We start from the raw sequence: 72,089 nt of genomic DNA on the forward strand, positions 1-72,089 counted from the left end.
ATTTTCCATGATACCAATGACCAGCTATAGCTCCGGGTAGATAAGCAAGGGCTTTGTGTCTGGGAATGAGAGTGGGATAGAGTCTGTAAGAGAAGCCAAGGCTGAGAGACAGAGAGAGAGAGAGAGAGAGAGAGAGAGAGAGAGAGAGAGAGAGAGAGAGAAAGCCTGGGATTGAAGCAGAGAAAAAGCCAAGGACCAAGGGAAGGTCTGAGTATTAGTGGAGGTATTAGAGGAGTAGACAAGGCAGCAGGGGACTGTTTCTGGGTTCTTAGTCCTGAAACACATGTCATTAGCCCACCCAAGGCAGTATTTGACTGCCATCCATTTGTGGTCTGGATTGATCGTTAACCTCCAAAGGACCAAATACACTTCCACATCTAGCTTGGCAAGACATTCATCTTGTATGGTTGGTTTCCAGTGCAGGCCCAGTCAGGAGTCCTAGGAGGTTGGCAGAGGGAAGAGGCCAGCAAAATGAGCCCGTCTCCCTTCGAAGAAGTACAAGTAGAATCCAAAAGCTCTGAGTCTTTCGAACTGTCATTTGCATTGATGAAGTGTATGCTTAAGAGCATTTTAGAAGCTTTAGTACTTACTCCCTACTCTGGGATCTGTAAGATATAAGTCTGACATTTGGCCAAAGATCTTCAACAACATATCGAGTCTTAGAAAAATGGATGGTCTAGATAGAAGCAGAGAAAAACGTTAAGTAGAAATTAGGCATGGTGCGGTGGCTCATACCTGTAATCCCAGCATTTTGGGAGGCCAAGGCTGGGGAATCACCTGAGATCAGGAGTTCGAGACCCAGCCTGGCCAACATGGTGAAACTCTGTCCTTACTAAAAATACAAAAATTAGCCAGGCATGATGGCAGTAATTCTAGCTTCTCTGGAAGCTGAGGCTGGAGAATTGCTTGAACCCAGGAGACTGAGGTTGCTGCGAGCTGAGATCGCACCACTGCACCCCATCCTGGGTGACAAGAGCAACAACTCCACCACAAAAAAAAAAAAAAAAAAAAAAAAGAAAGAAAGAAAAGAAAAGCAATTGGGTTAGGCAGACATGTTAGAGGGATTAGAAAGTTAGAAAAGTTGGGGGAAATAATCCCAACTGATTTTAAAACCAAGCCAAGAATACCCACAAAAATACAATCCTTTAGACCCTTCTAAATGTTATCCTAATGTCCCTCTTAGATATATGTAAAGCTTTGGTATAAGTCTATCAAAACACTGCATATTGCATATAGATACAACTTTTATTTGTTGATTGTATCCTAATAAAGCTAGGGAGAAAACATATCCCCAAAATTAAGCAAGCGGACCTTAGATTTGCTAAATTTTCTGGCAGAATCTCTAATATAACCTGCAAAATGCTCCATGACCTAAAATATGCTTCTGTCTCTGGAAGGGACTGATACCTCCGAAGGAGTATTGTCATGTCACTGAGTTTGATTTTAAAGAGCAATTTCAAAATCGGGCTTTCTAACCCACAGTATCCAACTACTGATTTTCCTTCTTTTTCCTCTCCTTCCTGGCATATCTCGGAATGAATCACTGGGCTGCTCTGTCCCAGTCCAATGTAAGCAGGAGATCAAATGGTCAAAAGGTTATGGGAGAGAGGCTGGCCGGCCAGGCCATAATCTCCATAAGGACGCAGAAGTACTGCTTCACATAAAAAAATTAGACCTTCTGGCCCCTAAAATTCCCTGAGACTGAGTCGATTTGTTTTTTCTAATTTAGAGGCCGGGGTGGTAATTCACACCAGTCCCCAGTTCCCCTGTGGAGTGGACTGGGGAGTGGATTGGGGAGTGGATTTAGCAGAAAAATTCTGGGGCAAGTGGAGTGTCCAGGAGGCTGGAGGTTGGAATGAGAGGTAAGAAGCGGATTGGATTTGTAAGGAAAGTGGGGTAATTGAAGTGACTTTCCAGATTCTAAACATAGCCTAAACAAGAAAACTGGGTTTCTCAGAAGGGCCCACCTAAGAAATTCCGTCGGCTCCGGCCAGTCTAGTTTTGAAACTCCTAAGGCGTCAGCAGGGAGCGGCTGCCTGGGTTCGGCTCCTGTCTCCTCATTAGGCAGCAGGGTGGGGTGGAGCGCACGGTGCGGGCGGCCTGCGTGAGCGCCAGCCCTGCTCGCTGCCTCCGCCGGCGCCCGGCATCTGCCTGCGCCGCCTGCCCAGAATAGAACGTCTCATTGTGATGGATTAATCCTTTGGCTCCCGTCCTGCCCGGGTCACCAGCTCAGCCTGCGCCCGCCGAGCGCTGGGGGGGTGGACAAAGGGCACTTTAATCATTCAGCACGTTCCCTCTTCTCTCCTGCAGAAGGGCCCTCTCCGGTTGCGCGGCCCTCGTACAGAAACCGGGATGGACTTGCAGGTGGCGCGCCTCCAGCAAGGAGGCTGTGTGCTTCCTTTTAAGCGGTTTATGGACTCCTGGGGCGCAGAACCAAATTAAGGGAGACCTTTTCCTTTCTCTGATCCCTCTGGAATATTTAGTTTCTACTTCTTGTTTAACCTCTCCGCATTTAATTTCGTCATCTGTAAAAATGGGGATAATGATTTTACTTACCTCATAGGATCAATACTATGATTCAGTTAATACACATAAGGCGCTTTCGACTTCACAAAAGGACAAATATTGTAGCAGTCCCCTTATATAAATAACCAGGGTCGTCAGATTCGCAGAGAAATAGAAGGTGGTTTGCAAGGGCCCCGGGGGAAGAAGAAAATAATAGGGATTATTGTTTGGGAAGATGAAAAGGTTTGGAAATGGAGAGTGGTGATGGTTGTACCACAGGTGAATGTACTTAATCCACCGAACTGTACATTTAAAAATGGGTAAGCTGGTAGAAGGTTATGTGTATTTTTTCACAATAAAACAAATACGCACACACACGAAGTGCCAGGTATATAATAGGTGCTATATAAAGGTTGGCTATTGTTTATTATTATTATTATTAATCTTAGATACATATTATTTCCCACTTCATTTTATAAGTATTCGTGTCTATATATTTTCTCCCAAAAAAAGCCTCTTGTTCATGCGTAAGAGTTCCTGTACCTCACTTAACATAGCAATCTGATCATGGGCAGCTCCAATCCACCCACACAAAATGAATAAATTAATGAATAAATGAGTGAGTGAATGTGTTGGACCAGAAAATAGAATATCCCAAAGTAACTGATGTAGCCCTTAACCTTCTGATTGACAGAGGAGACAGTGCCCTCCATCAGCGGACAGTCCTGAAAATAGCCCAGACAAGACACTTGGAAAGGCTCCAACAGCATGATGCTGATTTCTAGCTCTATGATTTTCTTCTTGGTGGGTTGGTTCTGAAGCTTAGGAATGATCAAGGTCAACCTAGGGACCCACCTCAGGGTCATTTTGTGTTTGGAGGACTGTTTGGAGACTGAGTCCAAACAGAAGGTACCCCCAAGAGTTTGGGCTCACCTCAGGGTGGTCTTGAGGTTTCATTCAATATTCACTGATACTAGGCTCCTAAGGCTGGTCCTTAAGTGACTGAGCTTCGAAGGAAGAAGCAGGGAGCTGTGCGTCCTACCAGTCATGACAACATTCATCCTTTCAGCAGGGAGCCCTTTCTCCTTTCCTTACTGTCCTGTTCCACCCCATCTGTTGTTAGCAAGCAGGAGAGAGCCAGTCTTCAGCCTTCAATAAATGTTGCAAATCCAGCTGTGTTGAGTTAAGAGACATTATAAAAACGACCCATGTTACAAACCCAACTGTGCTGAGTTAAGAGACATTATATAAATGACCTAGGAATCACCTGAAAGAACTGGAGAGCTCTGGAAAGGAGTGAATGCATCTTGTAAGCGGGGAGAGGGAGCCGTCTGGGACTGAGTGCACCCAGACTCTTGTGTCTCTCACAGTAAGTATTGGGCTATTTTTGTGTGGAATATTTTCACAGGCTCATTGAGGGTGTGAGGCTTCATCAGAAAGCAACAGTTCACCTTGTGGGAGACTAAAGTTAATTTTCGGGGACCTTAAACAACCTTTGGCCCTAGCTCAGGAGGCTGGGGAAAGAGAAGGAGTTGAGTGACACTGGGCAGCAGGAATGAAAAGCCACAAGGCAGACGATTAAAATGGTGGCTGAAAAGGGCAGTCAGAAAAGATGAGCCAAAGGCTTGAAGATTATGAGAGAGCATCTAGTGCTGCTGGAGAAGGTCAGGGGAACAGAGCGCATGTTTAGGCTCTGGTTCCAACCCTCCCATTGACCTGGATAGTCTCTGCCCTAGACTGACCTCCCGTTTCACACACTTTGGTCTTATAAAGTGGGTTTGGTTTAAATGCCCAGCCAGTTAGAGATTACAGATGAGTCACTGTGTCTGAAGGGTTTTATACCCTTTGAGCCACCTTGGGAAGGCACATTCTGCTGAGTAGGCCCAAATGCAGCAGGTGACAAGTCACCTTGTCAGCCAAAGGCTCCCCTTTGAAGACACTCCATGGGGCCACTGCAGGGACAAGGGCAGGGCAGTATGTAAGAGCTTGGAATGTAACCCTTATCTGAGCTGCTGTGACTTTAGCTCCTGTGGATAGGATTAGATGCAAAGGTACTGCCCTCACAGGGGTCCTGAACCTGTTTGGGCTCTCAAGGTTATCTTTATACACACAAATACGCCCTCTGCCGCCCCCACCACCCCCCAACACACACACAGCAAGCACCTGGGACTAGCTTATGAAGCCAAGCCTGGGACCTGATGGGGCTTTGTTCCAGAGGAGGATGGAATTGCCTGCTAGAAATAGCAAGCTGCTGCTTTCAGCAGTGGGGCTGGGGTACACAATCCATGTACACTTTGTATGCAGACAGAAACAGGAAACAAAAACAATTCAAATAAAGGTATTTGACAAAGAAGCTAAAGCGAGGAGAGGCAGACTAGCTCAGTACCCAGAGAATCAAGAAACAGTCATTTCTAAATCCAGCTCTGCTGTTGGTGACCTTGAACAAATTATCCTCTCTGTTTCCCCATTTCTCTAAGTTTAAATCAAGAGCTATAATTCTGACGAGCTAACCAGCCAAAGTTTAATTGGGGGAAAGAGAGAGAGAGAGAGAAAGAGAAAGTTAATAAAATTGTCTGCCTATATACAAAGTACAAAATGTTAAGGAATGCATAAAGCCTTCTTTGTGACATTTGGCTATGTACTTTGTAACTTCCTGTCTCTATCCCATACCTTCAGGCCAAGTGCTGTCATTAATGTGAGCTGAGATACACCCACCCTCAACACTGAACACCCCACAATGCTTCCTGTCACAGTGAAAATTGTGTAAGAAAATAGAGTGCACAGCCTCACATACCCTAGCTCAAGCTAATCAGGCAAGCCTTTAGGATGGACACCCTGTGGTGTAAGAGTCCAGAATTATCATTCATAAACATCTGTGATTCAGGCTCCTTATTTTTGCTCAGGTTTCTTAGAGATTTTTCTCTCCTCATACTCCTGCAACTGCAGTATCTGCATAAAAATAAAAATTTCACCATTTTATTGATTGACATTGAATTTATCTAAGGACTAACCATTTTGGAATATGGATCTGAAAATACTCAATTATTCTGCACTTGACAGAGGCAGAAATAATGGTTTCTCCTGAACCTCATAGTCTACTCAAGGGGATTGTGCATTACAACCCAGCTTTAATTTATTCCAAAAACATTTTTATCTATGAATCTCTTCTTAATGGCTTACATATTTGGATGTTTGTCAGGATGGGGTATGAGAGAGAGGATGAAAGATTTGCATAGGATCTATAAATTCTATCAAGGAGTGGAGTAAGGAATGTCATTGATATAAAATTTTCATCTATGTCTGCTAGCCAATTTGTTTATAGAATGAAACCTAGCCTTTTTGTTCAGTGCTCTACAGAGAGATTAATCCATTATGTTTTTGGTTTACTTTGGGTCCATGCTCTAAAACTTCATGGCTAGATGCTTTGAAAAGAAATGGGTTGATTTCTCTCTAACCATTGTAGTTATTCTCACTGACATCAATATTCTGCATATATGTGTTATTTTCTTCAGGATTTTAATATGAATGTCTAACAAGGTGACCAGAAATAATAAGCTGTTGACATTTACCATCCCCTCTCGAACAGAACCCAGTTATTCCCTGACACCAACTTCCCTTGTCAGGAGAGCCCACAGAGCCTAAAAGCAAGGACATTTGAGACTTTACAGATTAGCAGAGCTGAGTTTGTACGCGTATCTTTAAAATAGCTGAGGTGTTAAGCAGGGGTCAATTTTCACGCAGGACATTTGTGGTGAAGAGTCTGGTAAGTTACTCTTGTTGTTTATTTACTTATAAAAATTAACTATCGCAAAACTTGGTCCCGATTTATTTCAGAGGCTATACGGAAGTCAACCTCACCTCAGAGGGAGCAGTTGTACAAACATGCAAGTGTTTTTGCATGTGTGTACACGCACACGGGACACAGACATCATCTAAACACCTTCTTCAAGTTTACTCTGCCTTCTAATAATAACTTAGAGAAATTCAGAAGCGTTGTCAGATTCAAACATCCAAAGACTTCATGTAGAAATAAGGCTGTGTGCTTTCAAAGGGATTTTCTTCAGCCACTTTTGTCCATTTGTGCCTAGCTTAGCATGGGGCTGCCCTAGATGGAACCAAGAAGGGTGTTTCTTTCAGCCTTCCTCATCTCCTTTCTGGACCTCCTTGTCTCTCATTTCTCATTTTTCCTCCCAGGTCATGCTATCCATAGCCCTTTTCTAAATACCCAGAGCTCCCGTATGGAACTGAGGCTGAAAGCAAGCTGAAGAAGCCATGACCAGTAAGATCTTAGGGGTCATGGTGGGTAGTAGTTGAAAGGTTATATATGTTAAATGAGAAGCCTAAAAAGGTGGAACTTAGAGGAACTGTATTTCTAAGTCTGGGCTTGCAGGTGTCTTGGCAGGATCGGGGTGGACGAAGAGGGATATGATTGTTTTGGAAGGAGGGGAATCTTCTTCCCAGTGCCCTCAAAAACACACCATATGTGTCATCTTCTATTCTTCTCCCTTACAAAGCCACTGCTTGGCCATTCAAATGAAAGGCAATTTGGGTGTTTTAAAAAACTAGGTTTCATTTTATATTGCTTGATTCTTTCTCAGAAGTTGTTCCTAGACTTGTAAACATGTTTATCGGTAAACATTAGACATGCTTTTAGCAACAAGCTGTCTGGTAAACCTTTCCAGGATTTCTGGCAGATCTGCTCGGGGCAGCCCATTTCTGCTCTGGTTTCTTTGTTTGTTTGTTTTTGTTTCTTAACTCTTTAATTGTCCTCCAGGAAACCTACCTGGTCCTGCCGATCACATTACTGCCTCTCTGGGCAATGTGGATCAAATAATAAAACACTCCATGTTAGATGGAAAACGCACGCAAGTACACTCAACACAATGATCTGCATGTGAGAACTACCAACATGCCGGGGACTGTGAGGTTTCTGCCTGAGGAACAGCAGGGTCTTGTTCTGAAAGATGAGGGACAGCAGCATGGTTATCAGGGAGGGCTGAAGGGCAGAAAACACCATGTACTTTCCAGTGTCTGTCCAAGCAGTCCTGGCAGCTGGACAGGGCAGAGATGGCTGGAGGCAGTGAGGGCACGTCTGTGCACCAGCTCTGAGCCTCCTGAGCCACAGAAACAGTTCAGTTGTGAGGAAACGTGTCAGTCTGTACACGCGTGACTTCCATCACCCATTTACAAAAAACACAGTTCTCAGAAATGATTGTTATGCATATTTAACTGTTCAAACTAGAGCTGGTTTTTATATTCAGTCAATTCAGGGGGAGAGTAGAAAGGTGCTGAATAACAGGGGTTAAGGTATGAATTAATTCATGTTGCTGATCATGTTTTGATCTGGAAAACATTGGTCAGTGTTGTTGGTCTGAAAAAATGATGGACAGGTCTCAGGCTCTTATTGGAGGTATTGCATTGGATGCAGGCTTTGTCACCTTTCCTGTAGTTTAACTCAAACTCTTTTTTACTCCGGGTTCTTTGAATGAACTCAGCCCATTTCTATGAAGTATTCTGCATGGATTAATCCATCAAGTTAACTCTGTCTGGTTAACCTGTTTGTCCTTCACTTTCCTTCCCGCATAGAGTGGTGTTATTTCTCTAACACCACTTAGATGGTAGAACTTGGACAGCATTGTTTGCTGTTACTGTGTGTTGGTTGAAAACCATTTTTCAAGAGGCCCCATATAATGTATGTAGCTCATGGATCCTAAATTCTGGTTTGAATTCTGTCCTTCTATCTGATTTGAGCAAACCTCTTACACATTTTTCTGTCTCAGTTTTTCTGTGTCTGAGATGAGAGTGTTATTTGTCTTCCTCTCTCAGGAATGCTGTAAGGTAAGGAGAGAAGGAGGTGAAGAAGTGCTGAGGCTTTGACACTAAGATCCTCCAAGAAGGTGACATTGGTTGCCAGAGAAAATCTCTTTGATTAGGAGACATGGGTCCTGGCTTTAATTCCGTCTATATAGTCTTTTCTAAGGCTAGAGGGATCAAGCAGCCTGGACTTGGATGTGACATAAATGTATTCTTGTATTGCACAAGCTATACTGCCAGTAGATTCCTGATTTTTCTTTTCATCATAGGCTCCCTAGTGCCTGGCATAGAGGAGGTGTTAATAAACACTTGTGGAATAATTGGCCAACTAACAGATTGACAATACCCTTTTCTGGACTTCAAGTGCAGCACCCTATGTGCAGTAGACACTTAATGGATGTTTGCTTCATGATGTACTATTATATTTAACCATCTTTGTACAGTATTTGGAGCCTGCTGTCAACTGCTTTAGCATTGCATTGTCCTTAAGATAAATAAGGGGTGGTTCTCAGGGCTACCCACAATAGCACCCTATTAGCAAAGAGGGTGTAGATATCTACGAAGTGCAGTGACAGGGAGTGGCATTCTGTGGCTTCACTTGGAAAGCCCAAGACATTTTGGAAGTTGCCAGACAGTCCTCGTTGACTCTAAAGAATGAATGGATTTATTCTTTCAATGTATCACTGGGCAGATAAGCCTAACACAGCCATATCTAGTTATACCAAGTCAGGATACTCACTGAGGTCCTAATCTTCAGTATTTATTCAAAAGACTCAGAACCACATTGACACTTGCTTCTAAGTCTTTCTCCAGGTTGCACAGTGAGGGAGCATATCTTATTTACTCTATAGCTTCAGGTTTCCACAGCACCTGCAGGGGGCAGAGGCTGCAGGTCCACATACCACGCATGTGCTTTACATGAGATGTTCCATGCCTTTGATCCTCTCTCGGGAGTTTTTATGTATATCTGACCAACACTTATCAAGGAAGTCCTTATACATAAACTGCCTCATGTCTGTATCTGGTTGCAAGTATAACCATGCTGTTTCCCCTTTTCATTTGACAAAAATGCATTGTATGTAAATTAGTATTAAAGGGGTTGCTTCCAAATTCACCAGGCTAAATGATAACTGATCGCAGAGGTAGAGATTGGGGTAAACAGAAAAGACTCCAAGTTTAAGGACATTATCAGGAAATGAAGGGGGGAAAGTAACATCAAAATTGTGGCAAAAGGCAAGGAGAAGTTTGGACTAAATTCACATAAAGTCATGTGCATCTGAATGTGATGATTTATGAAAAGCTTAAGAATTTCAGTTTTAACCACCAGCTTATTGGAATAAATATTTTATAAGCCTCTTAAGGAGGTTACCGAAAGTCTGTGCCTCTTTCCAGCAAGGTGAGCACTGCTTGCCTGCATCTCTGTGTTGGGATGGGTGAAAAGTCTAGCTTGCAAATGCTTCATAGGAACGATTATTATCAAACTGCTGAAATAAAAGTGGATTTTCCAAAAGCCCCTCCTGCCCCCTCTGCTCCATCTGCTACATGTGCTTAGGGCATTGCATGGTTCAGCATTTAGAATACTTCAATCATTTGAGGGGAAAGTGACCTTCCCCCAGCTTGGAAAACCTTGTGCTGTGACCTAATGAGGACATTCCATTGAGACTTGAGAGCTAGGAACACATTCTCCTCTGGGCTCTGATGTTCTCATGATGTTTGTGAACCAATTTGGCTCTTCCACGCCTGTGCATGCCTTCACAGATAATGGCCCATCAACAATGGAATTATGGTCATTTTTTAAAAAAATATGAGCCTATATAATTAAGAGGGTAATTCTGTAAACTACATCTGAAAATCAGTCTCATTACTGTTATGAAATAGTATAATGAAATTACATTTGTCTTTTCTCTCCTTTGAGCTCATAAGTGCGTGCCTTGGAGTGAAACAAGTCCTTTTCCTGGTGTGTGATAGCCTCCCCTCCTTTTTTCTATTTTTTCAAGCACCACTGAGCTCTAGCTTCTGTCAACTTAGTCCTAGATGCTAAGAGGAGCCTCCACATCTGCCTTCTTGCTTCTAGTCTCTGTCCTTTCAAAAGGCAGCCTGTTAACCTCCCCAGTGCACTGCTTTGACCACATTCTCCCCTTTTAGAGAACCTTCGATGATCCCATTGACTACTAACTCACATTCGGTTTCCAGAGCCCGGCACTTAAGAGTCTTTCCAATACATTCCCAACTTCCTTTTCTAGGCTCATGTCAGCTTACAGCCCACTTTTACTCCACACTGTCATCAAACAGAGGTACTTACAATTTTCAAATAGAAAGTATACTGTCCCTGCCATACACCTAATTCCCCATCACATTTTCCACCTGAAGTCACAGCTGAGTTCATGTGCCCTTCTTCCACAAAGCCTTCCCGCTTGTCCCAGCAGGAAGAAGGCACTCCATCATCCAAAATCTATATTTTCTTATTTGAGATTTGTTTGTTTACTTATTTATCTCACACTGTCGCCCATTCTGGAGTACAGTGGTGTGTTCATGGCTCACTGGAGCCTCGATTTCTTGGGCTGAAGTGATTCTCCTGCCTCAGCCTCCCAAATAGCCGTGACTCCAGGCAGTCACCACCATGATCAGCTAATTTTTGTATTTTTTTTGTAGAGATGGGGTTTTGTCATGTTGCTGGTCTCGAACTTCTAGGCTTAAGTGACCTACCCACTTTGGCTTCCCAAAGGGCTGGAATTACAGGTGTGAGTTACTATGCCTAGCTAATATTTGAATTTTAAAACATAACTTTCAAAATAATATATATTTATTCAGGAAAATAAAAATTATTTGAACTCCCATCCCCTAAAGGTAACCTCATCTCAGTAGAACATCTTGTTATACCCAATTCCCTACTTCCGGGCTTTATTATTATTATTATTTTTAACATACATCTACACAAACATTTCACATATTCCAGGTCACCTAATTGTCCATGGTTGGGTATCATTTTGAATAGCAGATATTATATAAGTGCATTGCAGCCTGTACTGGACAGTAATCTCCCCATGGGCCACAATTCTTTTTATCCCCCATAGCACTGAATACAAAGCGATACTGAGTATAGTTTCTTGCAAAACAGAATAAGTGAATACACTTCCCAGAATACCATGGAACAAACTCTCTATAAACTAATCCGATGACAATTAAGTGGCTGCCACAAAAAAAAATGTATTTGGTGAACTACTTTTATGAGTTAATTGTGATGAGCTGTTCAGGCTTTGACTCTATAAGGTCAGGGGGAGTCAATAAGTTAAGCCCAGCAATAATTTGAGTTGACTACTAGGTACTTATTAGATTCACAGACTTTCACTCTTAGTTTCTTAACAGTAGTGAGGATGGTGTAGGTGATCTAGGGTCCTGGGTAGGAGTATATTTTGGAAACTCCTATTCCTGGTTTAGTGCAGTGTCCCAAATGAGGATGCAAGCTCCCATCTCCAAACCCTCCACAGCTCCCAGGGCAAAGTATGGTTTTGTTGAGAAACAAAGGGTTTGGATATCTCAATGCCCACATTTTTAAAGAACCTGCCTGACGGTGTGTGCCCTTTTCTTATACCCCAGAAGCTGATCTCTACATCTAAATAAAGTGCGAATATCTTGTTTTTCAACTGTAGCTAATGTGATTGCTGGGTAGTTCTTCAGAAAACCTCTTCCCAGTAGTGGAATGGCTACTCAAGAGATGAGCTGCCCAGTTCAGTTTTTCAGATGACTGGGGTGATGAAAGCTGTACTGACCTGGGGGAGGCAGCAGCCCGGGTGCAAGGCTGTCAGGTGAGGTGCTGCCCTGGCATTGGGTTGGATGAGTCAGTCATTGCTGTCATTTCCCTTATTAGGAGTCACAGAAAAAGGAAAGTAATGTGGCTCTCAGGGCCTCTCTAAGCATTTCTTAGGAAGAGGAAGAAGACGCTGGAGTAGAACTGGGTGAAGGCTGGCAGTGCAGATTGAAAAGGAAGGCCTGAGACTCATGAACTATAAAGATGCTGGTAGTGTTTTTTTTGTCCTTGCTGTTATTAGGCTTGCTTGTTTGTTTCGAAAATAGTACTTTGTTCCCTCAGTACTTCAAAGTAAAGTGTAGAAAAAAGGGCGATTCTGATTTATTTAAAGTGTGTGTTTATGGAGAGGAAAATGGAGAGTGCATTTATCACAAACAAAAGGTTATTGTTGCCTGTTGGCGTGGGATGTCTTATGTTTCTTTTAATAAATTTTTACTTTACTGCCTTTTTTTTTTTTTTTCAGTGACAAGTTGCACAGGCTGGAGGGTAGCGTTTATGCTCAGGTGTGATCATTGTACACTACCACCTTGAACTTACTCAAAAGCGAACTTATGACAAAAATCACAAAAAGAGTCTTCTTACGTTTGATAAGCATATCAGTCTTAATGGGGAAATTATGCAGAAGTCTAGACATGTAGCGAGAACTGCTTAAAGTTTAAGGTCTAGTTCATTGTAGCTCTTCTTTATTGTAGATCACAGGTTCATATCGTTATTGTAGGCGTAACTGGTTCTCATAGTTAACATGGGTAAATTTGTAGCATCTAAAGCTAATGAGAAGATTAATTGAATAGGGAATTAGGATATTTTCTTTCTTTTCTTGGATTAATCTTTCTCCTTCTCCGCTGGATTCCCAAGGTAAAGATGTCAAAATAACCCACATTATCATTATCTGGGTTGTTTGGGTATTATCTAGGTACAAGAGGCTCATTCAGGATGCTACATAAGCTGATGTCAAGGTGGATGAACTCCATGTCAAGTTGTGGGCACCCTCCTTCTTTTGAGGAGGGACCGAAGAGACAAATATTTGGTGACTATGCGAATAAATAAAGAAATCCAGTTTTGATCTACTGAATGCTCTTGACTTAAAATTTGGACTATCTCTAAGTACAGATAGGCCCTTCATTTATACCTAGTGAGGACCATATTGTGTTGTACATTTGCATCTGTAAAATGGGAATATAAAGATAGATTTATATAAGATACATGATTTTTTGTGGGTCTTGAGAACATTGTCTCATTGTTTTAGCCATATCTTGTAGGGATGTTATTATTTAATAACAACAACAAAAAAATCTCTGGAAGTGTTAAGCAAAGTTCCAAATAACCAAATGGAAAACATTCTTTTTTTTTTAAATTTAGGGAGATAGAATCTGATAATGATGATTTTTTTTTTGACAAATTTAAGTTGATCTAAATGAATTTCAGGTACTGGGACTCAGCTGTTGTTCTGGTTGAAGTGATTCTACAAAGGCTTGGCATGCGCTGTGGGAAATCACAACTGAAGCATTTGCCCAGGTGAGTCAGTGACTGCCTGTCGAGAAATATTATGTCTTTCTTTAGAAAAGGAAGGTGAGAAGATGTCTCCAGGATGAGAGTTTTTCTTCTCAGAGGCATTACAGGCAGGATACTCAGGATACTATGTTTCATAGAAACTAGTTCACAAAATGAAGTGTTGTGTTCTCATTCATCAATCTGCTAATATTTGCTAAGTGACTGTCCTTGGTAAGAAACTCTATTTAGGGTCTGGCGCCGTGCCTCATGCCTGTAATCCTAACAGTTTGGGAGGCCGAGGTGGGAAGATGGTTTTGGCTCAGGGGCAACACAGTGAGACCTTGTCTTTACTAAAAGAAAAAAAATTAGCTGGGCACGGTGGCACATGCCTGTAGTCCCAACTACTCAGGAGGCTGAGGTGGGATGATCGCCTGAGCCCAGGAGATCAAGGCTGCAATGAGCCATGATCCTCCTACTGCAGCCTGGGCACCAGAGTGAGACCCCGTGCTAAAAAAAAAAAAAAAAAAAAAAAAGGTGGGGGGGGTGGGGAGAAACTCTATATGGCGTTATTATCTATGTATCTGTGTGTTGGTTGAAAACCATGTCCATGGGCTCCATATAAAGTAGCTGATAGAGTCTGGAATTTTAGTTTGGCCTCTGCTCTTCTATGTGACTTGAAAAAAAACTCTTCTCCTTTCTCTGTCTCAGTTCTCCCCTACCCGAGATGAGTTACTGTTTGTCTCTTTCTCTCAAGAATGTTGTCAGGTAGGGAGGGAAGGAAGTAGGGAAATGATGAGTCTATGACATTAAGTTCTTCCAAGAAGATGACGTAGGTTGCGGGCAAAAAGTCACTTTGAGTGGGAGACTTGGGCCATGGCTTTAATTCCATCCACACAGCTTCCTCTAAGGCAGGAGGGCCCAAGCAGCCTGGACTTGGATGTGGTGTGAAAGTGGTCTTGCATTACTCAAGCTGTACTGCTGGTGTGTTTGCCACATGCCATTTTCTTCATCACAGGATTCCTAGTGCCTGGCAGAGGTTCAAAAATACTTTTTGAATAGTTGACTGACCAAATGAATGAAAATATCCTTTTTTGGACTTTAAGTGTAGTGCCCTGTGTGTGACAGACACTGAATAATACATGGTTGATGACATGCTGTTCTATTTCAACCTACCTGACATACAGAATTCAGAGCCTGTTGTTAACTGCATTAGTACTGCATTGTCCCTTAAGATGAATGAGGGAGAGTGCTCAGAGCTGCACACACCAGCACCCCATTAGCAATGAGGGTACAGTATCTGTGCAGTGCAGTGACAGGAAGTAGCACTCTGTGGCTTCGCTCGGGAATGGTGAAGGGCATGGTTATTGGTCTTTCTTCTGCTTTCCCCTTGGTTTAAAGCTTGGTCTTTGCAATGAAGAACCCTGTTGAAAAGCTGTAACTCGGAGACAGGCAAACTTACTCAGTCCTGTTGCAGTCTGCTAGGATTCTGCATCATGAATGGCCATGTTCACATGATGACAAAGAAGTCCCCTTAGATAAGAGCTAATGACTCTGAGCAAATGAGTTAATTACTGAGTAAGCAGCACCTTTGGAGGAGAGATGGGAAACTCTGACGCCTAGTGGTCATTAGGAAGGGCCAGCTACTAACCGCATAGGATTCTAAGGAAACTTTCTAAAGAGCATTCCTGAATCTTAGGTCTAGAAGGGGCTTGAAGAGAAACATCTCCATGTTTAAAAAAAATTGTTTTAAGACACAAGATCTGAGATCCTGTCTGTACCCTGTCTGTGGTCTACGTAGTGGGGTTGGTTGAATTTGCGGTGCCAGAAAAATATAAACTCATTAAAGAAAAATTAGAGTTTATAGCATTATATTGGCAGGATGGCATCATGTCAAGTTGCAGACACCATCCTCCAACTCAAAGAAGGACTGAAGAGAGATAACTCTGGGTTCAAGAATTACATACTTTTCTTCCATGGCCGGGTGCGGCAGCTCATGCCTGTAATCCCAGCACTTTGGGAAGCAGAGGGGGGAGGATCACCTGAGGTCAGGAGTTTGAGACCAGCCTGACTAACATGGCAAAACCCTGTGTCTACTGGAAATAAAAAAAATTAGCTGGGCATGGTGGCACATCCCTGTAATCCCAGCTACTCAGGAGGCTGAGGCAGGAGAATTGCTTGAACCCACAAAGTGGAGGCTGCGGTGAGCCAAGATCATGCCACTGCACTCTAGCCTGGGTGACTGAGTGAGACACCATCTAAAAAAAAATTTAAAAAAGAATTGCACACCTTCCTTTTTAAATTGTCTTTACAAAAGGCAGATTTGGATTAAGTGATTTCAGTGGGTCTCTCTAGTTTCAAAACATTAAGATTTTTAACAGATGGATCTATAAGCACCTTGGTGAGTAATTGAATTACCTACAGCAAGACATTGAATCTCTCTATGCCTTGGTCCATGCAAAAGTGAAAAGTAATTTGATTCTCTTAAAACCTTTTGAGGCTGGGTGTGGTGCCTCACACCTGTAATCCCAGCACTTTGGGAGGCTGAGACAGGGGGATTGCCTGAGACAGGGGGATTACCTGAAGCCCAGAGTTCAAGACCAGCCTGCACAACCAGTCTCTACAAAAAATTCGCTGGGCATGGTGGGGTATACCTGTAGTCCCAGCTTCTCAGTAGGCTGAGACAGGAGGATTGCTTGGACCCAGGAGGTTGAGGCTGCAGTGAGCCATGATTATATCACTGCCCTCCAGCCGGAGTGACAGAGTGAGATTCTAACTCAAAGGAAAAGATTTTCTGAAAGTTAATTTAGTTACAGTTAACAAAGCAGTTTGAAAGTGGAAAAACTGTTTGATCAAGAGTCTAGGAATACCTCCTAAGAAAATAAACATCAGGTCCAAGATTTATAGATAAATTATTTATTTTAAAATCATTTGAAGACAATCTAAATGGCCATCAATAGGGAATTGGTGAAGTAAAGTACCTCTATACAATGAAATACTATAAAAGAAAGTAATTTTAAAATGTTAAAGTGTGTCTATATGTTTTAACATATTTTAACATGCTGAGAATATCTTGAATAAAAAGCAGGATACAAAGATAAGATTTTGGGGGCAATATGTGTTTATACGTATATTGATACGTTTAAAAATCTCAACACTAAATGGTGGGATAGTTTGTGTGATCTCTGACTCTTTATGCCTTTATATATTGTCTTATTTTTGACAATGAACATATTTAACTTTACAGTAAAAGGGATCACCAGCAAAGCTTCTTAAAATTTTCATTCCTATTCTTACATCACCAAGGAGATGAAAAGACAACAGACAAAAACTGTTAACTTTTATTCTAAGGCATATGACCCCCAGTAAGGCACTTTTATTTATGTTATTTATTCTTACTAATAAAGTGCTTGTAAATTTTGAAAGTATTTCACCAAGGCAAGCAGGACAGACCACAAGATTTGTCTTCCTGTGTTAGATGAGCAAGAGGAGCAAGCACAACACCACTTTCAAGACTGTCCACCCTCTGTTCTTGGTGTTGTCTTCAAGGGAGTTATATACCTGTCCTGGGTGGAGTAGTTAATCAGTAATAAAATGTGACTCTCTGGTGAAAGAATAGAAAAATGAAGGGAATAGAAAAACATCATCTCCTGACAACAGCTAGACTCCGTTCCCCCTTTTCTCTCAATCTCCCAGTTAGATGCTGCACACTACTCATAAAATAGTGTCTGTAGTCCTCCTTTCTGCTCCACCCAACAGGACCAAGAGTGCTTATCTTCATACTTTTCCTGGCAGGCAAAGCGTTGGTTGGTCCCAAAGTAGCACTCACCAGGAGATGTCTAACTATCACAAGTGGGGTGCCAAGGTGCTGTCCCTTGCTGTTCTGCTATTGACTGGAGGTGGTAAGGAAAAGTGGGGACAAGGACAGCAATTCCTCTGGGAGGATTCTGTTTGTGAACATGCCACCTGGAAGAGGTTGGATGAACCAAATGGGGAGACGGAGCTGTACCCCTAGTACAGACCATTTCACTGAAATATAAGCAAGAGCCTAAAAATGACCACTTAGGCACATTTGGGGAGGGTCAAGGTCCAGTGAGCACTTTGTCTAGAAAGAACTGTGTGAGAGACACAGTTGGTCTTTAGTTACTGAAAAGCTTTCTTGTGCTAAAATTTTGCTGTCTTCCCAGTGTGATTTCTCAGGGCTCTATGTGATGTGTCCACTGCAGAGATGTAGAGCAGGGAGTAGGGAAAGATAGTCATGCAGAATCCACCTCAGTCTTCTTTTTGGAAGCTCTGCCTCCGCTATTTTGCTTGCTGTTAGGAGGCAGCTGATAAACAGAATCTCTTAGGTTGCAGATTTTTCATTTTTTTTTTTTTGGTTTTTGTTTTGATTTGCTTTTCATTTAAACTAGGAAGACAAGGTCTGTTCACCAAGAAGTATTACTGAAGAAAACCAAATTCAGTGAGCATATGTAAACTTCAGACGAAGATCTGCCTGTTTGTATAGGCGTTGTTGGTGATGATATCGGTGATGATGATGATGGTATGGTAATGATGATCCCCAGGCAACTTGCTAAGTGCTTTTTATAATGATCTCTTTCAACCCTTACAAAAACCTGGGGCATAAGTTAAAACCATTTTATGGTTTTAGGGGCATGACTAGGAGAAGGCTTGAGGTGAGGAAGCCAAAACTCAGAGAGGTTACCAAAAGTTTCCCAAAATAACAGTTGTTTCTTCTCACTCAACTCTACTCCTGACTCTCTGAACTACTCTAGAGAAGATCCTATGACCACACTATTGATCCCTGAGCCTTTCAGCCTAATTGCTTCAAAATCATTGCTTCACTGAGCTTCTCATGAGGCTGAGGCAGGAGGATCATTTGAGCCCAGGATTTCAAGGCTGTGGTGCACTATGATTGCATCTGTGAACATCCACTGCACTCCAGACTGGGTAACATAGCAAGACCCTGTCTCTTAAAAATAATCTCTTCTTCAAAATCAAAGTCGACTTCTGAATTTTTTTCAGGAATCGGTCCAGTAGCAACAACCTAAACATCTAATTGTTATTGGATAAGATGAGAGGCAATTTCACAATGTGGTGATGAGCTTGGCTTCTGAAATAAGAGTTCTAGCTCCATCACTCACTAGCTGTCCAGATTTGTACAAACTGCTTAACCTCTCTGTCTCTCAGTTTTCTCAACTGCAAAATGAGGAATGGAGCTCTTACCACACAGGGTCATCACGAGTAGTGAATGAGGTACTCATTTAAAGTGCTCAGCAGAGTCTAGCACCCAGTTAACATCAATAAATGTTCATCATTTTTATTATAATCATTACTTTCTTCTTAATGTTAGTATTTTGCATGCATTATCTTATTGAGCTCTTGCAATAAGTCTATTCAGACGAGATAACCAAGTCTTACAGAGAATAAGTGGTTAGCCAAGGAGAAGGGGCATGACTAGGAGAAGGCTTGAGATTCTAACTCAGATCTGACTCCAGGCCCACCCTATACTGCCTTCCCAATATTGCTCACCTAACCAAGACAATATCAAAATATGAAGTAAGGACTGCCAAAATTTCTCTTATGTTGTAACAGGAAGATTTAGGTTTCACAGTATTTTCATACATGGAAATACTCAAGCTGGTTCCTGAAGTGAAAACTATATGGCATAGTTTTAAAATGCTTGTGTAAGTCAGTATTTTTCAATGTAAGTGACAGCAGCCACTTTATCGGGTGAACTAACTGACAAGTCCAAAGATAGATCTCCCCTGCCTTCGGGTATGGCTCAATCCAGGCACTCCAGTGATGTCATCAGGAATATTTCTTTCTCCTTTTATGAGCTATCATTCCCTCTCTTGGCTTCTTTTTGACTTAGGCTTTTACCTAGATGGTCAGCGGAATCTGAACTTACATCTTAATAGTCACATCCCCAAAGGAAAAAGGGCATTTTTCCCCCCCAATTGTTCCAGGAGACAGCCTGGATGGCACCTCACTGCTCCGAAGTTACATTCCCCTCCTGAACGGCCAGTGTGATGGAATCCTCTGATTGGCCAGGCTTGGGTTGAGTGACACCCTTGCACTCCTCCCACATAAAGTTGATGAATATACACTAAGAGTTTGGGTCAGGTGGCTCACCAAAGAAAGCGCTAGGTTGCTATTATTAGAAGAAGGAGGAACGGATGCTGTGTAGGCAGAAAGGATCTATGTCCACTATCATGCTATTCACTTGTAGAATATGGAGTCTCGGACAGGAATAAGACTTAGATTCCACTGCTGACTAACTGAGGAACCTACAGAGATTCCTTAACTGCTCACAACTTCAGCTCTTCCATTTGTAAAAACACAGCTAATACTTATGTAAAGCCTCATTTATTTATCATAATAACTCAATGCTATAAATACTTTCAAGGGCCTCTAACATTGATTTTACAGCTCAAATAAATACAGACAAGTGAATCACCTGTCCAAAGGTTGCACAGGTGGAGAGAAGACGAGCCAGGATTTGAGCTCAGGCAAACTAAGACTGACTCCTAGCCTCCACTCATAACCACTAGGCTTTACTGCCATTTATCTGTAAAATTATGACTGGACAAGATGATTGCAAACGTACATAGTAATTTTTTGGCCTTAGTGTTCCTCATAAAAAAAAAGAGAAGAAGAGGAAAAGGAAAAGGAGGAGGGGAAGGAGGAGGAGGAGGAAGATGAATTAATAACAAAATAGAACTCCTTGAAAGTCCCATTATATAAATGCTAATTTGGAGGGACAGCTTAGACCTGGTCTCTTGGTTTTATGCATTCTTATCTTGGACATTCTCTGAGTTTGTAACAGGAAAACTGCTGCTGATTGCTAAACAAATTTTTAATCTGCCTTCTGTAATAGTCAACACACAAAAGTCTTCATCATTGTGAGCTAAGTTGCAGCAATTATACTTCTTAATGAAAACAATCATTGAATAGAACTGTAAAGAAGATGTTTTTCTGCATAACAGTAACTTCCTTTCCCTTGATTTTTTTCAATTTTTTAATGAATTATTGAGTAAATATTAAAGCCAACAAATTTTCTCCTGCTTTAAGCTACTTATTTTCAAAATCTACTTCTGAAACTGTGCTTTGTCATCAGTTGACTTAAGGTAAAGGCAGTCTATAAATTAATAACCTACATCAAAGTGAGAAGCAGCAACTTAATGTTGAATAACGAATAAGGCAAAGCCTTTTCAGGTTGCTAATTCATGGTTAGATAAATAAAAATAGTCATGCCATGTGAAAAGTTAACTTATTTTTGTTGGTTCAATAATATAAAAGGTTAAGCTATAGCCTTTGATATAAAAATGTCAACATTAAATATATATTATAATCATTTTTTAAGAAACTTTTCCAGCAAAAGAATACTTAACTTAAGCTTCTTGGTGTCTTGAGAAAACATTTGAGTCTGTAGATTGTTGTGGTAGAGGGGTGTGTGTTCTGAATTGGCCTCTTCTTGCTTGAGATTTCTTGTTCAGTCTTCTCACCAACATGACCTAGTAAGATTTTTGAAGAGGTTACAACTGCTGTCATAATTCTAGTTATCTGTATGACAGTCATGAGATTGGTTAGTCCCAAAAAGAATTTAGTAAGCCTGTGTAAAAATTTTTTTATAGAGCTCCCTTCCTAAAAGCAAGAGTGGTATATACAATAACTATACATATAACAATAACAACAACTTTTGCTGTCTTGTGTCATTTACCTTGGGTCAGACTTTGTGCTAAGTATTTTACTTATGATTGTTTATTAAGATGTTAAGTCTAGCAAATCTTGAAGTGAGTATGATGCTATATATATATATATACACACACACACACACACACATATATACATACACACACACACACACACACACACACACACACACACCCCAAAGGTCAGAGAAGTTCATTGAAATTCCCAAAGTCACACAGCTCCTATAAACTTAGAATTTCAGGTTCCTTAAAGTTCCATTCTGAGGATAACACTTTCCTCTCAAGTTCAGATAAATTTAAATTCTGGACTCTGACACCGGCAGCTTATAAAGCCTCCCTCTGTTAAGAGCTGAAGAGTGTCTGAACAGAGAGGAATGTTCTCTCTTCAGGTTTCCCAAGGACTGGGTCAACAGACTATTTTGTAGGAATAATCTTGAGAGTGAAGAGAAGTGACCGTAAGTCAAGGCCTACACAGATCCAATGTCATGTTGAAACTGTGCTCAGATTTCTGGAAAGATTTGCTTTTTCAGCCACTGGCATTGACTTTTTTAGCACAAAACACCACATGTATTATGCTGTCATCAGAGCCATCCTTGGTGATAATTGCCACATGCCAGCCATGAAACACCCAGCCCTGGCTCCCATGGCCTACTTCTGAAAGGAACTGCATGGCTTTACAATTATCACTGAGACTGGCAGGGAGAAGGGAGGGTGGGAGCAGCAGGGGAAGAGATCGTTTCAATCTGGATGAACAGATCAGCTGCCTTGGACACCATGCTGTGCTGGCCAAGCCAGGTTCCTGTGACATCACGCCCCATTCTCATACTGTCAGCAAAATTCCCTGAAGACAACAGCTGGCACTTCTGCTCACTCCAAGTGGGAATGTATGCCAGCTCCTCCTTTCTGTGAGGCTGCTCATCTTCTCTCTGTTCCTGGAGTCCCTCCCTCACCCAAAGGGCAGGGTTCTGTGAGTGCAAGGACACCAGAAAAACTCATTTTCATGATAGTTAGAGGACCACGGATGAGGAGGCCCCAAAACGGCATTTCCAGACCTTTTCTACCAAGGTACTCCAATGGGTTCTAGGTAAGCAGAGATATAGGCAGGTCTGTCTCACCTCTGAGAGAGCAAGAATGGGCAGTGGAAGGCCAGAGCCCTAGTAACCTTTTCTGTTTTTCTAGGGTGCTGTTTACATGTTACTGCTTTCCATGTGTGCTGGGATGTAAAAGAATTTGGGAAGTACTGATAAAATAGTTTGGAAGGACTAAAATATTATTACCATTATCATTACATAACAACACATCATTACACAACACATAACAATATGCATAGCAACACATCATTACACAACAACAAGGTAAACACACAGGGACCCTCGAGGACAGCTTTTGTTTCCTGGAAAAGAGGGCAAGCATATCAGATATCTATATTCTACGTCTTTTAATCATTTTGTCACCTATGATAAGACTGTAATTATGTCCAAATAACCAGAAAGTTTAAATGTCCAGGTTTTATCACTCGTCATCAGGGAAATGCAGCTCAAAACCACAATGGGAAATCATCTCACCCCCAGCTTAAAATGGCATATATCAAAAAGACAGGCAATAACAGATAATGGTGAGGATGTGGAAAAGGGGAACCTTTTTCTTTTGTAGTGATCTGGCAGTTCCACTACTATGTATATATCAAAAGAAAGGAAATCAATATATCAAAGAGATACTTGCACTTTCATAATTATTTCAGCACTATTCACAATTGCTAAAATATGGAATCAACCTAAGTGCTCATCAATGGACGAATGGATAAAGAAAATGGGGTACATACACACAATGGAGTAGTATTCAATCATAAAAAAGAATGAGATTCTGTCATTTGCAGCAACATAGATGGAACTGGAAGCCATTATGTTAAGTGAACTAAGCCAAGCACAGAATGAGAAATACTGCATTATTCTCACTCAAATGCAGGAACTAAAAAAGTGGATCTTAAGAAGATAGAGGGTAGATTAAGGCCAGGAAAGGGAAGAGGGAGAGGAGGAGGGAGGGAATGGATGAAGCAGAGGAAAAAGAACGTAAATGTATTTATTATCACTGAATTTTACAGTTAAAATGGGAAAGATGGTAATATACATGTATATTTCACCTCAATGAAAAAATTGTTTTAAATGTCCAGGTTTTCAAGATTCAAGCAGAAGTAGCATAACTCTAGAGTATTATGAAATTCTTAAGGACCTCTGAATCATTGATGATGAAATGTTTCCTGTCATTGTTGGGTATTTGTACTCTAAGTCATTGTGCAATTGTAATCCATTTATAATGTGACACTAGAATATTCTACAGTTTTATCACAGTAAGCTTAGCCCTTCTGAGGTATTTTGACTGCAACTAATGTAAGCTATGAAATCCTCACTAACAAAACAATGATTATGGCTTGGTTATGAAGTTTTAACCTCATCACCCCAGTATCCTCCTTTGTTGCTTAATGGAGAAAACAAGATTAATGGAGAAACTGCCATGCTCTTCTTAATAGTCATTGTTTTTTCTTTAAATAAGTATGGCAAATTTTAAATTGCTGTATTTCCAAAGAATGATGCCTACAGAGATGGATTTTTAAAAATCAAGACCACAATCAAATGTTTCTATTCTTTGTTCTAAAAACAGTCCAATTCTGAGAATTTACTTGTAAGTTCCTAGTTCTGCATAACAATTTGGCACCAAAAGTCTTAGACAACAAGGCATCCTACCAATGTGTCCTTTTTTTAAAAAATTCGAGATAAGGTTTTACTCTGTTGCATAGGGTGGAGTGCAGGAGTATGATCACAGCTCACTGCAGCCTTGAGTTTCTGGGATCAAGTGATTCTCACACCTGAGCCTCCCAAGTAGCTGAGACTACAGGTGCACACCACCATGCCCGGCTAATTCAAAAAAATTTTTTGTAGAGTTAGTGTCTCTGTATGCTGCCCATGCTGGTCTTGAACTGCTGGGCTCAAGCGATCCTTCTGCCTTGGCCTCCCAAAGTGCTGTGATTTCAGGAATGAGACACTGCTCCCATCCTCTGTGCTTATTTGACTGTTGATCCTAAACCAGCAACACTGTCATTCTCTTGGGTTCACCAGTCTCCCGTTATCTACATAATGCAAGTGTCAGGACAGACATGTTATGTATGCAGTGCATACACAATACTCTCCGATGTTGTCTTTTAAAATCAAGATTTTGTCTGCTCAATTTTCAAATAAAATTTCTTCTACAACTCAGTCTTTCAATATTCAAGAATCTGTTTTCTAAATTCTGTTTATCAGTTACTTATATGCGATCATGCTCCAAAAATCACCAACTTGCTTGCAACAAAACACTTGGTTAACAAAATCTTAATTTGCATTATGAGCTGTTTTCTAAAGGTGCTAGAGTTCAAGAGCATTGCTAAACAAAGACTTTCAAGTGCTTCACACATGGTAGATGCTCAATAAATATTAAATTACATATATACAACGTAGTTGATATTTCTTTTGCTCTCAACCAATAAAAATTTGCTAGACTGCAGCGTCATACACAGAACCCTAGGGGAAATGACAAAGTAGAAAATATTGCCTCTGCTTTACTGAATTGGCAACAAATTGGGATTAAAAAACCATACTTGGCCAACAATTACAAAAACAGTTTCTGTTAAATTGCATAAATATAGAGCAAAGGCTGTGTGCAGAACATGAAAGAAGGGCAGATTTCTTGAGACCTGGAGTGGTCCAACACGGGGTTTTGGAGGGAGACAGTTGGGCAACTGGGAAAATCTCAAGCATAGGGAGTAAGAAAGTGAATGTACAAGGATGAGATCTCACACAAAAACCATCCCACATGTTAACCTTTCTCAATAAATTTGGGCTAAATGAATTCAACTCAAGTAAGAAAAAAGATATAATTACTTGTGTTAGATCAAGTTTAGCCTAAAGCTGCCTCCTTACATATTTTAGGTTTGGCCTAAAGGTGTCTCTGTACCTTGTGAACTATAAGAAGTGGAGGTGTAAACAGACTGTAGCCTACACTTATGCCAATTATCGAGTTTTGGCCAATCAAGTGTAGCCAACTGTTTGGACCATGTTTAAATAAGGCAAACCAACCTGTAACCAATCCAGCTGTTTCCGTACCTCACTTCTGTTTCTGTACGTCACTTTCCCTTTTTCTGTCCATAAATCTTCCACTGCATGGCTGTGCTGGAATCTCTCAGCTTACTCTTGCTCAGGAGGCTGCCCAATTCATGAATTGTTCATTGCTCAATTAAACTCATTTACATTTAATTCAGCTGAAGGTGTGTGTGTGTGTGTGTGTGTTTGTGTGTGTAACTGTTTATTAGGAAAGACCTGGAAAGGCTGACTATTGCACCCTGTTGTCTTCCAGTAAGTCATTTCTTAGTCCACTTCTAGGAAAATACTTATTGGAGCTATTTTTAATGACTCAAAGAGGTTGATTTCACACTCACAATATCTTTAGATCACCTACCTATTAATAGGCCTTGCTTGTTATATAATATAAGGGAGAAAATATAATATTCTCTCTACCTTTCACAGTTCTTCATGGACTTCCAGTAACAAAACAGAAGTTCAATAACATGCATACCTCCTGTATTATAGAAGTCAGGGAGATCTTCAAGAGTAAATCTCCAAGAGTTAATCTCAGAGAAGCGGCTTTGACTTCAGACTATTTAATCCTTTGCTGAGATAAAGAAAGAAGGATGTGAGGAAAGGCAGGTTATAGTGAGAAGGCCAGGAAAAGGACAGTAAACAGGGGTAGGATTTGTTACGTAGATGTAAGTGGTACCTTCTCCACTGATAAAAGTCTAGTGATTTAGTTATCCCTGTCTTCCTGGTGGGAGAATGAGACACTCTGAGAAGAGGAGATTTCCTTTACAGATGTAAATTTATCTTAGGAAAGAGTAACTTCTACTCTGTTATCAGAGCTTCTCCTGTGTCTGCAGTTTCTCAAAATAATCAGCTCAAAATAATCCTTATGCCAAAGAGGAATATTTTGGAGTGGCATATTCTTGTTTGCTATAGTTATATTTTGGGGTGATGGATCCTAAACTCCATCACTAAGAAGCAAGCTCACCTGTGAAGATAATCTCTGGTTCTGCTACCCTCTAAGTCCGCTTAGTTCTTGTTACGTCTTTTGTGATGTTGAACAGAAATGCTTGGTTATGTTTTTGGTCAGGTGCCCTTTATGTAATTAAATCTCTCCCTGGATTTCTTTTCTTTGTTCTCAAACTATTTTTGTCTTCAGGCATTCTTGCCTCCTTTCCTGCATGGCTTTTTCTTGCTTATTCTGACTTTGTGTCAGCAAAAGGCCTGGGTTCCCTCCATTCCCTGAAGGCCTAACGGGTAGTGATGACTTGACTGGGTGGAGACTGCCCTGTCCCTGTGGCACTCTCAGACCAATTGCTCAGCCCCTGCGGGCACCCAGGAAATGCAGGGGTTTAGGAGAGAAGTCTGGTTTCTAGTGAAGGCTATCAAGTGCATAGATTATAGCTGCATCTTATTAGCAGCTCTGGGAACATCTAGCAAACCACATCATCACAGATCTGAGACGGGAGGTTTACACAGAAAATGAGAACTGTGAAAGGGGAGAGAAATGCCTCCTGTTCCTGTTTCTGTGCTGTGCATCTAGGCCACCGGGAGGTAACTTTTGTTCTCTAATTGGAAATGTTCATTCTCGTTCACTTGGCTGTATAATGAGAAGAAAGATTCATTTTCACAAGTGGCCACTGATTCCTCACCCTAAGAACTATGTTCTTCACAGTGTTCCCAAGCTCAGGAGTATGACAATGACATTCTCTTGTCTCTAGCACCAAAGTAGGATTCCTGCCTGATTTTCAAGGGCATCCAATAAGCTGGCCCAGACTACCCATCCCACCGCATGTCTCCTACAGTTTTCTGGAGAGTTTCTCTTGTTCTGCTGGAGAGACCTACTCACCCCCACCAGGACAGGCCAATGTTGTCCTACTGTTAATTCTTCACTAACACGATATAGAAAGGTATCCCTTCTTGTCTCCACTCTACAAAATCCAGTGAATTCTTCATATTACCGTTCTTCTGGAATTAGAGAATCTCAAGATCAGAAGGGATTTGTAAGGTTATTCAATCCAGCACCCAGCTCATAGCAGGCACTTTATAAATATTTGTGAATTAATTAATGAGCTACACTTCTCTGAGCAACTCCAGCTGGGATCCTCTTTCTGACTATACCTACTGAAATAGATCCATGCGTCAAAATAGAGGCTAAATAGACTCTCCTGAACAACTCACTGTAGAAAAATTTCATTTCCACTTTTCAAAGAAATAAGAAAAGCAGTTTGAAGGGTGGTATTGATTATTTTAATTCACCAAGTATGAACACGTGTAACAGTCATTTCAAATGGTTAGAATGGGCCATGAAAAGTACCGTGGCTCAGTGAGGCCTACAGCAATCAATTAAGAATTTTAGACCAAGGAGCTCTCAGTTAAGAGTATTCACTCCTGCTAATTCTTTTTTCCTCTTGTGCTTTTTTACTTTTTTTTTTTTTTTAACTTGTATTTTAGGTTGGGGGTACATGTGAAGGTTTGTTACATAGGTTAACACATGCCGTGGGGGTTTGTTGTACATATTATTTTATTACCCAGGTATTAAGCCCGGTACCCACTAGTTACCTTTTCTGTTCCTCTCCCTTCTCCTACTGGTAGATAACTACTAGGCCTAATACTTGGGTGATGTTGTTTCCTTCTTTGTATTCGTAAGTTCTTATCATTTAGCTCCCACTTATAAGTGAGAACATGTGGTGTTTGGTGTTCTCTTCCTGCATTAGTTTGCCAAGGATGATAGCCTCCAGCTCCATCTATGTTCCCACAAAAGACATGCTGTCCTTCTTTTTTTACAGCTGTGTAGTATTCCATGGTGTATATGTACCACATTTCCTTTATCCAGTCTGTCATTGATGGACATTTAGGCTAATTCCACATCTTTGCTATTGTGAATGGTGCTGCAGTGAACATTCGCGTGCATGTGTATTTATGGAAGAATGATTTACATTTGTCTGGGTATATACTCAGTAATGGGATGGCTGGGTCTAATGGCATTTCTGTTTTTAGCTCTTTGGGGAATCATCACATTGCTTTCCATATGGTTGAACTAATTACACTCCCACCAACAGTGTATAAGTAAGTGCTCTCTTTTCTCCACAACCTTGCCAACATCTGTTATTTTTTGACTTTTAAAATAATAGCCATTTTCTACAAAGAACTAAAACAGATTTATAGGAAAAAAACAAGCTCATTCAAAAGTGGGTGAAGGATATGAATAGACACTTTACAAAAGAAGACATATGTGAGGCCAACAACCATATGAAAAAATGCTCATCATCACTGGTCATTAGAGAAATGCAACTTAAAACTACATTGAGATACCACCTCACGCCAGTTAGAATGGCGATCGTTAAAAAATCTGGATACAACAGTTGCTGGAGAGGATGTGGGGAAATAGGAACACTTTTATATTGTTGGTGGGAGTGTCAATTAGTTCAACCATTGTGGATGACAGTGTGGCGATTCCTCAAGAACCTAGAATTAGAAATTCCATTTGACCTGGCAATCCCATTACTGGGTATATATCCAAAGGATTATAAATCATTCTACTATAAGGACACATGCACACAAATGTTTATTGCTGCACTATTTACAATAGCAAAGGCCTGGAACCAACCCAAATGCCTATCGATGACAGACTGGACAGGGAAAATGTAGCACATATACACCATGGAATATTATGCAGCCATCAAAAATGATGAGTTTGTGTCCTTTGTAGGGACATGGATGAACCTGGAAACCATCATTCTCAGCAAACTGACACAAGAGCAGAAAATCAAACACTGCACGTTCTCATTCATAGGCGGGTGTTGCACAATGAGAACACATGGACACAGGGAGGGGAGCACTACACACTGGGGTATGTCGGGGGAAAATAGGGGAGGGACAGGGGGGTGTGGAGTTGGGGAGAGATAGCATGAGGAGAAATGCCAGATATAGGTGATGGGGAGGAAGGCAGCAAATCACACTGCCATGTGTGTACCTATGCAACAATCTTGCATGTTCTCCACGTGTACCCCAAATCCTAAAATGCAATTAAAAAAAATAATAGCCATTCTGACTGGTGTGGGATGGTATCTCATTGTGGTTTTGATTTGCATTTTTCTAATGATCAGTGATATTTGGCTTTTTTATATGCTTGTTGGCTGCATGTATGTCGTCTTTTGAAAAGTGTCTTTTTGGGTCCTTTGCCCACTTTTTAATGGGGTTGTTGGTTTTTCTCTTGTAAATTTGTTTAAATTCCTTACAGATGCTGGATATTAGACTTTGTCAGATGCAGAGTCTGCAAATATTTTCCCCGATTCTGTAGGTTGTCTGTTTACTCTGTTGATAGTTTCTTTAGCCGTGTAGATGCCCTTTAGTTTAATTAGATCGTACTTGTCAATTTTTGCTTTTGTTGCAATTGCCTTTGGTGTCTTTGTCATAAAATCTTTGCCTGTCCAGGATAGTCTTGCCTAAATTGGCAGAAAGAGAGGACAGATAAGAAGTAAGGAGTACCCACCAAAGATGTGACAAAATAGAATTTATCTTGTCTTCTAGGAATGAAAAAGTGGGAACTTACTTACAGGGTAATCATGGACTAAGAGCAACGAGAGGGTATGATCTTATGTCCTGCAGAGCTTAGAGATTCATAGTTTCTGGATAAAGACTTCCTAGGTTCAAATCCTGCCTTTCCCCCTGTGACCATGAACAAGCTGCGGTGTTCCAGTTTTCTTCTGTACAGAATGAGGGAAATAACATTACATTAGAGGATTTTTAGAGAAAAATAAGTGACATGCTTCAATAAAGCATTAAGCACTATACCTGCCACATAGTAACTTCATTAAATGTGAGATAAAAAATTATTTATTTTATAATGGGAAACAGCAGGCTGTAAAAGAAGAAGTTTCTCACTTTCTGAAATATATGTGTCTTCCTTTTGGTAGGGGCAGGGAGTAAGGTTTAGGAAGAGAAGTGGGTATTTTTCCAGAGGGAGATGGTGAGAATGAATTAATGATTTTGTGACTAATAGGCCATGAGGTCATATGGCAGGGTTTAAAGTAGCTTCCCACTGAGATAGCTCAGTGCTGCACGTACAATGTGGAAGGCTCTGGGCATGGGACTAATGAAAAGTAAGAATGGGTCCCTTGAAGGCTGAGGCTGGAGGTGCCGGCAGAACACTTGGGCCTGGAATCCTGTGGGTGGTTGAGAAAGGGGGAACTAGAACAACCCCTGGGAATGGAAATATGGAGGGAAGAAAGTCAAACTTATTTTTGTAGACTAGTGGCCCAAATACCTGAGGTGGAGTGTTTCTAAGTGACCACAGGATTGGACCAGAGTAAAGAGTTGACGGGGCAAGGGAATGTAAATTGAAGGGAAGTATTACTGGAATGCAGGGGCATTGCATGGCTTTAAGGGCCTAAGCAGCTTTCATATTGCTCTTCCATTGAGGTTCAAAGACGGAAGGCTGGAGAGCAGGGCCAGTACAGGCAGAAATTGCCTGTACCATTTTATAGAATGTGTTTCTCTTGGAATACGCTCTGGGCAGCTCCAGGAGTTCTGACCAAGGCATACATGGCTAAGTTCATGTTTGGTTACTCACATTCTGAAGTCACTGACACCTATTAGTCCATCTTGTCCTTGAGGAAAGACTGGTTTGCAAGCTTTGCCTGTGCCTTTCTGTGGGAAGCCAGATGATCAACGGGTGTCGTTGTTGGCTCCACGAGAGAGGTCATTTTGCTTGGTGAGAGATTGTAAGTAAAAATAGAAGTACCAATGTAGTCTCCTGGGCAAATGACTTATTCATGGGTTCTAAATTATTGAGGTCATTGAAGAGAGTGCTATTTTTAACCTTTGAGAAAGGAAAGAACAGGGTGAACTGGGCTTTAGGGAGGACTGTGTCTTCGTAGGGCAAAAGGCAATGGTGTAAATGGGGGCTGAAAAGAAAGGTAGGGTGCATGCACCTTGAGATGGACATGTGCTCTGTGCATGACCCTCGGAAGTATTCTGTGTATAGATGAGTATGCCTCATTTGCAACCAGCCAGCCACAAGGAGGGAGACTTTAGAGAGCTGAATTGGCAACGTATGCAGATGTCTTAGCTAGAGTCATTTTCCAGAGAGCTGGGGAGAACTCTGTGCCACAAAATGCTATTCTGTTGTTCTGGAACTTCTTGTGCAGTCTTGTAAGTGCCTGTTGTTAAGTGCAGGAATTTTTAATGCTGGTAGATATATACAGTCATCATCAAAACTTAAATTAGGCTGAGCGCAGTGGCCCACACCTGTAAGCCCGGCACTTTGGGAGGCCAAGGTGGATAGATTGCTTGAGCCTAAGGGGTTTGAAATATGGTGAGATTTCATCTCCATGAAAATGTGCAAATTGGCCAATCATGTGCCAATGCACTCCAGTCAGGGTGACAGAGCAAGACCCTGTCTCAAAAAACAAAAACAAAAAAGGAAAATTTAAATTATATAAACTTAAGGTATGTGAAAGATATACTCAAAAGTCATCATTTCCTAATGATTTTTACACCTTATTATCTATGCTCTTGATGCTATTTACAGTTGTGTATACGTGTTGGGAAAATACTATGTAATAGTGAGCTATTGCACATCTCTTCCAACAACTTTGTGTTCAGTGACATCACATTGGCTTTTTAAAAAAGGTTATAGTGCAAACATTTGTACTATGGAAATGGTCAAATAATACAAATCATGGCTTGATTTATTGTTTTGCTGATTGTCTAGATTTAAGATATTGATAGAGAAAGTGTTACTAATGCAGATTCAAATGTATAAGTAAATTGTGTCTGCAGCCATTAAGTTGTGAATGGCACAAAAATTATTCTTCCGGTTTTCAAAAATCATGATCTGAACCAGCAATGGCTCACATTATTGGCAAATGAGTGAAGGTTTGATATAAGTCTTCCTTGTCTAACTTTATAACTTAAATTTATAGCATTTAATAACATAAAAATATTGACCAACATTCAGATCAGAACTACACTCATTTGTCTACTACAGCCACAGAATGGTTATGGATACAAGAGTTCAGAAAAAAAATCAACCAAAGCATTCTATGAGGGTCAATTGGCTTTGTGGAATTTTATAATAAAAAGTATTGTATACTTTATTATTATTCATAAATTATGTGTTGCATGTCCTTTATATCAGTAAAGTTTATATCTTATATATAAATACTAATATCTATTAGTTTACATACTATATATGGCATATACAATTATACTTATGACATATAAAATTATATATATATATGTATGTATATATGTGTAATACATGCCTTTTTCCCCCAGTGAGCTGCTATTAAACATTTACCAGCACAACGCTGAGACTACCAGTATATTTACTAAAACATCCTGTAGAATTTAAGTTAATTTTGTTTGGATGCCATTTAGAAAATATGGTAATCTGATTTTATATTTTTTTAATAAGTTAAAAGAGATTCAAAATGGTGCATCAAGTTTATTTATGTCAGGGAAGGGATTTGAATGGACGACTTTGCTTTTGTTTAATACACCGGAGACTTCAAAAAATCAGTGAGGTTCATTTTATTAAATCATTGAGGTTTATTTAAGTCTGTAGCCTGAATCAATTCAAGTTCTTGGTGATAATAAGCTTCACTGATAAAAGGATTTACCACGATCCCATTGTTCTCTTTGATCATGATGACTCCTCCTGGGTATGGCACCTCTGAACATATTGACCCCTGCTAGGAAGTGAGTGTTCAATAAGAAATGTGCTCAGTTCTGAGCTAACCCTAAGGGAAATGAGAAATTTCATTCATGGACTGTTTCTGCTTCCTTTTTGATTTACTTTCCCCTGGAGAACAGATACACATTTTCCTGCTGTTCCATACCTTTATCCTCTTACCCAGTGGTAGGAGGAGAGATCAGTTTTTGGCCCCTGGGAAGGCATGTTAAAATTTTATTCTCTTCCCAGGCCAGACATGATTTGGACATGAGCTCTCCTTGGGTAAGTGGCCCTCTGGGCTTTATTTCTGAGTGATGGTTTCTTTTCTCAGTAAATGTAATATGTGTTGAAATGGGGAATAAAAAGAATAAAATGGGGAATAAAAATCAGTCAGTATGACTTTCTCTATAATCTTATTTCTCTTTATTGCTTATCAAAATAGTGCTTCTCTTCTAGTTCTCAACATGGTTAAACAATTCTTGACATTTCAACTATGTTTATTTTTATTATCATATTGATGATAATTATTAATACAAAGGTAATAACAGTTATTTATTGATCCTCTGCTATGCATCAGGCACTAGGCCAAATAGTTTTATCTTCTCTAATCTCCAGAACAGATATACTAGTTATCACTTTCTTTTTAAAAATAAGAAAATTGAAGCCGGGTGCGGTGGCTCAAGCCTGTAATCCCAGCACTTTGGGAGGCCGAGGCGGGTGGATCACAAGGTCGAGAGATCGAGACCAACCTGGTCAACATGGTGAAACCCCGTCTCTACTAAAAATACAAAAAAAATTAGCTGGGCATGGTGGCGCGTGCCTGTAATCCCAGCTACACAGGAGGCTGAGGCAGGAGAATTGCCTGAACCCAGGAGGTGGAGGTTGCGGTGAGCCGAGATCACGCCATTGCACTCTAGCCTGGGTAACAAGAGTGAAACTCCGTCTCAAAAAAAAAAAAAAAATAAGAAGAAGAAAATTGAAATCTGAAGATATTTAATAATCAAGGCTTTAACCAGAGCTTATATGATTCTAAAACTCCCATTTTTTCCCCACTGTAGTAAGATTTTTCTCTTCCATCAGTAACTCATTAGGACTGAATCCTATTGGAGGAACATGTTGAATGATGAAAAATTCTGAAAGCTGCATTTGAGTCGTATTAGCCAAGAATCCACATTGGGACTTTCTTACTTTAAGCTTGTGCCATTGCTAATGAATTCCTTAATGGCACTGATAATTAATGTGTTTTTGGTATCCTCACCAAGATCAGGTAGAGCCAGGGCAATAAGCGTTCAAGAGAAACTTCCTGAAAACCCAGTGACTATCTGAGCACGCAAGGATACAGAGCCTTCTGTTTCATTGACTGCTGGTATTTGAAATTCAGAAAGTATGCTGCCTTCAAACTTACAATATATCCCATAGGTTTTCTTGTATAGATGGCATCCTGTAGATGTCCAGCAGTACTAGAAATGAAACATGGCCTGTGTGATGTGGATATATTTTGTCTTCCTGGTAGAATCCCAGCCTTCAGGCTAGAAAAGGGATGCATTTGGTGTAAGGCCAGCCAGGTAAGGAGCAAGCAGCCCTTCAACACAACAATCCTTTGCTGTTACATAACATCTTTGTTCTAAATCTCTGCATCAGGCAATCAGAAGAAATGAAAAGGACCAACGCCTAAGGACAGAACTACTGGAACTCCTGACATAAGCAACTAAGTGGCATTAAGCCTAGAGAGAGAGAAGCTGTTGCGGACATCCTTTTACTTCCATAGCTCACTTCTAAATATCGAACAAAAAACTTAGGAAGAAAGGCTTTTTATTGCAACAGTTGAGATTCTCCTCAGAGATGTCTCATCCAAGAGGCATCTCTCCAGTCCCTTTATCAGGCTATTGAAATGAGCAATAAGGGTAGCCTTAAAATTAAAGGAAATATCCATATAGGCAACAAAGGCTAAGGCAGGGTATCGAGATGTTTTCCTCATGTATCTACCAAAAGAATGATGAAAAACTATATGGCCCTGACTCTTGTAACTTATTTTTCTTTTTTCTTTCCTTTGCTGTTTTCTTTTTGAGGCAAGGTCTTACTCTGTCACCCAGGCTGAAGTGCAGTGGTGCAGTCATGGTGCACTGCAGCCTTGATCTCTCAGGCTCAAGCAATCCTCCTGCCTCAGCCTTCTGAGCAGCTAGGCTACAGGCATGTGCCACCATGCCAGGCTAATTTTTTTTTTTTTTTTAGAGAGAGGATCTTCCTATGCTTCCCAGGCTGGTCCCAACTCCTGGGCTCAAATGATCCACCTTTCTTGGCCTCCCAAAATGCTGGGATTACCATCCTGAGCCACCAAGCCTGGCCCCCTATCTCTTTTAAATTTACACATTTGAACACACCTTTATAGTTGCAAAGCATGTGGTTTCCACCATTACTGCATGTTGTGCATATGCTTTCAAGATCTTTTCACCAAAACCTCAAAGCTAAAGATTAAGTACATTCAATGTACTGAAAATACCCACCATACAATCTGATTGACACAGCAAATCCTCACTGTCAAACTAATAAAGAAATCAGTACTATTCTGTGTCAGAGAAAAAGTAGTTTAAAAAATTCAAATAAATTATTGAATATACATTTCCTCTTGACAGTCTTCTCCCTCTGAGTCTCAATTGTGAGAAAGAGAAAGAGCTTGGGAGAAAATAGTGTGCCACCAGGATGGCATGAAGCTGCTGCTTTCTTCCATATTCCTCAGCCAGGCTTTCTTGGCTTTCTTTCAGGGTCTCTCTCAAGAAGGATGTGTTTCTTACTTGAATCTGTTTTTGCTTCCTAGAGCAATGGACCTTGCTAGGGTTAGCAATGGTTAGCTGTGTGCTTTCTTTTCACACTGGAAGAAAGTCTGCTGTAGGAGTGGAGATGCAAAAAAGATCCTGCAATAGCCGAAGGGTTCTCAGACAGAGTGTTTCCCCCCAGTTCTTCCTCCCTTCTTTCCTTTTTCCTTCCTCCCTTCCCTAGCTGATAAGAGAAAGAGGATTAACTCTTTCTCTTCTTCACTACTTGATGCTCCTACAGCCATTCAAAACCCTCCCCAACAAAGAGAGAAGTCCTTCCCTATCTGCCATACTCAGGCTGGCATACAGATTTCCTCCTTGCATTGAAGTGTGATGCAGGTGAATTTACCGTCAAGCTCATGAAGCAGAAGTGTCAGAGACTCTCACTTTCATAGCCTTTTCCAATGTCTAGAGAGGATCCAGAAGATGTGATTATAATGCTCTATATTTTTGAAAAATTTTCAATGCAAGGTATTTTGGTATTCTCTTACTTAAAGAAGACCCTTCTCCCAAATTGTGTAAGTTTTCCGTGCCTTTAGGGTTTCTAGATTTAGCAAATAAATATTCAAGATACCTTGTTAAATTTAAATTTTAGATAAACAATAATTGTTATTATTCCAAATATTATTTGGGACATGCTTAACTTTAAAAAATATTAATAGACCACAAAGAATTCTTCATTACTGCAAATACTGCATAAAAAATATTTGCTGTTAATCTGAAATTTAATGTAACTGGGCATCCTGGAGTTTGTCTATCAGCAACCCTGCACCCATCGAAACCAGGATCCTCCCTGCTAGGACACTGAACAGCAAGGTAAGCCTTGCTGATCCTGAAACAGATAAAGATGTCTTTGAATTTCATATCACAAACTCTTCTCAGACTATAATTTGAGACTTGGAAACATCCCTGCCGGCTGATCTTATGCAACCTTATTTTTGGCACATTTTTGCTACAGAAACATAGATCAAAATAATTTCCCAGCTCTGTGGGAAAATGAGAAACTCTGTTCTCTAGTGAGAGACAAGTGAACTGTGAAATTTTACTGTTGTGCCTTGTGTAGGGATCCAGCGTGGGACATGTGTGTTTGGAGAGGAGGCACAGTAACTGGCTTTAGACAAGCCACATCTAGTGAGGAAGGAGAGAATGGTAGCCCAAGAGAATTTTGGTTGAGATAGGCGATACTACATACGTAGTGCTTCTCAAATGTTATGAGTCCCAACCTACAGCAAGAAATAATTTTCCAGTGACCAAATACACACATCTGTATACATGTGATTAGAAGAAAAGTTTCATGAAATATTTACCATTACCTCACATACAATTATTATATATAATGCTCCCTGATTTTTCTATTCTATTTTATTAAAAACAAGAGTTGATTGCATTCAATTGATTTCACAACCAAGTAGCACGTGATTATTGGTTTAAAAAAACACTGCACTAGAGGAACACCACTTGAAGTAACTCCTCCAGGACTGGTTAAGGTGGTCTCCAGTAGAAAAGGAGCTTGCATCATGATGAAAATCCATGAGCTGCTTCCTTCATCAAGAAAATCTTGCTCTGAAGACAATCTCAGTGAAACAGCTGCTTAGTAACAGTTGATTTATGTTCTGGTGTCAATTCTTCATCCTGTTGGGATGGGTAACAAACAGTTTGCAGGTGGGCACCAGTCCTCAGATGACCCTTAGAGAAGCAGTGTGCACTGCAGTGCATCACAGGAGAGAGGAGAACAACCATGGAGTGAGGGGCCGAGCAGCATAACAGAGGAAATGATGAGTGACACTTGTCATGTCCAAGAAGACTCATTGCTGAGACCTACTAGGGGCCTGCTTTGGAAAAAAGCTGTAGATACTTTTCCAGGGGTCCTATATTACTTGAGATGGGAGTCCCTTTCAGACAACCTGCATAAAAGGAATTTAATTCTTGCATGCAGAGGAAAGGATCGGAGAAGATACAAAGATTTGACTGTGAAAAATTAAATTGGTTACTCTTACCCTGAAAAAAGTAAAGTCTGTCTCTCACTCTCTGTAATGTTTATGTCAAACCCTCTCTTTTTTCCTCAAATCACCAATTCCTTCATCTGGTCTTCTAATTCCAACTTAATGACCTTGACTTACACTTCACAGAGAAAACAGAAGCCATCAGAAGGGAGTTCCTTCATCTCTCTACCAAACCTACCAGTCTATCAGCACTACTCTCAGCCTCCCTTCCCAAAGCATCTACTGTGTGTTGACAAGGGGAACTGTGGGAACCTTCATCACCCCAACAATGGGGCCTATACTTCCTTACATTTTGTATGCAAACTCTAGATTATATTACTCTGTTCAATAGTAAGGGAAAAGACAAGCAAGCAATCCTTAACAAAATAGGTCCATTTTGGCTGCTAAACAGCCTTATTCTAACTGTACTCTAAATCACTGCACGTGAGAAGAAAAGAACATGAAATCACAAGGCCCTATCTCTCTTTAAGTATGCAAATATTTTAGCCGCTCTTCGATAGCTGTCTCTATTTCATATTGGTTGGTAGAAAACTATCAAATACTAATCCTCCCATTTGAGATCAGATCCTGTTCTGCCTGAAGACCTGAAACCCAGGCACTCGGCTTCAGATCTTTCTCTCCTGCATCATCAATCATTCCCTCTCTACCAGAGCCTTTCCCCAGCATTCTCATATGCTGAGGTATGTTCCATCTTTTTAAAAAATGCCTTTATTTATTCCACATCCCCTCCAGTTACTGCACCCTCTATTCTTCACAGATGAGTTTCTCTACAGAATTGTGTAGGGTATATGGTAAATATTGAAAAATGGTCCCTTTCTGCCATCTTCATTGTGCTAGTCTGCCTTCAGCACCAATCACTGTGCCCAAAACAAACTTGTTACAAAAGTCACCAATGACTTCCACACTGCAAGTCTAATAGGGGCTTTTTGATTCTCCTCTTCCTCAATCTTTTAGCTGCTTTAGATACAGTTCCTCACCCCCTTCTCCTTGAAACATTCTTTGATCTTGGCTTCCATGGGTAATACACCTACCTTGTTGGCTGTTCCTCCTATCTTTCCACCATTTCTCCTTTAGCTTCTTGACTGGCTTACCCTCCTCTAACTAATCTTTACCTGTTAGGAGATCTCCTCTCTCCCATCGAGAAAAAGATACTCCCTTAGTATAGCCCACCAAAGCAAATGGCATCTCTATCCATATGGTAGCCTCTTAAGCAAGTTCACTTTACTCTGTCTGCATTGCTGTCACTTAAGTCCAAGCCACTATCATATTTTGCCTCTACTCTGAAAGTTTTCTTGTAGCTCTCCTTGTTTCACTTCTGCACGCCCCCACCTCCACCCCACCTATTAATTCATGTAGCAACTATCATCATATTTCTAAAACACTATTCAGATTTATCACTTCCCTCTTCAAAAATAACAGATCACTTCCCATAGAACTTATAATAGATGGCAGGCTCCTGAACAGGGTGTCATAGGCCCTATGTGATCAGCCCCTGCCCACCTCTCCAGCCTTCTGTCTTTCCATTCTGGTCTCTCACCACTGCTCTCCCACCACACTGCCCTGCCTTTAATTCGTTATAGGTTTAGATCCTTCTTGCCTCGGATTCTTTGTACATCCTGTCCACACTTCTGGGATCGCCCCTCCTCCACTTCACCTGCATAACTCCTGCTCATCTATCCTTCCAATGGCAGTTGGAACGTAAATTCTTTAGGGAAGTCTACACCAAATATTTCACTCCCACTTCATCAATCTAACTCAATTATTGTGGCTGGGTAGAGAAGAACTCTCTCAGCATGCTGAAGTTTCTTCATAATGTATGCTACAATTTATAATTACATAATTTCCTTTGTGGTTTTTGTTTTCTTTCTTTCTTTCTTTCTTTCTTTCTTTCTTTCTTTCTTTCTTTCTTTCTTTCTTTCTTTTTCTTTCTTTCTTTCTTTCTTTCTTTCTTTCTTTCTTTTTTTTTTTTTTTGAGATGGAGTTTCACTCTTGTTACCCAGGCTGGAGTGCAATGGCGCGATCTCGGCTCACCGCAACCTCCGCCTCCTGGGTTCAGGCAATTCTCCTGCCTCAGCCTCCTGAGTAGCTGGGATTACAGGCACGAGCCACCATGCCCAGCTAATTTTTTGTATTTTTAGTAGAGACGGGGTTTCACGATGTTGACCAGGATGGTCTCGATCTCTTGACCTCGTGATCCACCCGCCTCGGCCTCCCAAAGTGCTGGGATTACAGGCGTGAGCCACCATGCCTGGCCGCTTGCTTTCTTAATATTGGTTTTTTCCACTTAACTTCAAGTTCCATGAGGCTAGTGCTTGGACCAGAATTGGCAGCCTTAGTAAATGCTCAGCAGCTTTAAAATGAGTGAATGAGAAATATGTTCACTAATCATTTAAATTGTATTCTAAATATTGAAAAATGGTCACTTTTTCAACCTGAAGTTTGCTGACAAATACACTTCACACAATTATGTGTGTGCAAAATGGGTTAAACACCTATTTATTAATGCCTGCCAGTTGTGTGCCAGAGCGGGCTTGTATAAGCTTGATAGAGTCAATTCTGGGCATCTCTTACAATTTCATATTCAGAGTTATCATATTGGTAGCAAATATGATACCTGTCAGGTGCCCTGGCAAGTTAAAGATTTGTAAAGTTACAAATGAGGGCTTTTTCTTTCCTTTGGAGAGTTAGTTTACCAGCACACCATTTGTGTCTACTATATACCAATGCCATGTTAGGTATAATGGAGCCCCCATAAAAAATAAGTCATATTCTCTGTCCAGGGGAAGTTTCCAGTCTAGTTTAAAAACCACAATATACATCAAGAATCAAGGAGCATTAGGGTATAGTTGTGCAGTGTGAATGCATCCATGGTCAGAAAAGGACAAGATCGGTATAGGCTGGGTTAGTACCAGTGGACATTCAGAGAGTGAAACCAACTCTGAGACTCATGGATGGAGAAGATCTCTTCTGTAGCTGGAAGGGACCACAGAGGGCAATCTTGATGGAGGAGCCACAAGGATCAGGGCTACTCGTGAGTCAGAGTAACTGAAGTTACAATTGAAGTGGGAAGAAGAAGGGGACAGTGTCTTAGTTGGAAAGAGTTGCTCTTGACTTGCTCTTCTTATTCAATGTAAATTTGGTAAATTGAATCATATTTTTTAAATGGAGAAACTGGAAATCTTAGCATTCTTAAGGTGAGTCCTATTTGAAAAAGATGAAGTGTTTAAAGGGTAATCTTCCTCCGTTTTTCAGATTTAAGTATTTCTTGAATAACTTCCTGGAAGCTGTGCACATCTCTGCTATATCCTCCCAGGCACATTGCTACCTGTTGGATGCCCTGACAAGTTAAAGACTTCCCTTTTCTCTGACCCTCTGTCTCTTTATTTCTGAAATAAAATGGTCCAACTTGATCATCTCTAAGGTGTTTCAGAAAAATTGCATGGTTCTCAGTGGTTAGACATGTGAATCATATTTCTAAGAGTGTCTAAGAAGCAGGTCAGTAAATACCATTCTGAAATGTCTCTTCCTTTGATCAAAAGACTCTCATGGACTCTGTGGGGATAAAGGAAAGAAGTAAAATGACCCTTTTGCTACAGAGTCGAATAAGTTTTCTTTTAGCCAAAGATGACATTCAGCATCTGAGGATGGCAGATACTAGGGGTTTTCCTCATGAACACCATTAGGTAAATTGACAGGAAAATAAGGTCACCATTTGACAGGGAAATAAGGTCACCATTTTTAAATCAACAGGAAAAGAGCAGAGCAGGAAGATGGAAAAATGATTTATCCTGTAGCCAGATGGCATAAAATTGACTGGAGAAACTAATCAAATCAGTCTTGATAAAGCTGATGCTGCCATATATCCCCTGTGCCTAGAAGCCTTGTCAGAGCTGGTCTACCATCCATCCTGACTTAGGATACAGGTTGACTCCCTCACCTAATCTGAATAGCAGGCCAGTTGCATGCATTTCAGTTATGGTTTGTTGATTTTTTTCTCATTACAGTTAAATAGAACATGATGATGCTAAGTTTGGAAAAAGGCTGATGTCTACTGAAGGGACCTGCTCCGAGTTGCCTGTAAAATTCCCCAGTAGGGCTGGTTCTGGGCTCTCAAGACCACCTTTCTCTCTCCTTCCCTGCTTCCTCCACATCCCTCAAAGCAGAAAGAGCTGATGCTAGGTTGGCTTCTTAAGTCCACTCATCCCAAATCAGCCTGAAGCTGCAGTGTATCAGGGAGCTAGCCTGACATCTTTTCTCCAGTCAGCATAGCCCACTGTTGCTCTGCACTGCTGTGGGCCGCCATGTTGACATGTGGCTCAAACAGAGGCAAGGCTCAAGTTTTTGAGTCTGGAGTTCCCCAACCCAGTTGGCTGCAACCATGGCAGAAAACAGGGGTCAGGGCTATCCCAGAGGGCAACTAGACATTTGTTTCGGCCTGAATCTTTTAATTTTTTTCAGTTGCAGGATGAAGACAGTAAAAATCTGGTGCTCAAGATGGCTCAGTTCACTGTATATTTAATGAGTTTCTGCACTAAGGGGAGAAAGGTGAGTGAGAGGGGCTAAGGGGAATGAGGACACAGTTTCTGCATTTGAAGAGTTCACAATCAAATGTGTGAGATTTTGCAAAAGCAAATACTTTGAATGAAATTGGACAAGTAACAAAACGAAATATACATAGGTTGCTGTGGGAGCCTAGAGGTGTGATCTTAGACCACAAGGAACTGTTAATTGAGCTGTTGTGAAGGATGAGCCAGATGAAGCAAGTTAGAAAGAGAGTTCTGTGGCAAGAGAAGGTCATGAAGTATAAACGGCAGGACATGATGGGATTGGTGCAGAAAGAGTGTAAAGTAGAAGACAGGGCTTGGTAGATGCAGAGCTGGAAAGGGAGGCAGTAGTCAGGTCAGAAAGGGACCCCAGTGCCTTGGGAGAAAACTGGACTTTACTCTGTAGAGGTTTGGGAGCTGTTGAAGGATTTTGAGTAAGAAAGTTAATGACTTATTTGCATAGATAGATTCCTCGAGTGCAGGAAGAGGGTGGGTTTAAGGAGAGCAAGACTAAAGGCAAGCAGATCCATTACGTTTGTGCAAAGATATGGGAGTTTCCGGGCAGTGGTGGCAGAGGTTAAAGGAGAGATGAATCTAAGACATATTAAGAAGGAAGATCAGAAGAACTAGAAGAACTTGATGATGGAGTGGATATGGCGGGTGAGATGGTGAGGCAGAGGGATTTGCCTAGGACGACTGCCAGGTTTATTGCCTGGGTGATGTAAACAAGGCTACATTTCTCAAATTATGTATCTTATAAAATGCTGCTACTGAATGTGAGGAAGTATTGTGTGAAAAGTGACTGTATCCTCAGATAATTTTGAGAAGTTCCAGCTTTAACAGAACTAAAGTATTAATAGATCTCTCTACTGCAGGACGTCTCCAAGCCTTTAATATGCAAATAGTAGTACCAAGATAATAATAACTGATATTATTAAGCACTAATATGAGCCTCACTTACTATGCATTCAGGGCTCTTAGCAAATTGGAAGGAAGCAAAGTCTTTGAGAAAACTTCTGAAACTTGAAAGTGATATGTGAGCAAGTATATAAACACAAATTAATAATGTTGTAATATGGGTTAATAAAGCAAGACGCTCCAAGTACACATGATTCAAGCCAAAGGCATTGTAGGAAATGGCCAAGTAGAAGGCTAAATATTTTTATTCATGATCTCAGGTTCCCATAGCAATGCTGTGTGGTACATATTTTGCACCATGTTTTACAAGTAGGGAAACTGGGTCTCATAAACTAACTGGGTCTCGTCAAACAACTAACCAAAACTCACCCACATCTAGTGAGGGGTAGAATATCATCCTTAACAATTTCCATGTGCCAAGATACACTGTGAATCTGCATGGGAAGGATATAGCACGCAGTGTCTCCCAAATTTAAATGATCACAGAACCTTGTGCTTATGGAATATCTTGTGGGATAAGCGGTATTTGGAGCACATTTTGTACAGACTAGTACTATTAACTAAGATCAGAAGTACAGATTTATAAAAGGAAAATTGCATTTGTGCAAAGCATGATAGCATAAGTTTAAAACTTTCCATAATAGAAATATATCTAAATGTTATAGAAATTCAAAGAAGGCAGAGCTTATTCTCAGTATTGATGTTCATTCAGGGAAGATGATCAGTTAAGATGTTGTCAGCTGCAAGTAACAGAAGTTCCAAAAGTACAAAAGTTCCAAGTACTAAAAGTAGCAAAACAAAGAAATGTATTAATATGCATAGCAAAAGTCTAGAGGTAGAACAATTCCATTGTTGGTTAATTCTGTGACTCAACATCATCAAATATGCAAGGATTTTTTCCGATCCTCAGCGTGCTAAATTACCCTCCTACACTCCAAGGTGGCCAGTACAGTTCCAGGATGCAGACTGCATCACAGGAGGTGAGGGCTGATGTCAGAGCACTGAGATCTAACACTGGGTTCTCATCAGGGCTCTCAGCAATGAGTAGTTGAAGAAGCCATCCATGTTACTAGGAAGACATCTCCTTAGACTCCAAGAAGAAACTGAAGCTTCCTGCTAAAAAACATTTGAAACATTTCTTGAGTCCACTGCCATCTAAGGAGTGAACCGGGTAAAGCCAACACAGACACAAGGCACTTAGGTTAAGGAAGACGAAGTTTCCATGAGCAAGCTCACAGCTGGTGTTCAGCTGAGGATGCTGGAGGGAGCCACATCTCCAGGATGGCTGCTCTTCAAGCTGTGAGTCAGCACACCACGACCACTGACAACTTAGAACGAGGGCCATCCCAATGCAAGAAGTATTCTGATATACATGGCTGGACCCTGAGAAGACAAAGAGATGGCAAAAGTTTATCATTAGTTCCCTAATGGATTATGTGACAGACTGTCATGTGAGGCCTTAGAAAAGAGGTATGAGTGTATGGTCAACCAATTCTCAAAAATTCCTATTGTTATCTTCGTATCTGAATGATAAAAACACTTCAGTGTTTGGTATTTAGAAGTATCTGGACTAGGTGAAACCTGTTTCTAGCTCATATTGATTCTAAGAATCAAAGTGACAGAATTGAAGAATTCATTTCATTGAAGAGGTTCATTTCTGAATTGCAAAAGCATTGTGTAAATGGTAAGCCCCATGAAAATAGTGTTCCAGATTATTAAGAAATATATTTAATGAGTCCTTGGCATGCATTTTGGAGGAAAAGAAATATAAAAGAATAGGCCGGGCATGGTGGCTTACGCCTGTAATCCCAGCACATTAGGAGGCCGAGGGGGGCAGACCACTTGAGCTCAGGAGTTCAATACCAGCCTGGGCAACATGGCAAAACCCTGTCTCTACAAAAAATACAAAAATTATTTGGGCGTGGTGGTGCGCGTATGTAGTCCCAGCTACTGGGGAGGCTGAGGTAGGATGATCAATTGAGCCCAGGAGGCAGAGGTTGCAGTGAGCCAAGATCATGCCACTGCACTCCAGCCCAGGTGACAGAGCGAGACCCCATCTCAAAACATCTATCTATCTATTTATCTGTCTGTCTGTCTGTCTGTGTCTGTCTGTCTGTCCGTCCGTCCGTCCGTCCGTCTGTCCGTCCATCCATCCATTCATCTATCTAATAAGTCAGGGACTGAAAAAAGGGAAAAGTAAAAGAAAGTAAAGGTGAGATAATTTACACAATAGAAAACAAGGAAACCTGACCAAGAGAACACCTCCAGTGTCAACTTTCTCAGGGATAATTTCTGTTTTTCAAAAGTATAGGAGGTGTAGTAGAGCTGATAGATCCTTCTCTTATGATGCAGCGATGACAATGCGATGGAGTAACAGGGTACAGTCAGAGGGCATCTCACCAGCAACCTCTGGAAGAGCTCTATAGTCTAATAGTTTGGAGTTTCAACTTTTAAGACAGAAGGTGACAGTGAAGTGTACTCAGTTTGGATTTCATCTGCCAGTGTTGAAAGGTTGATGAAAACGGACTGCTACATTGAAGAGCTGAGTTTTCAAAAACAGAATAGCTCAACCTACAAAATGATGTTGGAAAGAAGTTGCAGAATGGCATGCGAAGACCAAGGACCTAAAAAGGAAAAGCAGGCATGGAGAAATGGGGCTGGAGAGACAACAAATATTTATGGGGCATGCAGCTGCTCTGCTAAGTACTTTCACATGTCATATCATTTAATTGGGAAGGTAAGGCACAGGGAAGAAGTGCTGAGTGAGTTTCCGTTTGATGCTGCTGGAGGGGAGTGAGGAAGAAGAAACAGAATCAAAAATTTTAAAAACATAACACATGTAGTTAGTCCATATATACTTAATTAAGTTAGATTGTATTTTCTGGCATTCAAGCCCATTTATGATCCAAAACCAATATATGCTTGCTCGTCATCCAATTCCACTTCCCTGGGTATTCACTCCCCGTCAGTAGCATCAAACAGAAATGTGCTCAGCACTTGTTCCTTGTCCCTGTGTCTTGACTCAGGGTATTTCCTCCCAATGGAAAGCTCCTTTTCACATTGTTTCATGTCTGTATCTAACTACTTCTTCAAGGACTAGCTCATACTTCACCAAACCCATAGCTGCCTTTGTGGTGGATTCTGTTGGTACTCTATCCAACAATCACCTCACTTTCCTCTTTTTTTCCGTAGAGCACTACCTCTCTCTCTCTCTCTCTCTCTCCTTTTTTTTTTTTTGAGACAGGGTCTTGTTCTGTCACCCAGGCTGCAGTGCAGTGCTGTGAACACTGCTCACTGCAGCCTCACCCGCCTGGACTCAGATGATCCTCCCACCTCAGCCCTCGCTCTCCCCCTCCACCTCTCATAGCTGGTACTACAGGTGAGAGCCACCATGCCCAGCTTATTTTGTATTTTTTTTTTTTTTGGTAAAGTTGGGGTTTTGCCATATTGCCCAGGCTGGTTTCCAGCTCCTGGGTTCAAGTGATCCTCCTTGATCTGCCTTCCAAAGTGTCAGGATTACAGGTTTGAGCCACTGCACCTGGCCTCTACTATTTTTTTTTAGCTCTTAAGTGGCCATATACTTTGGATGAGGCAGCCCTTATGAACCCTAATCGTCTTAGACAAACATGGTAGTGCCATTCCCTTTGCTGATGATTGCTTTAAGAGTGAACGTGTGACTCACTTTTGGCCAAAAAGACATCTAGAAAGAAATTCAAGGCTGGGAAAACATTTTATTCTGACTCCTGATACTCCAGAAACACTGTGTGAAAACCCCTTCAACACCAGAAGTTTCTCTTTTAGCAGCATTTTAGCCTTACTCTTCTTTCTCTCTTTAAGCCTGCTACCTCCCTTTCTTCTGTCCTTCTCTTATATTTTTACAGATGTCTCATTTCATTCTTTCTCGTCTTTCTCATTGCCTTTCTCATAATCTTGACCCATAACTTTGCTCCTGTTTTCTTTTTGTTTTGATTTTTTTTCCCCATTAGCATACTCCAATAAACTCTCTCACAGCCAAGAATGTCTATTTTGGTTTGTAAATCTCTACCTTATATCTCGAGAGAGATTTCTGTATATCATCACATGTTCATGTGTTCCACATGTTGGATACCTTTGATACCTTTGGTTTTTCTTCCTGTTCTAGAAGAAATATGCTTATCCTCTGCTGTCTTCTGACAGGATTATCTTCAGCAATTCTTGGGCTGTATCTTTTACTTTGCATTGGCCATCTGTAATTTTTCTTGCATAAAAATTAGATCTTACATATCAATTCCCTTTTTAAAGTACAAAAGACCAAGGTACAATAAGTAAGCAACATCTTATTCTGTTATGTTACTTTCTGATTCTATACATTTGGTTTCATGGATCACTTTATTACTTCAAGCCCATTCTTTTACTTTTCTCCAAGGTTGTGATGAAAATTCTGTTCTAAAGCCAACTTTTTAATCTAAGTAGAAATGGCTTGCAAACGTTGAGGACTTGAAATCCCTTTCTCTTTCCTTGTTGGTTGTTGGTAGAGTTGTTTCTTGACATTTACACTGCAATCCAATATTCATAGGGATGGGGGAAAGGATAGATTTATGAATATATGTATGCTCCCAATTTTCCCCTTTCCTCTTGCTCCTACTAGGGCTAGGTAAATGAGAATGCACAAGCTTTCTCTTTCTAAAACAGAGAATATTTAGAGATGGAAGCCTCTGATAAAGGCTGGAGAAAAGAGCAGGACTTAGCAGAGCGGCCAAGGTGATCGACAGAGAAAAGAGCTGGGCGAAGAGGAGAAAACACCTAAAGAAAAAGCCAAAGGAGAGAGAAAAAATAGGTTGATGTTCAAGAAGTTCCAGAACATCCTTTTGCATGTGAGAAATACAGAGGGAAAGAATGACTTTTGAGAAGTTCCTGTGAAGAAATTGCCAGTAGTGCAAGCACAAATGAACAATGAGAAGTCAACAGGTCTACTCCTAGTAGAATATTTTCATCAGCATCACTTAAAAGTAAAACGCAATGGAGATCTACTCAGAGAAGAAAGCAGTTGGCCCCCAAATCCTAAATTTTAATGAAATTGTGATACTTACATTCATTACTTTTAACAATGAACCTTGTCCTAAGTGCATGATGTGCCTTTAATTATATACTAATGGTAATATGAAGTCGTCATGCTAACTGGATATCAAATATATTTCATCCTTCAATCATCCTGTTTTGTGTTTGAATAAAAATGGATGGAACATGTTAATACAGGAAAACATGTATATGATTTATAAAGAAAACATAAGAATACTTGAGAGCGGACACTCAATTTTTATTGACAGGACTCATGATCAAAATTATTTAAACAGTACTCATTTGTATTATACTACTTTTTGTAGCTCCAGTCTCAGACATGTATCCAGGACTTCCTAGGTCCTTTGCACTCTGAAAAAGAAATGGAATGAGGAGGATGATCCAAGATGGCCGAATAGGAACAGCTCTGGAGCGCAGTTGCCAGCCAGAACGCAGAGGGTAAGTGATCACTGCATTTCCAAACGAATTTTTACTGCCCACAGACCAGGAGATTCGCAGGTGGAAAAGTGCCATGAGGCTCCAGCACTGCTGTTGCAGCCAGCAGAGTGGGTCTCTGCACAAAATCTCACACAAATCTGGGCGCTATTTCAACTGGCGCCTGGAACGTCTGGTAGACAGAGTTGCCCATTCAACTGAAAAAAAAGGGGGCTGAAACAGGGAGCCAGGTGATCTTGCTCAGTGAGTCCCACCCCTACAAAGACCAGCAATCTGAAACGCTCTGGATTGAGAGTTTCACAGCAAGCACAGCTGGATCCGGGACAGTCCAGCTCTGTGGGTGGAAGGTATCCATCATTACCAAGGCAGTCCATCGCTACTGAGGCAGACTGCCATTACTGAGGCAGTTCTGACTATACCTCTATAAACAAAACTGCAAGGAAGTTCACACAGCAGCTGGGCAGAGCCCACGGCAGCTCAGCAATGCCTCTGCTAGCAGACTGTGACCAGGCTACCTCCTCACTGGGCAGGGCATCTCTGAAAAACGGCAGCGAACCACATTGCCATGTATGTACCTATGCAACAATCCTGCATGTTCTTCACATGTACCCCAGAACCTAAAGTGCAATAAAATATCTATATATTAAAAAAAAAAAGAAATGGAATGAAGACATAAGACAATTAAGAGGCAATCTCCTATTTAAAATAGCAGCCCTTTGGTGGCTCACACCCCTAATCCCAACACTTTTGGGGGCTGAGGTGGGTGGATCGCTTGAGCCCAGGAGTTAGGGAGCAGCCTGGGCAACATGGTGAAACCTCATCTCACAAAAAATACAAAAATTTAGCCGGGTGTGGTGGCATGTGCCTGTAGTCTCAGCTGAGGTGGGAGCGTTGCTTGAGCCCAGGATGTTGAGGCTGCAGTGAGCTGCAGTCACACCACTGCACTCTAGCCTGGTCATGGGAGTGAGGTGGGTATGGAATCCAGAGCAGAGAGATCTTTGGGTGGGAGAGTTTGGGGCATCCTCAAATCTCCTATCAGGAGGCAGCTGCCTTGGTGCCAGCCTTGATTGCGCCTTGAGCTATGCAGACCACACCCTTCTGACTGCTCCTGGGTTTCTAGGAATTGCTGAGTTGAGAAATGGGCTGATGTAAATAATCAATAGGCATTGGATGGGCATTGCTTCCCCTTCATGAGTCTTTGGATATAAAGCCTGAGTCTGAGATGCAGACTTTTTAGGCTCTGGGTAATTGTCAACAGAGGCAAAGAAAGAAGCTTTTCTATGTTTCTTTCTGCTCTAGTTGGTATTGAGTGTTGCAGCCACTAACGAGGGCTAAACATGGTGTCCCCTAACTTGAATCTTATGGAAAAAGGTGCTTGAAATTTCTTTGTGCCGGAAAACTGGTGACTTGTTTTTCTGGCATGAGCTTGGTTTCTAAATAAAGCAACAGATGTTTTGCTTTTGCCTTTTTCCTTTCTGTCCATGGCTCCTAACATGGGTGATATTAACCAAGTGTGACAGGTTTCAGGTTTTTATTTATAGCAGTGGAAAACGGTTTTCACGTATTTTCAGAGTTCTGGGCTTCTGAAGCTGAGTCTTTCTTTCTTCAGCTTCAGCGTAAAATCCTGAAGGATAGAAGTTAAGAAGCTTGAACGTTCTGAAGATAGGAGCTGTGTTCAGAGGGGAAAAGAGAACATGTGGAATCTGATAAAACTTCCTCATGTCTTTCACTGAGGCAAGATACCTAATGGCTTAGCTGGAAATGTGGGGCTCATATCTATAAAAATCTTTATATCCTTATAGTAGAAGGCGTCTTATTTGAAACCATCAAAACTGCTAATAAGATTGAAAAACTTATTAAAGTGAGGAATCCAAATGATGCCTACATTAAGCATTTATTTCAGCACATATATATGTGTGTATATATATGTATATATATTCATTTAACTATCATTTGATATAGAGCCACAGCCTTTTACTTTGAGATGAGTCTGCTGCTTATAGTTCTATATTATCCTTCTTAAATAAACTTCATCCATAATACATTTTCTTTAATGTGTAGTTATCATTTCTCAAGTGGAAAAATAACACTTGCAGGCCAGTCACTGTGGCTCACGTATATAATTCCAGCACTTTGGAAGGTTGAGGATCACTTGAGCTGAGGAGTTCAAAACCAGCCTGGGCAACATAAGGAGACCCCATCTCTACAAAAACTGAAAAAAATTAGGCAGGTGGTACACACCTGTGTTCCCAGTTACTCAGGAGGCTGAGGTGGGAGGATCACTTCAGCACAAGAGGTGAAGACTGCCGTAATTATGTCACTGCACTCCAGCCTGAGTGACAGAGTGAGACTCTGCCTCAAAAAATCCTAACCAAACCAAATAAAAAACACTTGCAAAGGACTTTAAGTACATCTTCCTTATGGATTTTTGTAAATTCCACTCACCTCTCGCCATCACCAAATACACATTGCCCAGTCTTTAATGTTGGTTTCTCCTACATCTAAATTGGTAACAATTTTAAAAATAGAAATATATTTTTGTTGGGTTACTCCAAAGCATTTCAACTATATTTTCACAAAACAACCCCCTATCTGTTAAAATTCATTTTTAAAACATTGAAGCATAACTTAAACTGCATGTATTTCAATTGCACAATTTAGTAATTTTGAGATATATATATATATATATATATATATATATATATATATATATATATATATATATAAAACTGTGAAACCATCACCATAATCAGGACAATGAACCTATGCATCACCCTAGAAGTTTACTCATGTCTTTCTGTAATTTCTCCATCCTGTTTCTCCCAGACCATGACTTTTTCCCTTTCCAGGAAACCACTGAAATGTTTTCTGTCACTTCAGATTAGTTTGCATTTCCTAGAGTTTTGTATAAATCAAACCATACAGTATGTACTTTTTTTTTGACTGGCTTCTTCTGCTTGGCATAATGATTTTTGAGATTTATAATGTGTCCATATTTCTTCTCTTTTTATTGCTGAGTAGCACTCCATTGTGTGCATATAGAGCAACTCGTTTATTCATTCCAATGAACATTTGAGCTGTTTCTACTTTTTTGGCAATCACAAATAAAGCTGCTATCACAAATAAATCTGTGAACATTCATGTTCACGTATTTGTAAAAAATCTGCTTTCATTTCTCTTGGGTGCAAATACCTAGAATGGAATGGCTGGATCCTTTGGTAAAAGTATAGTTAACTTCTAAAAAATTTCCCAAACTGTTTTCTGAAGTGCATGTACCATTTTATATTTCCAGCAACAGTGAATGAGAATTCTAGTTCTTCCACTTCCTCGTTAACCACTGGCACAGTTATTGTCTTTTTAATTTGGGCCATTATAATATGTGTGTAGCATCTCATTGGGTTTTAATTTGCATTTCCCTAATGACTAATGACATTGAGCTGGTATTTCATGCTGGTATTTGCCATCTGTATATGGTCTTAGAAAAGTATCTGTTAATATGTTTTTCCTGCTTTAGTTGGGTTGTTTATATTCTTAATAGTGAGGGTTTTTGTTTGTTTTGTTTTGTTTTTTGTCTTGTTTTAGAGATGAAGATCTTGTTACGTTGCCCAGACTGGAGTGCAGTGGTTATTCACAGGCACCATTATAGCTCACTGTGATCTTAACTCCTAGCCTCAAGCCATCCTCCCATCTCAGCCTCCTGAATAGCTAGGACTTCAGGTGTGTGCCATTGCACCAGCAGTATCGAGTTTTGAGAGCTCTTGGTATATTTTAGATACAATTCCTTTTTCAGATGTATGATTCGCAGATATTTTCTCTCAGCCTGTGGCTTGTTCTTTTTATTGCAGTTAAAATTTTTGTGAGGATAATTGTAGACACATGTGCAGTTGTAAGAAATAATGCAGAAATATCTCTTGTGTACACTACCCATTTATCCCAATGATAACATTTTACAAAACTGTAATATAATATCATGCCCAGGATAGAAACCTTGCTGTAATCCATTCATTTTATTCAGATTTCCCCAGTTTTACTCATCCTCATTGGCATGTGTATATGTGTATTAAATTCTATTCAATTTTGCCATCTGTGTAGATTCATGTATCCACCACCAGTTAAGACATTGAACAGTTTAAATCCAGCTGTGATTCTTCCGTTGCTTTTTTTTTTTTTTTTTTTTCTTTTTTTTATTGCATTTTAGGTTTTGGGGTACATGTGATGAACATGCAAGATTGTTGCATAGGTACACACATGGCAGTGTGCTTTGCTGCCTTCCGTCCCCTCACCTGTATCTGTCATTTCTCCCCATGCTATCTCTTCCCACCTCCCCACCCCCCGCCCCTCCCCCATTTCCCCCCAACAGACCCCAGTGTGTAGTGCTCCCCTCCCTGTGTCCATGTGTTCTCATTGTTCAACACCCGCCTATGAGCGAGAATATACGGTGTTTGATTTTCTGCTCTTGTGTCAGTTTGCTGAGAATGATGGTTTCCAGGTTCATCCATGTCCCTATAAAGGACGTGAACTCATCGTTTTTGATGGCCGCATAATATTCCATGGTGTATATGTACCACATTTTCCCTATCCAGTCTATCATCGTTGGGCATTTGGGTTGGTTCCAGGTCTTTGCTATTGTAAACAGTGCTGCAATGAACATTCGTGTGCATGTGTCCTTGTAGTAGAATGATTTATAATCCTTTGGATATATACCCAGTAATGGGATTGCTGGGTCAAATGGGATTTCTATTTTTAAGTCCTTGAGGAATCGCCACACTGTCTTCCACAATGGTTGAATTAATTTACATTCCCACCAACAGTGTAAAAGTGTTCCTATTTCTCCACATCCTCTCCAGCATCTGTTGTTTCCCGATTTTTTAATGATCGCCATTCTAACTGGTGTGAGATGGTATCTCAATGTGGTTTTGATTTGCATTTCTCTGATGACCAGTGATGATGAGCATTTTTTCATATGTTTGTTGGCCTCCTGTATGTCTTCTTTTGTAAAGTATCTGTTCATATCCTTTGCCCATTTTTGAATGGGCTTGTTTGTTTTTTTCTTGTAGATCTGCTTTAGTTCTTTGTAAATTCTGGATATCAGCCCCTTGTCAGATGGGTAGACTGCAAAAATTTTTTCCCATTCTGTTGGTTGCCGATTCACTCTACTGACTGTTTCTTTTGCCGTGCAGAAGCTGTGGAGTTTGATTAGGTCCCATTTGTCTATTTTGGCTTTTGTTGCCATTGCTTTTGGCGTTTTGGTCATGAAGTCCTTGCCTACACCTATGTCCTGAATGGTTTTGCCTAGATTTTCTTCTAAGGTTTTTATGGTATTAGGTCTGATGTTTAAGTCTTTAATCCATCTGGAGTTAATTTTGGTGTAAGGTGTCAGGAAGGGGTCCTGTTTCTGCTTTCTGCACATGGCTAGCCAGTTTTCCCAACACCATTTATTAAACAGGGAGTCCTTTCCCCATTGCTTGTTTTTGTCAGGTTTGTCGAAGATCAGATGGTTGTGGGTATGTTGTATTTCCTGTGAGGCCTCTGTTCTGTTCCATTGGTCTATATCTCTGTTTTGGTACCAGTACCATGCTGTTTTGATTACTGTAGCCTTGTAGTATAGTTTGAAGTCCGGTAGTGTGATGCCTCCCGCTTTGTTCTTTTTGCTTAGAATTGACTTGGCTATGCGGGCTCTCTTTTGGTTCCATATGAAGTTTAAGGTGTTTTTTTCCAGTTCTGTGAAGAAGGTCATTGGTAGCTTGATGGGAATAGCATTGAATCTGTAAATTACTTTGGGCAGTATGGCCATTTTCACGATGTTGATTCTTCCTAACCATGAACATGGAATGTTTCTCCATCTGTTTGTATCCTCTCTTATTTCGTTGAGCAATGGCTTGTAGTTCTCCTTGAAGAGGTCCTTTACGTTCCTTGTTAGTTGTATTCCTAGGTACTTTATTCTCTTTGTAGCAATTGTGAATGGCAGTTCGTTCTTGATTTGGCTCTCTTGAAGTCTATTACTGGTGTATAGGAATGCTTGTGATTTTTGCACGTGGATTTTGTATCCTGAGACTTTGCTGAAGTTGTTTATCAGTTTCAGGAGATTTTGGGCTGAGATGATGGGGTCTTCCAGATATACAATCATGTCATCTGCAAATAGAGACAATTTGATTTCCTCCTTTCCAATTTGGATACCCTTTATTTCTTTTTCTTGCCTGATTGCTCTGGCTAGAACTTCCAGTACTATATTGAATAGGAGTGGTGAGAGAGGGCATCCTTGTCTAGTGCCAGATTTCAAAGGGAATGCTTCCAGTTTTTGCCCATTCAGTATGATATTGGCTGTTGGTTTGTCGTAAATAGCTTTTATTGTTTTGAGATACGTTCCATCAATACCTAGTTTATTGAGGGTTTTTTAGCATAAAGGGTTGTTGAATTTTGTCAAAAGCCTTCTCTGCATCAATCGAGATAATCATGTGGTTTTTGTCTTTGGTTCTGTTTATGTGGTGAATTACGTTTATGGACTTGCGTATGTTGAACCAACCTTGCATCCCCGGGATGAATCCTACTTGATCATGGTGGATGAGCTTTTTGATATGCTGTTGCAATCGGTTTGCCAGTATTTTATTGAAGATTTTTGCATCTATGTTCATCATGGATATTGGCCTGAAATTTTCTTTTCTTGTTGAGTCTCTGCCGGGTTTTGGTATCAGGATGATGTTTGTCTCGTAAAATGATTTGGGAAGGATTCCCTCTTTTTGGATTGTCTGGAATAGTTTCAGAAGGAATGGTATCAGCTCCTCCTTGTATGTCTGGTAGAATTCAGCTGTGAACCCATCTGGACCTGGGCTTTTTTGGGGTGGTAGGCTCTTTATTGCTGCCTCGACTTCAGACCATGTTATTGGTCTATTCAGGGTTTCGGCTTCTTCCAGGTTTAGGCTTGGGAGGTTGCAGGTGTCCAGGAATTTATCCATTTCTTCCAGGTTTACTAGTTTATGTGCATAGAGTTGTTTGTAATAATCTCTGATGATGGTTTGGATTTCTGTGGAATCTGTGGTGATATCCCCTTTATCGTTTTTTATTGCATCAATTTGGTTATTCTCTCTTTTCTTTTTTATTAATCTGGCTAGTGGTCTGTCTATTTTGTTGATCTTTTCAAAAAACCAGCTCCTGGATTTATTGATTTTTTGAAGAGTTTTTTGTGTCTCTATTTCCTTCAGTTCTGCTCTGATCTTAGTTATTTCCTGTCTTCTGCTAGGTTTTGAGTTTTTTTGATCTTGCTCCTCTAGCTCTTTCAATTTTGATGATAGGGTGTCAATTTTAGATCTCTCCTTTCTTCTCATGTGGGCACTCATTGCTATATATTTTCCTCTAGAGACTGCTTTAAATGTGTCCCAGAGATTCTGGTATGTTGTGTCTTCGTTCTCATTGGTTTCGAAGAACATCTTTATTTCTGCCTTCATTTCATTGTTTATCCAGTCGACATTCAAGAGCAAGTTGTTCAGTTTCCATGAAGCTGTGTGGTTCTGAGTTAGTTTCTGCATTCTGAGTTCTAACTCGATTGCACTGTGGTCTGAGAGACTGTTTGTTATGATTTCTGTTCTTTTGCATTTGCTGAGGAGTGATTTATTGCCAATTATATGGTCAATTTTAGAGTAGGTGTGATGTGGTGCTGAGAAGAATGTATATTCTGTGGATTTGGGGTGGAGAGTTCTGTAAATGTCTATTAGGTTTGCTCGTTCCAGGTCTGTGTTCAGGTCCTGGATATCCTTGTTGATTTTCTGTCTGGTTGATCTGTCTAATATTGACAATGGGGTGTTAAAGTCTCCCACTATTATTGTGTGGGAGTCTAAGTCTCTTTGTAAGTCATTAAGAACTTGCCTTATGTATCTGGGTGCTCCTGTATTGGGTGCATATATATTTAGGATCGTTAGCTCTTCTTGTTGCAGTGATCCTTTTACCATTATGTAATGTCCTTCTTTGTCTCTTTTGATCTTTGTTGCTTTAAAGTCTATTTTATCAGAGATGAGAATTGCAACTCCTGCCTTTTTTTGCTCTCCATTTGCTTGGTAGATCTTCCTCCATCCCTTTATTTTGAGCCTTTGTGTATCCTTGCATGTAAGATGGGTTTCCTGGATACAGCACACTGATGGGTTTTGGCTTTTTATCCAATTTGCCAGTCTGTGTCTTTTGATTGGGGCATTTAGTCCATTGACATTTAGGGATAGTATTGTTATGTGTGAATTTGATGCTGTCATTTTGATGCTACCTGGCTGTTTTGTTGGTTAGTTGATGCAGATTCTTGATTGTGTTGCTGCTTTTTTACCATTTGGTGTGTTTTTGGAGTGGCTGGTACTGGTTGTTCCTTTATATGTGTAGAGCCTCTTTCAGGAGTTCTTGTAGAGCAGGTTTGGTGGTGATGAAATCTCTGAGTGCTTGCTTGTTCACAAAGGATTTTATTTTTCCTTCACTTATGAAGCTGAGTTTGGCTGGATAGGCGATCCTGGGTTGAAAGTTCTTTTCTTTAAGGATGTTGAATATTGGCCCCCAGTCTCTTCTGGCTTGTAGGGTTTCTGCTGAGAGATCTGCTGTGAGTCTAATGGGCTTCCCTTTGTGGGTAACCCGACCTTTCTCTCTGGCTGCCCTTAGCATTTTCTCTTTCATTTCAACCCTGGTGAATCTGACGATTATGTGCCTTGGGGTTGCTCTTCTTGAGGAATATCTCTGTGGTGTTCTCTGTATTTCCTGGATTTGAATATTGGTCTGCCTTGCTAGGTTGGGGAAGTTTTCCTGGATAATATCCTGAAGAGTATTTTCCAGCTTGGATTCATTCTCTTCATCACATTCAGGTACACCTATCAGACGTAGATTAGGTCTTTTCACATAGTCCCACATTTCTTGAAGATTTTGTTCATTCCTTTTTGCGCTTTTTTCTCTGTTCTTGCCTTCTCTTTTTATTTCATTGAGTTGGTCTTCGACCTCTGATATCCTTTCTTCTGCTTGGTCAATTCGGCTGTTGAAGCTTGTGCATGCTTCACGAAGTTCTCGTGTTGGGTTTTTCAGCTCCATCAATTCACTTATTCTCCTCTCTATGCTGTCCATTCTCGTTAGCATTTCGTCCAATCTTTTTTCAAGGTTCCTATTTTCTTTGCGATGGGTTAGAACATGTTCTTTTAGCTCATTGTAGTTTCTTACTACCCATCTTCTGAAGTCTGATTCTGTCATTTCATCACCCTCCTTCTCCATCCGGTCTGGTTCCCTTGCTGGTGAGGAGTTGTGATCACTTTTAGGAGGAGAGGTGTTCTGGTTTCGGGAGTTTTCATCCTTTTTACGCTGGTTTCTACCCATTTTTGTGGGTTTATCCACCTGTTGTCTGTCTCTGTCCCAGGGAGTTGGAGCTTTATGAGTTTCCGTTGCACTACTGCCTTTTTCGATTTTTTTTTTTTTTTTTTTCAGGTCGGACCTGCCCAGCTAGCAGCACGCCTAGCCTCTGCCTGCCCGCAGGGGCTTTGCTGAGCTGCTGTGGGCTCCGCCCAGCTGCCCTGAGCTCTTCCCTGTAGTCCTTTTTATATGGGCGTAGTTAGAACTGTCTGGGCAATGGTGGCCCCGCCTCTGTTATGGCGGACTCTCTCTGTTGTGGCAGGTTGCCTCGGCAACGGCGGGTTGCCTCGGCAACGGCAGCCTGCCTCCGTAGCGGTGGAGAGTCTCAGTAATGGCGGAAGCCCCTCCCCCACGGAGCCGGACCGTCCCGGTTCAGCTGTGCTTGGTTTGAAGGGCTCAACCCAGAGGGTTTCCAATTACTGTTTTTGTTTTCGTTGTTGTTGGGGGTGGAGGGGTGGGACCAACCGAGCCTGATCACCTGGCTCCCTGACTCAGAGTCTTTTCTTTTAAGTTGAACGACCCGGCGTTCCGGTCGCTTGTTGAAAAGGCGCCGGGATCTCCCGTGCTGCGACTCACGGAGTCGGCTCGAACCGCAGCGCCGGCTCCTGGCGGATTTTTTGCCTAGGAATCTCCTGGCCTGGCTCGCTATTTCAGATGAATGGGCTATTCTGCCGTCTCAAGGCTCTGCTCGCCAGCTAAGAGGGCTCCCAGACCAGTGGCTTTTGTAGGGAGAACCGCAGCAACAGGGCGTGGTCACAGCAGACGCGCGGGCGGAATCAGCCCCGCGGGGGCCAAAACAGCCGCACCGGCTGGGACTGCGACGCTGGCGACCCCTCTGCCTGGGTATCTCCTGGTCTGTGGGCAATAAGAGTTCGTCTGGAAATGCGGCGTCCACTCACCCTCTGCACTTTCACTGGGAGCTGAAGTCCTGAGCTGTTCTTAGGCGGCCATCTTGAAAGTCTCCTTCCGTTGCTTTTTATAACCCCACCCACCTCCCTCTTGCAGCCATACCCCATCCCTAATCCCTGGCAATCATTAATCGGTTCATTTCTCACTTCTTTTATTTCAAAAATATTCTGTAAATGGAATCATATGGTATTTAACCTTTTGGGATTTGATTTTTTTCTACTCAGCATAATTCCCTGGAGATTGATCCAGTTGTTGTGTGTATCAATAGTTTGCTCCCTTTTATTGTTTTGTAATATTCCATGGTATGTGAATACCACAATTTGTTTAAGCATTCACTGGTTGAAAGACTTCAGAGCTGATTCTCCTTTTTAGCTATTACAAATAAAACTGCTATGAACATTATGTATGAGTTTTGGTGTAGACACAAATTTCTATTTCTTTGCACTGAATGCTCAAGAGTGTAATTGTTAGATCATATGGCAGTCACATGTTTAGTTTTTTTGAAGAAAATTTCAAATTGCTTTCAATATTACTTTTTCACCTGCAATGTATGAATAATCCAGTTATTCTGCATCCTCCCCAGTATTTAGAGTTACTGCTTTTAAACAAAATTTTAGCCATTCTGAGAGATCTGTAGTTATACATTGTTGTGGTTTAATTTGCATTTCTGTAGCGACTAATAATGTTGAACATTTTTTCATGTGTTTATTTTCCATCTGTATATCAATTTTAATGAATTTATATCTGTGCATTAGATTTATGTCTTTTGCCCATTTTGGAATGTGATTATTTGTATTCTCCCCTTGAGTTTTAAGAGCTCTTTATGTATTTCAGATACTAGTTCTTTGTTGGATATGTGGGGTACAAACACTTTCCCCTAGTCTGCAGCTTGTCATTTCATCCTCTTTATGTGGGGTTTCTGGAGAGCGAAAGTTTTAAAATGTTATGAGGTTCAGTTAATCAACTTTTCCCTTTGTGCATTGTGCTTTTGGTGTCAGATCTAATAACTCTTTGCCTAGCCCTAGACTCTGAAGATTTTTTCTTGTCTTATTCTAGAAATGTTACGTTTTTACATTTAAATGGCTGATTCATTTGGAGTTACTTTTCTATGTAAATGTGAGATTTAGGTAGAGCTTTATTTATTTCACATACAGATATGCCATTACTTCATCACCATTTACTGAAAAGGCCACCCTTTCTCCACTGAATTACTTTAGCACCTTTGTCAAAAATCAATTGAGCATATTTGTGTGGGCCTATATAAGGGTTTTCTATTCCTTACCATTGATCTAGGTATCTGTCCCATCACTAGTACCCCACTTTCTTGATTACTACAGCTGTAAGTCCAAATATTGTTAAAATGACCCTTCCCACATGATGCTTTTTTGTTAAGACTGTTTTAACTATTCTTAGGCCTGTGCCTTTCCATGTAAATGTTAAAATAAACTTCTATCTCTACATAAAATCTTGCTGAAATTTAGACAGAAACTGCATTATACTTGTAGATCAATTTGGAGAGAATTATCATCTTTGCTATGTTAAGTTTTCCAAACCATGACCATGGTATATATATCTACATATTTACGTCTTCTCTGATTTGTTTCATCAGCATTTTGTAATTTTCAAATCCTGCATTTGTTTTAAGTATATATCTAAATATTTAATTTTGTTTAGTGAGACTGGAATCAGTATTGTGTTTTAAATTTTGGTTGCATTATGTTCATTGTTAAAATATAAAAATGCAATTGATTTTTGTGTCCTGACCCTGTAAACTTGATGAGCTCACTTATTAGTTGTAGGAGGTTTTTTTGTCGATTCCTTGTGATTTTTTATTTAGACAATTAAATCATCTTTTTATATTGTAATAAAATATGCACAACATAAAATTTACTATTTTAGCCATTTTTAAGTGTACAGTTCACATTGATTTTTGAATATTGAACCAGCCTTACATATCTAAAAGAAATCCCACTTTGTCATAGTGTCAACTTGCAGGTGCTGCGTCTTAGGAGTGAGCAGGAATTCATTCATTTCTGTTTCATAGTGTATAATTCTTTTTATACACTGCTGGATTTGGTTTACAATTATTTTGTTGAGGATTTTGTGTCTATGTTTATGAAAGACATTGGTCTGTAGTTTTGTGTTTTTTTTCTTTAACTGTATTTTTCTGGTTTTGATATAAGGGTAACACTGGCCTTATTATAAAATAAGTTGGGAGTTTCTCCCTCTTACAGTATTTTCTGGGAGAAATTGTGTAAAATTGATGTTAATTAGTGGATCTCATGTTGAGCAGAAATGACTAGTTCCTAATAATTCCCCTCTGTGCTCAGTCTTTGACCAGGGGCTTCTCAGGAAAAGTAAGACTTCAGCTTAAAAGCTAATGTAAATTCTAGAGACACTGAATCAGGAGGCTGTCACCTAACTGAACATGATGCTGTTCAACAGTAAGTTCTTCCTTGAGAAAAGATCAGAATGGCAACTCTTCCTTGGTTGCTACATCAACATCCACTATTCCCAGACTCTCTGTAGGTTTTTGTTTGTCTGTTTTTTCTTCCTATGCTCTCTGTTTTGTCTTATGCCTTGGTAACAGCCTAATGGCTATCTCCCTCACATGTGGATAAATGATGTTTGCATCCAACTAACTCAGTGTCTCTGAGTTATTCTTTGATGTGACTATCTAGTATTAGGCAGGTAATTCTAATTCAAAAAGTTATGTACCTAACCTATAGTGACTGATTTTTACCTCCTGAGTTGAAACACAACTACACTGCCATGCTTTTGTTAGCAGGTACTATAGATTGAATGTTTACTGTAACTATATAGGCACTATACTACAAACTTAACATGCTTTATCTCAAATAATCCTCACAATGAAGGGTGTATCATTATTCCTGTTTTACAGCTTTTTCAAAAGCTGAGACTGGCAAAGCTCGAATCTGAACCTGGATCTCTCTGGTTGCAAAACCTGACAATCAGTCATGAGACAGGAGAAGTTGAGTTGGTTTTGCTACTGTGCTCAGGCTGCCAGCTTTCCCTAAAGTCAGCCTGCAGGTTCTGCATCTTAGGAGTGAGCAGGAATTCATTCATTTCTGTTTCAATGACCTCTTATCTCCTTGCCACCAGTCCATGGCCTTCTTCAGGGAATTCCTTGGTCCCAGTCTCCTGTCTACCAGGCCTGTCTTTCACTGGAAATGCTCCCATTACCAACTCTCTCCAGAGTCACCAGAGTAGAGGAGGCACACTGGAGGGAGAGTCCCAGTGCCTCTTCAGTTCTTCATGTTTGTGCCTCACTTTCTCTATGTCCCACGCCTTTCATTTATTCATGTCAGGAGTTCTCCTCTATTACTTTCTCTCTCTCTCTCTCTCTCTCTCTCTCTCTCTCTCTCTCTCTCTCTCTCTGAGTCATTTAGCTTCTGAATGTCTTTGTTCTCCATCACCATTGGTTCTCCAGTCACCTCTCTGCTCAGCGGTTTCTCCAACTCTCTCATATTAATGCCTCTTGAAACATTACTATAAATCTTTTTTTAAAAATTCTTCATCTTAGCCATTATACTTCTGTGCATTTTTGGAGGTGATATTTCTCAAACGGATTATTGTAACAATATCTTAAACGATTTTATTGTTGGCACAGAATCATACTTCTTTCCCAAGTACATCCCCCATTCTTTGAATAAAATGCATATCTTGGAATGAAATGCAAGTTTTGGAATGAAATGCAAGTTTGATCCTAAAGCCCATGTGGCAACTCTTCAACTGCTCTCCAGTACCTATGGGGGAAAAGCCTAGCTCCTGGTGTGGCTCACAGGGCTTTCTATGGTTTGGCCTCTGTCTCCTCCGCTCTCTTCTCACTCCAGTCCTCCAAATGCTTTCTATGCTTTTACCATGCAGAATCACTTGCAGTTCCCCGGCAGGCAATTTCTCCTATACCTCTTCCTTTGGACCTGGGCACGTGCTTCCTCCTCCTTCCTTCCCAGCAAGCTGGTTCCTTGTCTACTGGAACTCTACCTGTACTCAGGATCCTGCTCTTCTTGCCCTCTCAAGAACTTGTCTTTTTTAGTGTTCCTGTCTCTCTCACATTGTTAACATCTCTTTATCTTCCCTCCACCACTTCCACTACTGTACAAATAGGCTTTTAAAATAGCAACACTAATAATAATCTTTCCTTGACTTACTATTTCCCTCAAGCTACTCCCCTATTTCACTATGCCTTTTATTCAAATTTATTGAAAAGAGTCATCTGTATCCTCACTACTCAAAGTACAAGTCTGTGGACCAGCAGCACTGGCATTACTGGGGGCACCAGTTACAAATGCAGGATCTCAGGCCCCACTTCAGACCTACTAGAAAATTTCTATGTACTTTAAAGTTTGAGAAGCCCTGATTTATAGTAGTGATTCTCAGATTTGGCACGTTGGAATTGCCTGAACAGTTTTAAAGAACACTGATGCTGCCTGAGACCCAACTATGGAGATTCCAATGTAATTGATATGGGGTAATGCCTGGATATTGAGATTCTTAAAGACTTCCCAGGCATTCTTAAATTCAGCCAAATTTGAGAACGATGAGTCCACAATACTTCCTTACTTCCCCTTAGCTCTCCAATCCATTACAATCTGGTTATTGCCTCCACCATCAACAGAAAGGCCTCTTGATGAGCTTACCAACTGCAATGGTTAATTTTATGTGTCATTTTGGCTAGGCCACAGTAAAAATTTGATCTGATTTTGGTCAAATATTATTTTAAATGCTCTGTGAAGCTATTTATTTATTTTTTGTTGTTTTACCTTTTTTTCTTTAAGTCCGGCTCCTGCAGAAGGTGAAGGTATTTTTTAGATAAAATTAACATTTGAATCAGGAAGTAGACTTTGAGTTAAGCAGACTGCTCTCCATACTATGGGAAGCCTCATCCAATCAGTTGAAGGCCTTAGTAGAAAGAGACTCACCTCCCTGTAAAAAGAAGAAATTCTGACAGCAGACTGCCTTTGGACTCAAACTGCAACTCTTCCCTGGGTCTCCGGCCTGCTGCCTGCCCTGCAGATTTTGGACTTGTCAGCCTCCACAATTGCATGAGTCAATTTCTTAAAATTAATCTCTGTGTATATTTATACATACCGTTGGTTCCATTTTCCTGGAGACCTCTGGTTCATATACCGACAAACTTAATGTTGCCAAAGCCAATGATTAATTCTCTACCTCCCAACTTACCTAAACTCTTAGCATCTTCCTTCTTGAAAGTGTCTTTGTCTTAGGTTCCATGACAGTATACTTTCCTGGATTTCCGCTTACCTCACTGGCCACTCCTTCTTGGTTTACTTTGTAGACTCAACATAGCAACCCAAGTTCCTTATGATTTCATCAGTCCTAGGTGCCTTGCTCTTCTCTCTTTTTACTCTTTCCCTGGGTGATTTCATCCAATCACTCTGAGGCTGATGACACCCAATTCTTCATCTCAATCTAAGCCTTCTACTTCAAATTAATATGTGCATATTCAAACTGCCTACTCACTTCCTCCACCTGTCAGTGTCATTAGCACCTCAGACTCAGCACATTCGAACTAAACTCCTGATTTCCACTCTGCACCCCTTATAAACTCATCCTCCCTCAGCCTGCTTTATCTTGGTAACTGACAATCCATGCAGCTGCTCCTGGCAGAATTCCAACAGTCATCCTGAACACCATCCTCTTCCTCAACCACACATACAGCGTGAGGAAGCTTCTGATACACCTCTGTATATATCTTATATATACCAGTCTACCTCTGTAGTATATCTTAAATCTGTCCACTTTTTAATAAAATCTCCACAGTTCTCTTAGTTTAAGCCCTGTTTGGGTATCCAGCACCATCCAGTGTTTTTCAGTGTGTGGTCATCATCATACATCACCTCCTCTGGGAAGCATCCCCTGACTTCTTTGTCTTACGTCCCGCCTACTTTTATAGCACTTTGTTTGTGAAGCGGCATAGCACCCATTTTACCATATTATAATTTTTGTTTACTAGTTTGTCCATCATGATAGACCATGTTCCTTGAGAGCAGGAAAAGTGATTTTTATATCTTTATTCTTAGTGTCAAGCATAGTGCCTGGTACATAGTGCCTGGTATTTTATAAATGTCTGTTGAAAGTTAAGAAGTGAATGACAGTGTAATGATAGCAGAATCGGAAAAACTGTGTTTGAAACTGGTTGCTACTTCACTATGGTAGTAAAAAAACAGCGTCTGCTCTAAGGATTTCTATTTTCATATCTTGGGGAAGATTCATAACACGGAAATTCTTTTAGCACTCTTTACCCAAGGCGTAGTAACAAACACTATGATCATCCCATGTGTAAAACACTTTATTTTTTGAGACTTAACTTTTGCATTTTTCTCTTAGTTAAAGTTCAGCCGTAGGGATGTCCTCTCTGCTGTTTCCATGCAGTCACTTCTGGATCCCTTCTCTCTTGACAAAACAGACACAATACTATTGTTACCAGAAAGGGGTCCCAATCCAGACCCCAAGAGAGGGTTCTTGGACCTCCCGCATGGAAGAATTCAGGCAAGTTCACTGAGTAAAGTGAAAGCAAGTTTATTAAGAAAGCAAAGGAATAAAAGAATGGCTGCTCCTTAGGCGGAGTAGTGGTATGGGCTGCTTGAGTATGCTTATAGTTATATCTTGATTATATGCTAAACAAGGGGTGTATTATTCATGCATTTTCTGGGAAAGGGACAGAGATTTCCCAAAACTGGTGGTTCCTCCCCTTTTTAGACTATATGGGGTAACATTCAGACATTGCCGTGGCATTTGTAAACTGTCGTGGAGCTGGTGGGAGTGCATCTTAATATGCTAACATATTATAATTAGTGTATAATGAACAATGAGGATGACCAAAGGCCTCTTTCATTGCCATCCTAGTTTTGGTGGCTTTTGGCTGGCTTGTTTACCGCATCCCGTTTTATCAGCAAGCTCTTTGTGACCTGTACCTTGTGCCGACCTCATAACTGATCCTGTGACTAAAAATGTCTAACCTCTTGGGAATTCAGCTCAGTAGGTCTCAGCCTTGTTTTACCTGACCCCTGTTTAAGATGGAGTTGCTCTGGTTCAAATGCCTCTGATGCTATTACTTAGAATGCAAGGGTAAAAGTTTAAATAATTTTTTTTTTCCTGTTTCAGACTATCCATACCCATGAGATTTTCTGCCTTAGAATCATTCGATTGGTCTATTTAATTTGTTTTCTTGCTGGAGGCAGTCTCTTTGAGATGGAGAAAGGAGTCTAACATCTACTTAGGCAGCTACACTATAGAACACAGAGTAGTGAGTACCTCTTCTTGCCAGGCCCTCTGAATCTGCACACATACTTCCTGTAGGTTCAGGCCTTCACACATTCTGTTTCAAGTGTCAGGGAGAGTGTCTGACACACGTGCTCAGACTTAAAACTTGCTCACGTGTCAGAGCAGTTAAGCTCTTCCAGTATTCAAACAAAAGTCCATTTGATTTTCAAATTGTAGACCCCATTCTGTTTCAAAACTTGGTTATCAGTGATTTTTATCTGAATATGATCTACTGTATTATACCCCATAGCACAAAGAGCAGTTAGTAGGGTGGTGCCGGGCGGATGTCTATGGAGACTGGGATAGAATGGCTGAGCGTGTGGGTGCGCAGCTGGGAGCAGCCACGGCAGTAAGGTAGATAGAAGACAGGCACACTGCTGAGTTAGGACTGAAAATCAAATTATCTCACTGGATTGTAGTAACCTACCATCCCTACCTCTAACTGTAGTTTCTATATTTGAAACAACAGTAAAGTTGTGGTTTTCAAGGTCACAAATCTCCAAGCCCAGAACTCTTTGCACTTGCCACTTTGCCTAATAAATATGGTGGCGAAAACAACGGAATCAGTCAACAGGAGAGAGAGAGTTCTACTCTGTGATTATCTAGCTATGTGAACCTGGTCAAGTCAGTTAACCACTGAGATGTTACTTCACTTCTGAAATAGGGAGAACATATCAGAACTACCTGAGTCATAAAATTCTCTGAAAATCAAGAGGTAAAATATATGTGAAACACTTTGAAAATATGAAGTCCAGTGTCGTTATTAGTGTTGTCTATTATTGGGTTTTGAAAGTGAAAAGTGAAGGCAAACACTGGAAATAGGGTATCTGATTGCCATGGAAATCACTTAAAAAATGTTTATTTATTGCAATAGACAGTAACTTCTGAGAAAAGAGAGTATCTGAAAACTGAAAGGCCCCATAGGCATGCTGACAACATTTCAGAAGTTTTCAACCCAAATTAAAGATGAAAAACTTAAAGTAGATGATAAGCAGAAGTAGCTTCTGTACCTAGGGTCTCTAGTATTTAATTCATGGTGCTCTCTGAGGCAGCTTCTGATTCTGATCTAATTGCCTCCCCATGGATCTTACTGTCTCAGGAACAAGCTGAGCCAGCATCTGTAGTGCAGCACTCGGCCCTCAGATCAGATGTTGGGGACGTACCTGTGGTTCACAAGAGCATTCTACAAGGTGTTTCTCCCGCTAAGGTAGAGAGAACTTTAATAAGCATCTTATCAAACTAAGCACGGAAGTGACTGGCTTAACCCTTCCTAAACGTTCAGCACTTTCATTCCGTCCACGTAGGACAATGCCAATAGTTTGCAGTTCTTGGTGTGGTGGGATTACTGATTCTATTTTAGTCCTCATACATTATACATGATAAGTATAAAAGAAATTCATTTTTTTCTGATAAAAAAGAGGTGTTTAATTTTAGGAATGAGAATCTTAACAAGTTGTGGCAAGAAATTAAAACTCAACCTGTTTTCTTTAAATGTTTTTGGGTTTCTTTTAAGTGAATGAGGTCATGAAGAAGGATGAGTAAAAATCTACTGTTGGCACCTAGTAGTAATTCAACTTTGTGAATTTAAGGAAAGCACCCACTTCAGGCAAATTGCCAAAAGGTGACCCCACTGGAGATGACAAAGGACATAGTCAACCCTCAGAGGAATTAGAAAAACGTGCCCCTTCCTGTGAGCTGCCAGGGATAGAGACCTGGCCCCGAGAGTGGAGGCGGAATTCAGCCCCACCCCTTCATTCCTCCTCAAACTCATTACCGCATGGCAGGCGCCGGAACTGCACATTTTACCCCTCTGTGCAAAACAAAGTCTATTTCTTAGAATTCAACCTTCTTAGAAGGTCAAGCATGGGAAACGGAGGGCTGTGTAAATAATTACATCTTCCTACTATCACATCATAACTAGCACAATTATGAAAGATAGATATGAAAATAATCATCACAAAAATGATAATAATGTACTTTGAAGAGGAGGAATGGGTAAGGAATGGCATCAAAGGCTGGGGGCTGAGTAAACTTTATGAGGAAAAGTTCTTGGCTGGTGGCCACGCAGCTTCAGTATCCTGCTGGAGTGGCACATGCATAATTTCGAACTGATCCCTTTCCCTCACCTCTGTTGCCACTTGTCCACACAATTATAGTAACAGAGTATACCTAGGCAGAGCTTGTATTGTACAGTGCCAAGTACTGTACATATATCCTCACATGAACTGTGAAGTTGCTATCCCCACTTTACAGACAAGGAAAGTGAGACAGAGAGCTTAAATAAACAGCCCAAGATTGTAGCTGATGTATTAACCCACAGCTAAATGGCTCTCCTTAAAGATCTGGAAAGCTGCTGCAAGATGCACTGTCAGAGATGAGGTCAAAAGGAAATTCCTTTTCAGTGATCCAGTATAGGACATTTGTTTTAGTCATGGAACCCTGGGATCTGTCATAAATTCTGAAACTTTGAACAAACCATTCCACTTACACTTCCTCATCAATGAAAGGAAGGCATTGGATGGCATGTTCACTTCCAGCTCTAAAATGCTGTGACTCCACTTGACATGCAAAAGAGCTTGTAGATAGCCTTTAGTGTCATCTGAGTGTAAATACCACATCTACCTTTTTGAAGGCATGAGGCCTAGCTAATATTCAATTTACTTATCTATAAAATGAGAATGATAATATCTACCTCATAGGGTTATTGAGAATATTAAAGAAGAGAATAAATATAAAGCCTTTAGCATATCATTTAGCTTTAATGATTGGTACATAGTAAGTGTTCAGGAAATTTTCCTTTATCACTATCATCATCATCATCATCATCATCATCATCATGTGTATAGGTGCTACTTGCCAAAGTATGTCAAACTTAATTCACTGCAGATGCAATAAAGAGTTGGTAAATTATCCGAATTCGTCAGTTTGGAACCAAGTATACTATGACTACCTTCTTTTAATGTTTATATATATATATATATATATATATATTCATGCTTTATTTGGTTTGCTCTTGTAAAACTGACATTTCAGAGACAGACTTCGGGTAAAGTGACCATTCAAAATAAATTCCCGTGAATTGCCCCTACATGCTTCTGCTGCATGGTCTGTAGAAGAAGAATTCATCAGTATTTCTGGGAATAACCCCAATCATAATCCTAAGACTCCAGCCCCAAACAATAACTCACAACTCTTCAGCAATGAATTAAAGGAAGGCACACTCTCTTTTCAGCTTTTTGAGAAATTGCACGATACTATCCTGCTCTTCAGTTTAATTATCTATCATTTAGGAGCAGTACAATATTGTAGAAAAGGCATTGAACTGGAAATGAAGTATGGAGACTCAAGCTTCAATCCCAGATTTGCTACTAAGTAGCTCTGTGACCTCTGCCAACTCATTTGCCCCTTCTGTATCCACTTTCTACCAACAAAATGTGGGGCCTGTACTAGACAGGCTTTATGGTTTCTTCTAAATCCAAGCTTTTGTGGTTGACTCCTAGTAAGTGATTTCATTGTTCTCATGACAGAGTGTAATCTCTTTACCTCTTTCCTCCAGCTCAGGTGTACCCAAATGCCTGAATTCATACCCAGAATTAAGAGGGCTTCCGTTAAACTCCCAGAACCTTGCTTATACAGAAATCACAGGTCATTAACAAAAGAGATCTCCTGCTACTACTATTGGGAGGACAATGTCAGGGCCATTGGAGATTGAAACCTGCATCCTGAAGAGTCTGTAAGGATGGATAGAATTTCAACACCTACAGTCTCCAGAAATAAAACTGCTGAAGACATAAAAAAATTATTTAAACAAAAGAATGTGGTTCTAATATGTTGAAATTGCCATGGAAACTCACACCAGGGTCATATTATCATTGGAAAGCAAACATCTGAGAATTGCATTATTATGTCTTCTGATTCTCCAGCAGCTGACGAGCTGACTGCTTCAGAAGAATGAGGAGGCAGAAGTCAATACAGTCATAGCAAATGTCTCCTTCTTGTCACTGCTCACCCACACCACCTCCCCATGTGTTGAAAATACCTTGTGGCTGAGCCATCCGTGACTGGACATAACCCTTCTTTAAGGGAGGAGGGGGTGTTTTTCTATTCTTGCCCTGACTCATCTAGTGGGTAGGTGTCCAGAAAGCTGGGAGCCCCCTGGGTTTGCAGACATATCGCTTGTGGTTCTAGGGACTACTTGAACCTTATAGGAGAGGGAGGCTGGAAAATGTCTTCATGTATACCCAGGAAGAGGCAGCATGGTGAACATACAGCAGTGACTGTCCTTTAATTCAGGCAAAGATTCAGCATGTCATGAACATACACCATGGGCCAAATATTTTGATGTATGGCTTCCTTTCCCCCTTGAAGTTTGTTTTAATTTGATTCCACCTATGCAAAAGTAACTGAGTTTCCTTGTGGGGTGTAAGGGAAGTGTTTCCTCCTATCAGTACTACTATAAATTAATTTTTATTGTATAGTTTTTATGACATAAATATATAAAGAAGTCTACTTTGTGCAAAACATGGGCAGGAAGCAGGAAAGGCTGTGGATATAAAGACAGTCCTTTGAAAGAATTTGCAATTTTCATGGGGAATCAAAATGTGCCTCAATAATAAGGAGAATCAGATGGAGGAGTGCTGGATATACAAATGGTCAGCCTCGATACTACAAATAGGATTCTGATGATGCAAACCCACTCTTTTAAAGCTTGCTTTTTTGAAAAAAGTAATGCATCCACATGATAGAAATTCCAGTAGGAACAAAATGTTTTCAACGAAAAGCCTCTCTATCTCCCTTGCCCTTAGCCTTCCAGTTCTCATCTCTAGATGTAACCACATTTATACTTTCTATTATAGTCTTACAATGTTTTCTATACATCTACATACACGCTTGTATTTTCTTCCTTCTTGTTTTCCTTAACTTAAAAATATACCTCAGAAACATTTCCATAGCTGTAGTTATAGACTTGCTTCATTCCTTTAAATCAGGTAGGCAAACTATAGACTACAGGTCAAATTCAGTCTCTACCTGTTTCAGTAGATAAAAGTCTTATTAGAACACAGCCACATCTGTTCTTTTATGTGTTGTCTGTGGCTGTTTCTGTGCTACAAAGGCAGAGTTGAGTAACTGTGGCAAAGATTGTATGGTCTGCAAAGACTAAACTATTTTTTATCTGGCCCTTTACAGAAAAATTCTGCTGATTCTTGCTTTAAATGACTGCCTAGCTGGGCATGGTGGTGTGCAAGTATACTCCCTGCTACTCGAGATGCTGAGGCAGGAGGGTCTCCTAAGGCCAGGAGTTCAAGACCAGCCTGTGCAACATAGAGAGACTGTCTCTGAAAAAAAAAAAAAAAAAAAAAAAAAAAAGACTGCTTAAATTCTATGTTTGAATATGTCATAGTTTGTTTTAGTAGTCCCTTATTAAAGAATATGTAGGTTATTTCTAATCTTATGCTATTATAAATATGGCTGCAACTGATATAATAATATGTGTCATTACTTGGAACCAACCCAAATGCCCATCAATAATAGACTGGATAAAGAAAATGTGGCACATATACACCATGGAATACTATGCAGTCATAAAAAAGGATGAGTTCATATCCTTTGCAGGGACATAGATG

General features: G+C 40.6%; 1 long non-coding RNA gene across 1 annotated transcript; it reads left to right on the top strand.

The window, feature by feature from the left end:
* The first annotated feature begins 12,247 nt into the window (after nucleotides 1-12,247).
* Nucleotides 12,248-48,800, top strand: LOC141582751 (uncharacterized). Its single transcript, XR_012515627.1, has 4 exons — nucleotides 12,248-12,337; nucleotides 13,553-13,642; nucleotides 42,392-42,478; nucleotides 48,759-48,800. It is a non-coding gene; the product is annotated as an uncharacterized LOC141582751 (long non-coding RNA).
* The last annotated feature ends 23,289 nt before the right edge of the window (nucleotides 48,801-72,089 follow it).

This window comes from Saimiri boliviensis, chromosome 2, assembly GCF_048565385.1.
Source record: "Saimiri boliviensis isolate mSaiBol1 chromosome 2, mSaiBol1.pri, whole genome shotgun sequence".
In the NCBI taxonomy this organism is placed as follows: Eukaryota; Metazoa; Chordata; class Mammalia; order Primates; family Cebidae; genus Saimiri; species Saimiri boliviensis.